Below are 69,594 nucleotides of genomic sequence, written 5' to 3' on the forward strand. Positions count from 1 at the left end.
TACTATAATTAATAATATTGTTATTAATATGTAATAAGTTCTTTATTTGAGGCAGGATAGAAAGACGGGAAATTGTGGGGACATGGAAAGAAAAGAGTAACGCCTTCTGCCAATCGATAGTCAGGAACCAGCAGGATCACCAACATTTGCTGTGAAGATAGTTAACAATGTAGATATGATACTTTTTCTTTAAATTATTTTTTATATATTCTTTGACAATTTCATCCATATATGCAATATATTTTTCAGTATTAACCACTCATTCCTTTCTAGTATTTGTTCTATGTTGTGATGTTCTCAAATCAGAGTGTTAAAGTAACAGTAAAGTGGGTGAAAACCTGACGATGTCTGACCTTTGATACAGCTTTACTCCTCTCTGGAATGTGTCTTGGGGATCTCAGTGTTGACTTTGCCTACAGGGATGGCTCCTTGCTGCAGCCCCAAGATCTAGTTTTACCTCACTGATGCTAATCCAGCCAGGTGGTTCCTAAGCAGCACCTGACAGGTACTGTGTAACTGTGGGAGTCACAGAGCTCTCCTGTCCACCAGAGTCTGCAAGGACCAGTACATCATCACTTGTCTTCCCCCAGCCCCAATCCATCTTATTTTATTTATTTTGATGCTTTCAGGACAAAATTTCTCTTGTAGCTCTAGCTGTCCTGCAATTCCCTCTACATGTGGACCAGGCTGGCATCAAACTCAGAGATCCACCTGCCTCTGCCTTCCAAGTGCAGGGACTAAAGGTACATGCTACCATGCCCAGCTCCCAATCCATTTTATTAAGGTAGGTGAAATGATGTGTGCTTATCATCTCAGCTTTTGGAAGACTGAGACAGGAGGATCAATGTGAGTTTTAGGTCATCCTAGGCTATTGAGGGAGATCTTGTCTTAAGCAAATAAATAATATAAAACATCTGCTGTGGGATGTCTTTTTGTATGCTGTGAATATGTGTTGCTCTGATTGGTTGATAAATAAAGCTGCATTGGCCTATGGCAAGGCAGCTTAGAGGCAGGTGGGAATTCTAAGCAGATATACAGAGAGAAGAAAGGAGAGGAGAGAGAGACACCGCTAGCCACCACCAGGAGAAGAAAGATGTGAAAGTACCAGTAGGCCACGAAGCCACGTGGCAATACATAGATGAGCAGAAATGGGTTAATTTAAGATATAAGAGCTAGCTAGCAAGCAAGAGCCCTGCCATAGACTATACAGTTTGTAAATAATATTCAGCCTCTTACTTTATAAATGGCTGCCGGACCTCAGGGCCAGGCGGGACCAGAGGAACTTGGGACCGGAGAAAACTTCCGACTATATACATCTTATTAGGGTGTATTGCATACAATAGAATTCACCTGCTTCACGTGGACGACCCAGTGGTTTTTAGACACTTTAGTGCTTCAACTATCACCATCAGTCAGTTCTGGACTATTTTAATACTAGAGATGAGAGCTTTAGGGCTAGTTTATATTAATTGCTGTTCTACTCTGAACCACAGGAAACTACTAATCTATTTTTTTATCTCTGTAAATGCCTTTCCTGAACATTCTATGTAAATAGAATCACAAATCCATGGTCACTTACTTAGCATATGTTGAGATCTGTGTCAGTGTTTTGGTATGCCATCAAAGAGGCCGACATACACAAAAATGCATTCATTCACTCTCTGATGGACACTTCGGTTGTTTCTGGGTTCCATCTATCATGAATAGTGCTACTGTGGATGTCTCTCTGTACACGCGCCTTAGTTACTCTTCTATTGCTGTGATGAAACACCATGACCAAAGCAACTTAAAAAGGCATTTAATTGGAGGCTTGCCTACAGTTTCAAAGGGTGAATCCCTGTGGCCATCATGGCGGGAAGCACAGCCGGAGGTAGGCAAGCACAGCCCTCGAGCAGTAGCTGAGCACCTACATCTGATCTTCAAGATGGAGACAGAAAGAAAGTGAGACTGGGGCTGACCTGGACTTGTGAAATCCCAAAGCCCACCCCAGTGACACACCTCCTCCAGCAAGACCACATCGCCTAATCCTTCCTAAACATGCCAACAACTGGAAACCAAACATTCAGACGTATAAGCCATGGAAATAGGAAAATCTTAGAAGGAGAGAGAGAAGGCATAAAATACACAGGCAAGTTTTGGCATCATGATCTCCTCACACCTCCCTTTTTCATTTGACCCTAGGATGAAATACCGCACCCACAAGAACATAATAGGCTTGGGGATCGTTTCCCAAAGATGCCGTTGACCTCATTAAAGAACACGCTATTGCTGTGTCCAGAGCAATTTGGATTTCTTTCCATCAGGTTTGGTGTATCTTTTAACCAGCTGATTGGCCTGGCACATTGATCCATGGTTACCTGCCTAAAAAGGTGTAGCTAAGCATGGACCTCGTGCTGAGCTTTATTTTCATTTCATGTGTATGCTTTTTGCACCACATTCCAGAAGTGCCCACAGAGGCCAGAATCAAGGCTCATTAAAACTATAGTTAAAGATGGTTGTGAAGGACTGCATCTGTGCTGGGACTTGAACCTGGGACCTCTGGAAAAGCACCCAATACTCTTAGTCACTGAGTCATCTCTCCAGCCCCTTGTGCTAAACATTTTGAAAATAACCAACTTGCTTTCTAAAATGGTCAGTCAACTCAATTTTCAGTCCTGCTAGCAACAGGGAAGGGCACTGTTTCTTGGCATCTTTGTCAACACTTGCTAATATTGGTCTTATTTATCACAGCCGTTCTAGCAAGTGGAAATGCTACCTCATGGCTCATCGTCTTCAGTGCTAAGGATGGATTTTAGGATCAAGGCAAATGCAGCATTGAGCCAAGTCACTAGTGAAGTGTTATCTCATTGTAACTGTTTATTTATTTTTAAAAGATTAAATTTTAAAAACTATGTGTATGTGTGTGTGTGCCTGAGTATGGGTATGTGAATGTGAGTGCAGGGTCCCAAGGAGACCAGAGATATCAGACCCTCCAGAGTTGGGGGTGCAAGCAGTTGTGAGCTATCTGACATTCACACTTGGAATGAAGTCCAGTCCTCTGCAAGAGCAGGAAGTGCTCTTGACTATCGAGCCAATTCCCCGACCCCTATAATTTTTATTTTTGTTAGGCATGTGCACAGATTGCATCTTCCCACAGACCCACCAGGTAGGCTATACTAGCTCCTCAAGCCACAGATAATGCGCTCTGAAGCCTCAAGTTGGTTCTGAGTCCCAGGAAGTCTCCTTCACCGTTCTGGAGAAGTGATGTGGAGGAGACACTGGAAACCTCTCACATACCCCAGATAGGCAGGCACAGGGATCCTTCGGGACAGCCTCATTGGTCAGCTGTGGGGCAGCAGAACAGTGGTTGGTGAGCCTTTCCCTTGTGTGGCTTCTCATGAGTTTAGCCGCTTCCCACAGTTTCCTTGGCCTGAGGGATCCTGCTGCCCAGTGAAAAGCCACAATGGCTCAGGAAAAAAATGCTGCTCCAAGAAGCAACCACTTCTGTACTTGTTTTCGGTTTGTCTTCTCTTCATTGTCTTGACTTTTTTTATTCTTCTTTTCTTCCTCCTCTGTAGTAGTTTGAAGGGGATGCCCCCCATAGTCTCAAGCATTTAAATGCTTGGTCCCTGGCTGGTGGCACTGTTTGAGAAAGTTTAGGAAGTCTGGTCTTGCTCTAGGAAGTATGTCACTGGAAATGAGATTCAAAAGTCACATGCTATTCCCAGTGTTCTCTCTCTCTCTTCTGTGTGTGTGTGGGGGGGTGCGCGCACACACATGTGCACACGCAAGCTCACACAAGTCTTGTGCTTGCAATTTAAGAGGCGCCTCTGCCCCAGCTGCTGCATCTACCTCATGCTGCCTTTGCTCTGCCATCATGGATTCTAGCATTTTGGATCCGTAAGCCCCAATAAACTCTTCCTTCTATAAGTTGCCTTGGTCACAATGTCCTATCACAGCAATCCAAAAGTAACTTATATAGCCTTGAACTCCTGATGCTCCTGTCTCTACCTTCCAAAGACCTGAGTTACAAGTGTATACCACCACATCTGGCTTCATTATTTTCTCCTTGTTCTTAAAAAAAAAAAAAATTATTTTATGTGTGTGTGTGCATGACTGGTTGTACTTATATGCAACTCATGAGTGCTTGAGCCTGCAGACAGATGTTAGATGAGGGCACTGGGTCCTCTGGAACTAGAGTTACAGGTGGCTGTGATCCACCATGCAGGTACTGAGAACCAGTCTTGGGTCCTCTATAAGAGCAGTGATTGTTCTTAATTGTGGAGTCATCTCTTCAGGCCCCAATATTTTCCTTTTTGCTTATTATTAACTTAGATAATTTTTACACTTGCATTTATTTGTAGTCTGACTCCCTTAATTTAAATGTGACAATCGCAACACTGTCACATGGCTTTTCTCTATACTCCCAACACTAGATCACTGAAGTAAATGAATACGCGTACTCTACCTTTTATGATATGCGGTTATGATAAAACACCATGACCAAAAGTGACTTCTGGAAGAAAAGAGTTTATTTTGTCTCACAGTCACAGAGGGAGAGTCCATAACGGTGAGGGGGGCATGGCACCAGAGGTGGGCAGGGGAAAAAGCTGAGAGATCTCCAACCACACACAGAAAGCAGAGAAAGTCAGCAGGAGATGAGGAGTCAAATCTTTCCCCCAGTGATGTGTTTCCTCCAACAAGGCTGTACCTGCTAAAGGTTCCACGACCTCCTCAAATCCTCGCCCACTAGAGACCAAGTGTTCAAAACTGTGAGTCTGCGGGGGCATTTCTCATCAGCAGCCTAAAACAATTCTAGGGGCCCTGACAAGAATATGAAAATGCTTCTGACTGATTGTGAGTTTCGGAGCTGCATATGTGTACTTCCAAGTGTGTGTACATAGGTATACATATGCACACACTTCCTGGCATTCCCACCTGAGTACATGTTAGTACATCTGTTTTCCTTTTATAACACATTTTATGTGGTGATATTTTGTTTGTGCTCTAACAAATAAAGCTTGCCTGGAGATCAGAGTTCAGAGTTAACCACTAGAGGCCAGACGGTGGTGGCACACACCTTTAATCCCAGCACTTAGGATCTCATGCCTTTAATCCCAGCACTTGGGAGGAGGAAACAGGAAGTGATATAGCTGGGCGGAGAGAGGAAGTGATAAGGCAGGGTAGAGATAGGAGCTCAGCCCCTTTCAATCAGGATTCCTAGAGGTAAGAAGTCTCTAGTGGCTGGCTGCTCTGCTTCTCTGATCTTTCAGCTTTCACCCTGATATCTGACTCCAGGTTTTTATTATTAAGACCAATTATAGTTCAAGCTACAGTGTTATTATTGGAAGGATACAGTTATGGGCTGAGATAGCTCTGTGATAAGAGTGTTTGCTTAGCACTCTAGCACCACATAAGTAATGAATAGAATGGGTGAGGTGAGCAAGATGGCTCAGTAGGGAAGGACATTTGCCGCCAAGCACAACAACCTGACTTCAGTACCCAAGCTCTAGACAGATAAATGAGAGAACCCTCCACATGTGCGCTGTGGTACATTCATGCCCTCCTACAATAAGTAAATGTAAATTTTGAAAAAGACCGAAGTTCAAAACCAGTAGAAAAAATGCACAAGATAAATGCAGTGCAGATTTGTAAATAAACATTATGGTTCTGCAAAGCCAACCAGCCATACTGTTGACAAACATCAGTAGAGTCATAGTGATGATGAAGGAGGCAGGCTGGTTCATCAGGGCAAAGGTACTTCATAAATCTGAGGGTGATTCTGAATAATTAGCCTGCCTCCATCTTAGGCTTAAAAGCCATCTTATAGTAAAGACAAGCTTGGTTCATTCCTGTTTATGATTAAACCTCTGTTTCTCAAGGATTGGGCTATGCCCACCTGTAACCTTAACTATAAATGGTTCTGTGCTGCATGTTCCAGGAATGGCAATCATGTCTTTGTTTCAAAAAGTTGTTTATAACCATCTTGCAACCCTACCTTTGTTACAAAAGGTTATGTGACTACCCGTGACTACCTTGCTTGGTCTACTTTGCAAGCATGTCCTTGTTTCAGGAGGGACTAACTTGTTATGCTTATGTTCTGCTCCTGTGACCCCACCTATTTTGCCCTCCAAATCCCCCATTTGAAAGCCCCGACTCCTGAGCTTTTAAAGGCCTTGTCTTTCTCATATTCCATACTGACCTCTCAAGCCCGCCGTAGGGGGAGGCAGCCCGTGTACTCAAATGAAAAAGCTTGTTTTAATTAATTGGTTGCTTGAATTCATGTGGCCGTGATGATTTGAGTTGGCAGTCTTTCTCTTTCCATCTTTGGGATTAGCTGTCCCTGTCTTTGTGAGGGAGAAGAGCAACAGGCATCCAAGGAAACCTAGTGGCCACCCACCTGAAACTTCTGACACTTTTACTCAGCTTTGCATCTCAAGAGCTTGAGAGGCTCCCTAGCATTTCATTATGTTCAGAGTGAGAATATTTAAAACACCTGTGCTAAAAATAACACCTGAAGCTGTCTGTGATGACATATGCTTGTGATCTAAGCATGCAGGAGGTAGAGGCAAAAGGATCAGGTGTTCTAGGTCATCCTCAGCTACATAAAAACTTTAAGGCCAGCCTGGGCTACGTAAAACCCCGACTCTTAAAAACAAAAACAAGAGGCAAAATGCTGCCTAGAGAAAAGAGCCAGAGAACAGAGCTGTGAAAGGCAGAAACTGGCAAGTGAAATAAACCAGGCAAGAAACCAGCACACTGACAATGGGAATGAATGTGAAAGCCAGATGGAGGAGGGGGTTCTTTGGTCTGAGGCAGGAGAATGAAGGCTCAGTGGTAAAGTTGCTTGCTGCCAAGCCTGACAACCTTTGAGTCCTGGGAGTCACGTGGTGAAAGCTGAGATTCCTCAAGCTGTCCTCTGATCTCCACACCTTTGTACTTGTCTACACACACACACACACACCAAATAAATAAATAAATAAATGTAATTAAAAAAATAACAATATACCACCTTTATCCCCTGATTGCAATGAAATGATCTCCATGCTTTGTTGGCGTTGGGAGATAGAACAGTAGTGACTGTGTACTGTTTCTTCCAGCAGAGAGATGATTCATATTCTGAGCTAGAAACGGCCTTAGGCAAGCCTTGGTAAGGAACCTTTAATGAACCAAAGCAGGTCAGGCTACAGCTGTACAGCATGCCATTCACCCTTTGTTTCAAGCCACAGCAGGAGCTAGGAACAGCAGCGTTCAGAACGAAACTGGGGAAGGGGAAACCAAAGCCCAGAGCCGCTAGCTCACAAGTAAAACAGTGTCCTACCCCCAACACACAACCAGAGAAACGAGCCAGAGAAGGGAGCTGGGAAAGGAGGGAACTGGCAAGTGAAATAAGCCAGGCAAGAACCCAGCACACTGACAAAGGGAAGGAAAGAGGAAGCCAAATGAAGGGCTTCTTTGGTCTGACGCAGGAAGGCAAATGAGTCTGGAAAAATATTCCATCTAATTTAGGCCAAACCTAAAAATGAGGGAGACAGGTTATAGAAAAGAACATTTGCATTTTTATTGAAATACAAATTAACAGTGGCAGAAAAACCAGGCATACAGCCAGTGTTAGTTCAAAAGATGTTCCTTAGAAACAAAATATTATTACATGAAGCATATGCAATTTACCAGGAAAAGGGCCACACAGATCTCAGGCAAATCAAAATTAGGTAGAAGGTACACCAGGGAGAGGGTGGCATTGTCTCTTTCCTACCCTCTGGCTATTCTGGAGGGGAGGTAACCTTTCCTTATCCTCTGTGTGCTGACATTGTTCTTTCGTTCCCATAGACAATCAATCTACGCATTAGGAAACAGCTTTAAAAAAAAGAAACAAAAAATTAATACCAGAATTTTCTGTGGTCGCAGAAACACAGCTCCCAACCCAAAGCGGAGAAAAGATAGTTTATCCTGGAGCCAAATACGAGTGACAGTGGCCCCGGAACACAGATTTAGGTTACCCCAAATTCCATGTTCCAACATGGAAGAGTCTCGTGAAGTTGTTATAGTAACAAAGCAAAGGAAGTCATCCATCAAGACACAATTCACGGGCGGTACGATGGCTCAGCAAATTAAGGTACTTGCCACCAAGCTTGACAACCCAAGTTTGACCCCTGTGACCCATAAAGAAAATGAGAACCCGCAAAGCTGTTCTCTGACCTCCACACGCATGATGGCACACTATGCTCACACACAATAAATAAATGAATGAGGAAATGAATAAATCCATTAAGTAGAGACATTCAAGAAGCAGGCTACAACCAAGTGGGGAAAGCTTTGCTAAGGTCTTAGATGTTATCTGATGACACTTTTAGCTTTTGGTTGGTGGAAACCACTGGTTTACCGAAGGGAAACTGAGGCCCAGTTGGTACATTGCAAGTGACCTACCCAGTAGCCACAAAGCTTTCAGCCAGCGACAAAGAAGGCCAGTGAATGGCTGTTAAGAGGACTGAAGGTGGCCCAAGGTCATTTGCCTCTGGACTTGTAACAGCGCGAACTCCCCCAAGTCACTACAGCTCTTAAGAGTCAGCTTTGCTGAAGGTTCAGTTTGCAGGGTAGCTTCTTTCTGGAGAGTTTTGTTCACACTTCCTTTGCTTCCCCGCAAAGTAAGACAATAAAATGTATTCTTGGCTGCATTGACTTACGTTATCAAGGGAACACCCAATTTACTGGTGTAAAGTCTCTCCAAAATACGTTGATTAAAAGGAGCATGATGCAGACCAGTACATCTAGCACACTACCTGGCATGTATAGTAGAAGTAGAAAAGCTGTGTTCATTTCATCAGCCTAAATCTTGGATAAAAGCAACCAAAACTAGAATATTGGTTGTCATGGTGAGAATTTTCATCATCTACATTTTTGTAGGACTTAGGTGGTTTGGTTTGGTTTGGTTTGGTTTGGTTTTTGAGATAGGGTCTCTCAGTATATTCCGAGCTGTCCTAGAAACCACTATGCAGACCAACCAGGCTGGCCTTGAACTCACAGAGATCCTCCTGCCTGCATCTACTGAGTGCTGGGATTAAAGGCCTGTGCCACTGTGTCCAGCTAGTGCTTAGTTTTTTGACTATGGGATTATACCACCCATTGCAAGGTTTTAAAATTAGATTTACTGATTTTATGTGTGTGTGTGTGTGTGTGTGTGTGTGTGTGTGTGTGATGCTGGGCCCTGAAGCTAGGCACACACAAACCAAGTGCTCTACCACTAAGCTGTCTTCACAGCCTCTAACAGCTAACACAAAAAAAAACCCTGCAACCCAAGAAAAGGTTAAATATCTAATATTAACAATTTTTCTATGCTAGAGTTCACTTTAGGTGAACATAGTTTCACCATCAAAAAGCCTTTTGCGGTCATCTTTTAGGTTAGTACACATATATGTCATGATGTGTCTTTCTCATTTGCTCCTCCTTTTGTACTGTCCTGCCCCCATTTCAAGCCTTTTTAAAAGCTGTAGCTCAACACAGTGAGTTGAGTCCCAGTCTGCTTAGGGCTACAAGACTCTACTGCAAAAATTACCATTTGAGAAAAATAGCACTTTTTGCTTCATTTTAGGCAGACAAAATAATCGGTGCAATTGTTAGCTGTAGGTCTTTAGTTTATTGGACTTCAATGGCCATCTATTTAGACTAGAAAATGCAGTTTTTATACCTCAGCCTAGAGTAGGGGCCTGAACGTCTTCCTTTTCCTACTTTACCTCTTACCTTTCTGTTCATTTCTTCAGCTTAGCCATTTTGTTTTAAATAATAAAACATTCCCAAATGTGTTTAAGTAGTGCTTTCGGGGATATCTTCAGCACCTGTCTTTCTTAACTCAAGTCTCAGGAATACATTTCCACACCCTCTTCCCCCACTCCCAAGTTAGTTCTCCTTTGAATTCCTGAAGCAGATCTGATCATTAGCTCTTACAGTATGCTGCTTTCCACATATTATTGTATTCCTTATTTTCCTTAAAAAAAATTATTGGGGTGTCCTCAAAGTTTAGTGGAAAAAGATGATTCTGAATCATGATAATATAGAGTTAAAAAAGATTAGTAAGGTGTAGCAGGAATCTTAGAGAGTCTCGCCCGATCCTCAGCTGGTCTTGTTTCCTCAGACTGGAGGCCTCTGAGTCCTCATCCAGAATGGGTCTCAGCTGAATTGCTGCTAGAAGCCTGAAAGCTTAACCAGCCGAATGCTTCTAGTTTCTGGTCCTCACACCTTATATACCTTTTTGCTTTCTACCACCACTCCCTGGGATTAAAGGCTCGGATTTCTGGGATTAAAGGCGTGTGTCACCATGCCTGGCCATTTCCAATGTGGCCTTGAACTCACAGAGACCCAGAGGGATTTCTACCTCTGGAGTGCTAGGATTAAAGGTGTAAGTGCCACCATTTTCTAGCCTTTGTATCTAGTGGCTGTTCTGTCTCTGACCCCAGAGAAGTTTATTAGGGTGCACAATATTTTGGGGAACACAATACCACCACAGTAAGGGGTTGGGGACTTAGCTCAATGGTAGAGCGCTTGCCTAGCAAGTGCAAGGCCCTGGGTTCGATCCTCAGCTCAAAAAAAAAAAAAAAAAGATTAGTAAAAAGTCATTGACAAACAAAAGGCATGACTACTTTAGCCTTGCTGTTTATTTTTTATATACATTTTCTGTATCCCACCCACTTCCTCTTATACTAGCTTATGTTATGACTGTTTAGGACAATGAACCACACATAGTAAGTACATAAGTATTTGTTGATGATAAAGCTGGCCATGGTAGAATCAAGGAAAAAATACAATTTGAATGTAAGTTTTGATACCTTCCATGAAACCAAGGAAACCCAGTCCATTTACAGGCACCCTGCAGGCCTCTCAACAAGAGTGGACTCATTAGTTTTTCCCAGAAATTCTTTTGATTAGGGCATCCTTCCAGATCTAGTTCCCTTGATTTTGAGCCATTCTCTTGTCTCCTAAGATTTGTTCAGTTTTGGATGACAAGGTAGTGCAGTTTCCTTAATGTGTTGTTAGCAAGGTGAAAGCAAGGTGATGATAGATTGGTAGGTAGGTAGGTAGATGGATGGATGGACAGACAGATATGACTTACAGGTTATGGTCCAGCTTATCCAACATTGGCTGACTATGAACAGAAAGTCCAAGAATCCAGTAGTTTCTCAGTCCATGAGGTTGGATGTTTCATCTGGTTTTCAGTATATGCTGGAATCCTGAAGTAGGATGTAAGGCCAGTGAAGGACTGGACTTGCTAGCAGGGAGAGAGCAAGCGGGCAAAGAGCAAGTGCCTCCTTCTTCCATGTCCTTATAAAGGCTTCCCGCAGGAGTGGTCCAGATTAGATATGGATTAAAGGTGTATCTTCCCAACTCAGGATCTGAATTAAAGGTGTGACTTCCTACCTCAAAGGTCCAGACTAGAAGTTGATTTTTTCATTTCAATTAAGCAAAAATCCCTCACAGGTGTGTCCTCTATTGGGGGTTTTAATTAATTCCAGATGTAGTCAAGTTGACAACCAAAAAGAGCCATCACACGGTGCTTAAAGAGAAACTGAGTGTGAGTCAACTTTACAGGCTTGACTGGGGTTGCAAAGAACCTGGCCAGCAGTGTGAAAAATAGCAAAAGGTATTTGTTGCTGCATCGCCAGGATGGAGTGGAAACTAATGACTGAAAAATTAGAGCAGGGGATAAAAAGAATGCATAAGAAAGTGGCAGCTGAGGCACAGACGTGAAGCTGTGGGATGCAGATACTCACGAAAGTGACCGGAGCAAAGCAGAAACGAAGGAGGAAGACCAGTCTAAAAGTAGTTTGCCGGGCGGTGGTGGCGCACGCCTTTAATCCCAGCACTCGGGAGGCAGAGGCAGGCGGATCTCTGTGAGTTCGAGGCCAGCCTGGACTATCAAGTGAGTTCCAGGAAAGGTGCAAAGCTACACAGAGAAACCCTGTCTCGAAAAACAAAAACAAAAACAATAAAAGAAGTGGTCGCTCACCCCGCCCCTTACGCCACCATTCTTTCACCTTCATCCTTTGCTACCCACCTACCACCTCCTCTCCATCCTTAGCTACTTCTGAAAACCAGAGACTCATACAAGACTAGGGGTCCCAAAGCTTTTCAAGCCTGTCTTGGCCTATGCCCCAGCTTGGTACCCAATTACACACAAAAAGAAAGTGTTTGATCTCTTTATTCTTAAAACGTTGTGGTACTAAATAAAATCCAGGAGGTATTGGGTTGGTCTTTGGTCTCTAGTGCTTTAGGGGAAGCAGACTGAACCCAGAGGAACATGTGTATGATCTCCGGATCTAGAAGGTACTGTTTGAAGGCATATATCCCAAGTGTGGTGGGGCATGAGCGTCAGCTCTTCCAGGAGTGAGAGTTAAGCTGTTTTGAGAAGGCAACTGGGCAAGAGGGACAGACATCAGAATGGTGTAAGGACACGGGGAAGGCGAAGAGCAGGGATCCTCCTCTTCCCTTTCTGCTACGATCTAAGAGCAGAGACTAGTGGCCCCATCGAGGGAGCCGAGTAGACAGCTACTTGGACCCCAACAGGGAAGCAGCAGAGCACTCCGAGGCCAATCAGCTGGCAGTGTGCTCCTGGAGTGGGATGCTCTCCATAAGGATGGTGACAAACTGTTCCAATTTCTGTGCAGCTGCTTTCCCAGCCTCTAAGACTTCCTTGTGATTGGCCTTCTCCAAGTTGGCATAATCCATGACGACCTTGTTAGTGATGAGTGAGAAACCAAACACACGAAGCCCACAATGTCGCGCAACGATAACTTCTGGGACCGTGCTCATGCCTGATGGGGAGAAAGAGTAGATGGCCCTCATGTGACTTTCCTCACCCTCCACTCTTATAAGTTCATCAAATCTCAGAAAGCATTGGAAGCAACTAAGTTTGTGTTGAGCATATGTTGTCTGACATCTCTTCAGATAGCCTTACTAGTTTTTTTGCACACTTCACCAATACAATCTGTTTCTGTTGTTTGTAGCAAATGATGATATGAGGCCAACTCCCAGCCACGGGCACTAATATTCTGAAACAGTGTGGAAGCTCAAGCCTGTAGTCACCACTTTTCTAGTGATCTGATTCATCCTTCCCCAGATCCATACCCTCTTCCTCCCCTTCGCTATCCTACCAGATCCTTCCCTCACACCTCCAGCCAAATCCCCCTTCTCACCAACAGCATCTGCTCCCAGCATCCTTAGCAGGCGACTCTCCGCCACAGTCTCGAAGTTGGGACCTGCCAGCATCACGTAGGTGCCTTCCTGTAAGTCTCGCTGCTCCCCCATTTGCTTCCAGGCACTCAAGGCCTTCTGCCTCATATGCCGGTCATACGCATCAGACATGGCCGGGAAGCGAACTCCAAACCTGGAGCACAGACTGGGTTATCTCAGATAAACGGCACCAAGCAAACTTTCTTTCCCAACTCTTGGACCAAACCCCGACCCTCTGCATCCAGAGCAAAGGGTTAAGATGCGCACCTCTCATCATTGGGGCCTCGGAGAGGGTTTTGACCAGAGAAACCAGGTAGGTTGATGTGATCTCGGATCAGCATGATATCTCCAACTTCAAAATTGGGGTTGAGCCCTCCAGCTGCGTTGGTGACTATCAAAGTGTCCACACCCAGAAGATGGAAAACCCTCACCGGGAATGTCACCTTAGATGCAAAAGATCAGAAGAGATTTTTCAAAACCTCACGAGCCTACCCACAAAGGCATGCATAATACACACCAGAAAACAAGAAATCAAAAATTCACCTAGCCCAATAGTTAGATAATAAAGTAGGACAGCCCTCCCATCTTCCTCCAAGTCCAACCAAGCTTGTGCCCCATGTACCTTTGACAGTGAGTATCCTTCATACATATGGAACCTGCCCTGCATCATCACACAGGCTCTGCCATTCAGGAATCCAAACACCAGTCGGCCAGCGTGACCTTGCACTGCACACGGAAAAGGAAAAGGAAAGTGATTATACCAGGTGCGGTGGCACACGCTTTTTACCCAGCACTCAGGAGGCAGCAGCCGGCAGATCCCTGCCAGTTCAAGGCCAGCCAGGGATGCACAGTGAGACCCTGCCTGCCTCAAAAAGAAAAATGATCATTCTTTCCTGTAACACACACACACACTGGCATTTACTAGAAGCCACTCACTGTGTTCAACATGTGGTGATACAATTAAACAAGAGACAGCAGAAGTCTGGTGACCAGATCACCATAATCATACAAATGTAACTTGAGGTTAGAGATGTGGGTAAGAATATCTGATGTGAACATATAACACAATTACAAAAAGAATTTCAAAAGACCTTTGCAAAGATGGAGAAACTCAGATTGTTATTTGCTTGGTTTGTTTGTTTGTTTGTTTGTTTTATTTACATCCTGGCCAGAGTTTCCCCTCCCTCCTCTCCTCTCACTTCCTTCCCCCCAACCCCCTTTGTTCCCACCTCCTAATCCACTCTTCCATGAGTATCAACATACATGGCATATCAAAGAGAAACTCTTCTTGTAGAGCAAATGGGAGTACAAACCAAGGTTAGAAATAGTGGACTCAGTAATTACAAGCCGCTTCCAAGATTTTCCAAATTCTTAAAATGTGTCTGATAGTTAACTCTAACTAAACTGTATACCTCCTTATTCCAGCTAGGGAGCTCCTGGTAATATGCTGGCATCCTAAAGATGAACGAGGAAGAAGAGCTCATTTGAGACCATACAACTTGTTCTTTTTGACCCATATAACAGTCCTGGGGGAAACAATACCCATACTGGGGTATGTAGGGCATGGGAGCACAAAGATTAACCATTATTACCATCCCCATTTTCTAACAGTGTCCTCTAATGGATGGCCACCCTATACTCACTCCTTTAAAAAATGGATCTGTCAGGAAGAGGGACTAGAATCACGAATCATTAAAAAAATACTAGTAACAGAACAAAGTTGACATAGCTGTAAAATTCCCCCCAATAAAAAGTCAGTTGATAAACTTCAAATTAACTTGCTTATCACTTAGTACAGGGCTCTCCTCCCTGAAGGAAGGAGAGGCAGGAGGGGCCAGTGCCACTACTATCTCCCTTTGCCCTTCTCTCTGTAATGTTACCTTTCCTACCCCTTGCTCCCACACTTCCCTACTCTGGTCTTCCAGACTGACCCCACAGGGCTTTTATTTACTTATATATTTATTTATTTATTTATTTATTTTGGTTTTTCGAGACAGGGTTTCTCTGTGTAGCTTTGGCGCCTTTCCTGGAACTCACTCTGTAGCCCAGGCTGGCCTCGAACTCACAGAGATCTACTTGCCTCTCCCAAAGGGCTTTTAAGTATTTATTGAAAGTTTCAACTCCCTTAGGAAAGAGGAAAATAGATAAGAAAATATATAAATAGTAAGTAAACCAAACTTAGTTATTTAAAGCAAAAGGGAATAATAATAATAAAAAAAAACTAAAACAAAGTACTCTTGTGCTTTACTTGCTCTGTCTCACCTTGCCTTTCTAATCTAACCAGTGTTTCCATGCTGCTGTCCCAGAGCTCCCTGGAAATTTCAGAGCTCCACAGTACACGGGGCATATGGGTCCCTTTCCAAAGACCGCTGTACACCAAGTGTTCTCCTAGCTTAATCTCTGTGATCACAGTGCTTATTGTTGTCATGTATGTCTAGGCTGCAGCGGGGATGGAGATGAAGGAGGGCAGGAAGACAATGGAAACAGGTCTTTGTCCTGGGGCTACAGATAGTGCTTCTTCCACTGAAGCCACAGAATAGATAGCAGAAATAAGAGAGAGAGACAGACAGACAGACAGAGACTGAGAGAGTGACAGAGTGTGTTATAGTGTGAAGACCAGTGGGAGCAGTTCTTTCAGTACACGGGCCTTGGGGACTGAACATCATGTTTGGGGATAGGTAACTTTCCCTGCTGAGCCACCTCACCAACAAACCACACAACACACGACAGAATTTCACCACCCCAACACACACGGTGAAAAGAGGGTCATTTCTTCCTAAGCCCATTCTGACTCCATGGTGTCTGTTTCCCTGTCTTATACTTGTCTTTGGTCAAATGATAGGGCAGAAGTGGGAACATCTCCTTGATTAGAGTCCACATAAGCCCAGTATGGTGGTTTGAATAAGAATGGCCCCCACAGGTGCATATACCTGAATGCTTAGTCACCAGCCAGTGGCACTATTTGAAAGTATTAGAAGAATTAGGAGGTGTGGCCTTGTTGGAGAAGTGTGTCACCGAGGGAGGGCTTTGAGGTGTCAAAAGTCCATGGCAAGCCCAGTCTCTTTCTTGGCCTTAGGATGTGGCTGTCAGCTACAGCTCTAGAACCATACATGCCGCCATGCTCCACGACATGATGATCACGGCCTAACCCTCTGACACTGAAAGAGAGCCCCTAATTAAATGCTCTCTTTCATTAGGGTTGCCTTGGTCATGGTGTCTCTTCACAGCAACAGTGACTAGGACACCCATCAACATCAACAGTCCCAGCCAATACCTGTGCTTTTGGGAAAGTTGGGTATCTCACTGTAGTCAAAGATCTGGGCCTCAGTTAATTTCGCAGTCAGACCTCCTAACCCAGAACCACAGATCACGGCCACTTGAGGTCGATGTGTGGTGTGAGACCGAAGCCACTCGGCGGTTCTCTGATAATCTTCGTACGTGAATCTAGGGGGAGGGGGGGAGAAACAAAGTGAATTCACCTTCTATTTCAAGTACACAGGAAAATGACTATTCCCACAGAAAACCTGGCAGGGACTCTAAGGCATCAGGGGACAGAGACGATAGGCCAGAGGGAGCCCACCCTGTTTATTCAACCACTTCTCCGTCTCTCTTTTGAACCAGGCCCACTAAAAGTCTGGCATGAAACGCAGCTCATTCCAGAGCATGGTAGCTAATGAAGCCTGTTTCCATGAAGGGCTCCATCCACCTCAAGCGCCCTGCCACTAAGCTGCACCCCAGCACAGGAGGCCCGTACCTCTCCTTGTGGCAGCCACAGAACCCAGGGTTTCAGAGCCATGCTGCAGGAATCAAATCAAGGAGGGGACTCAGAATGAACTAAGGCCCTCCTGAAGAGGACAAGTGTCTTGCCTTTTGTTATTACCCTTTTTGTTTGTTTGTTTGAGACAGGGTCTCCCCACATTGCCTAAAGTAATCCCCAACCCCTGGGCTCAAGGGATTCTCCCCTCAGCCCACTAGAGTAGCTATGGGTAAAAACTTTTTAAATTTAATTTTTAATTGAAAAATTTAATTTAGTTGATGTGTGTGTGTGCGCGCGCGTGCGTGCGATGTGTACAAAGCATGCGCGTGTGTGTGTGTGTCAGTCAAAGCATAACTTGGGAATTAGTTCTCTCCTTCCACCACGTAGGTCCCAAAGATGGAAGCTGGATTGGGCTTTGCAGGGAATAAATACCTTTACCTTTGGAGTCATGTCACCAGCCCTGAATTTTTTTTTTACTTTTATTATTTATTAATAAGAACACTCCTGGTAGAAGTTTATATGAGAGCCTTAGTTCCTCTGGACATATTTCTTTGATTCCTGGGTACAAATGGAATCTCTGTCATATGGAATTAACAAAGATAGCCGGGCCTGGTGGTGCACACCTTTAATCCCAGGATTGGGGTGGCAGAGGTAGGTAGATCTCTGTGAGTTCAAGGCCAATCTGGTTTACATAGTGAGTTCCAGGCCACTCAGGGCTACATAGATATATTTCAAAATCAAAGACTATAATATATAATATATATATATATATATATATATATATATATATATAAATATAATCTCAGAAACTAAACTTTTTGTCTGTTTGTTTATTTTTGGTAGAGTTTGTTGTTGTTTTGAGACAGGGTCTCCTGTAACTTAGGCCAGCCTCAAACTCAGTATGTAGCCCAGGCTGCCCTTGAGCTCCTGACCCTTCTGTCTCTACCTTGGAGTACTGGGATGACACTGTGAACTATGAGTCACACGGTTGCAAAATAAAACAAGAACCAGGCTTATTTCACAGCATTGGTTATAAAATAAATACTAAACCAGTACTGGCTGCATGGATTCTCAGCAGACACGTGTTGAAAACAGAAGTTTCTGGGCCCATCCCTTCAGATTAAAAACTCAACAAGAAGCCAGGAGTAGTATCCCAGGACCCAGGAGGCATAGGCAAGTGGATCTCTGTGAGTTCCAGGTGAGCCTGGTTCACAAATGAGTTCTAGCACAGTCAGAACTGGTATACAGAGAAACCCTGTCTCAAGAAATCAGTGTTAGGAAAAAAAAAAAAAAAAAAAAAAAAACAAAAAAAACTCAACCCAGAACCTCCTCACAGTCCCAAGTCCAACTCCATCACAACCAGCTGCAAAGATCAAAGACTGATCTTGGGAGTGGAAGAACTGTGGTGTACACGGATTGAACACAACCAAAAAAGCCTCAACAAGAAATTCTTTGCTAGTCGGGCGGTGTGGCCCACCCCTTTAATCCCAGCACTTGGGAGGCAGAGGCAGGAGGATCTCTGTGAGTTCCAGGCCAGCCTGGTCTACAGAGCGAGATCCAGGACAGGCTCCAAAGCTACACAGAGAAACCCTGTCTCGGAAAACCAAAAAAAAAAAAAATTTTTTTTTTTTTTCTTCCAGCAAGAAAGTCTTAAGTCCCAGCTACATGGCAGATCCAGACATTAGTTAACTGAGCCCAGCCTGGAAGTATAGCAAGACCTTGTCACACACACAGTCACAGGAGTATATTACAGGAAACGCACAGGACTACAACACAACAGGCTGCCCTCAGTGAAACAGCTAGGTAGGGCGAGGACGAATAGAGCCACAGGGTGACAGAAAGAAGCAAGAAACCAATGAAACAGCATTCCAAAGGGCAACCGGCCATGTCCAGCCACAGTCAGTCCCTGAGGACACCCCGGACCTGTGGTCATTCCAAAGCTACTGTGATCCCTACAGCTCTGCTGGTGAATTAATCTGGGAATTCCCGACGCAAAGCGGAAGAGATCTTTTTTTTAAGTGGACAGGAAGGAGTTGGTGTCTTCTGAGCAGATCAATAAATACAGAAAAACCAAAATAAATAAATACAGATTTCCCAGCCTTAAGGAGACTCCATTTCCAACTTGTTAATGCGACCTCTAGTTTGGAAGGAAGAGAGGGGCTGTCTTGGAAAGAGAGCAATTTTCCTTCCAAAGGAGGAACTGCGCGGTATAGCGCAACCGAATTATCTCCTGGGTTACCTGGACCCCTAGAATAGAAACTTGTGTTAGGAAGTAGGCAGGGCTCGTACCTGCTTTTCCACAAACATCCCAGAGCACCACAGAGGCACAACAGTTCCTGAAAGGAGTCGCCTACCCTGCGCTAACCTGTTCCTTCCTGCTCGGGGGCGCCCCCACAGCTGGATTCGCGCGCTAGCCGCCCCACGGTTCCGGAGCCCTGAGTCTGCCACCGGGCTCTGTGCCAGGCCTCTCTGCATCCCCAGCAGACTGGCTCCTTCTCCGGGCCCGGATTCTAAGTTCCCGGGTCTCGGCCACAGCCCATCCCCCTCGGCAGAACGTCCGAGTCCCCGGGCCTGACACTTACTCGTTCTCCATAGTGTCACCGACCGCCGCGCCGAAATCCTGCCCTTTCCGCTCCGCGGGCGACACCGCCTGAGTCTGGTCAACACTATTAGTGCACCGTTCTCTGAGCCCGGCTTTATACTCCCAGGCCGAGGCGCCAGCCAATGGCAGCGGCCTCGTCTCCATGGTGACACACCCTCATCCAGAGGTGTGGCAGGAAACCTCGCCAGAGTTCTTTTCAAAGGGACCCTCTCCGAGTCGAGGGCATCCAGCATGTCGTCCCCGCACACATTCATGAGTCTCCCAGCCAGGAAGGAGGCCCGTGTGGGAAGAAGACCAGAAGCAGGGTGGGGAGCCCCGAAACCGCCTGTCAGCAACTCCGTTCTCCGCTGTGTTATTGTGCAAGAATGTGAAAAGCGAAAAATATGCAAGCCGTGGATTGTGCAATCCTAGAATAAAATGAAGCAAAACGACGTCTGAGTTACTTTCCGGAATAGGGAAATAGGGCCACGCGGGTAACAGTGCTGACTTGGTGCCTACGGGATATGGGGAAACACACAGAGGCCCAGATCGATGTGAATTGTAGAATGCTTCTCTCCTAGGCACAGACAGGATGGTGACAGGTTGAATGGAGCAGCTCTGCTAACCCTGAGAACACTGTCAAGAAGAAAAATTCACGTAACAGAATTATATACACACACCCCACACAGCCCAGAACTAAACAGTACAACGCCATGGTAAGCATTTGGTATTCCTTCTCCTTAACCAAACCTTACTCCAGAGCCCGTGCTTAGATCTTGAAATCCCTTATCTGCCCCTCTCCTGGGAGCTTATCTCTCCTGCTTGCTGTTTAACCACAACTCAAGCCACTGTTTTCCAATCCTATTTCGCTCATTCACTTAACAGTATTTATTGAGCCTTAACTGCGCACCGGTTTTAGTGGAATAAGAGAATAAAAACAATAGCTGGAAAGCTGGGTGAGGTGCCACACACCTATAATCCCAGCGCTCAGGGCAGAAGCCGGGGATCTTTGTGAGTTCCCAGCCAGCCTGGGCCGCCCGTAGTGAGACCCTGTCTCAATAGTAGTAGCAGAAGTAGCAGCAGCGGAAGCAGCTGAGTGTGGCTCACTTCTTTAATCCCAGCATTGGGAAAGGCTGATGCAGGAGAATTGAACCAATTGAGACCAGCCTGGGCCAGCCTGTGCTGTCGAGTGGAGGGGGTGGGGGAGAGTGGTGCAGGAGGGGAGGAGAACAAAGAAAGAGAAAAAAGAAAACTAGTTCGGGGGGGGGGGGGGAATCTATGTTTGATTGCTCTTTTCAATTTTTAATTGGTTTACATTAATATCATCATTATTGGGCTTTTTTAAACATTAGGGCCAGGTGTGGTGGGGCACGCCTTTAATTCCAGTACTCAGGAGGCAGAGGAAGGTGGATGATCTCTGTGAGTTAGAAGCCAGCCTAGTCTCAGTGTGAGTTCCAGGACAGTCAAGACTGTAACACAGAGAAACCCTGGTGGGGAGGCGGGAGAGGGTAAGGGAGAGTGCTTTCCCAGCATGCATGAGGTCCTGGATTCCATTTTCAATACTGCTATGTGTGAGTGTGTAAGTGGATCCAGAATGTTGGCACTGGCTGTGTTCCAGTTACTGGGAAGACTGAGGCAAAAGAATCATGTGAGCCCAAAAGTTCGAGGCCAGCTTGGGCAACATAGGGAGAGTCAATCTCAAATAAATAAATAAATAATATAAATTAAAAATACATAAATAAAATATATAGATATTTAAAGTTACCAGGTGGTACCTGCAGGGCACAGAGTTTGGGAACCATGGTCTCAGTCACTTAGATGTAACTTCATTCCTGAGTTTATACAATATAAACGAGTAGACTCTGTAACCAAACTACCTATGTATAAGTTCATTCTCTACGCTTTGTCTACCAATTATGTCATGCCTCCCCAATAAAATTTCTGTGCCTAAACTGTCTCATCTGGAAAATGATTAGAGTAATTTATTTGCTACTCTTGCAAGGATCATATAAAATATGGTTAAGTGTTTTGATAAGTACCTGGCACTATAATTATAAATATAATAAACACACAGTAAATGTTGGCTGTTATTATTTCCCATTACCTCCTTTTATCTTTTAATATCCACCTAACTTTAAATCAGATCAAAGAAAAATCAGTGGTTCATTTAGTCTGTCAGCATCATCTAGGATTCCACAATACTCATAATAGCCACATGGGGTTATTAACACTTAATAAAATTATGATAATATATTCATGAGTGGTGGTGCACACTTTTAATCTCAGCACTCAGGAGGCAGAAGCAGGAAGATCTCTAAGTTTGAGACCAGCCTGGTCTACAGAGTGATTCCTGGACAGCCAGGGCTACAGTGAGAGAATCTGTCTCAAAAAACCAAACAGAATTCTTGCAGAAGAATCTCAAGAGCTGGGATATAACTCATTTATAAAGTGTCTGTCCAGCTTGCATAAAGTCCTGGGCTCAATCCCAACACCACATAAAACTGGGTATGGTGGTACATGTCCCAGAATTTGGAACATAAAGATAGAAGGTCCAGAAATTCAAGGTCATTCTTAGCTACAAATAGGTTGGAGGCTAGCCTGGCCTATACGAGACCCCATCACAAAAGTAAAAATCTCCAGATTCTTTGGGTGGGAAGCCTGTTTGATACTCACACTCTCGAATGTTATCTCTCATTCTCTCTAGACCACGAAATAGAGTTTTCCCCATTTGAAATATTTACTCTCACTACCACCAATAGTCTCCAATTATTGAAATTAAAATATTGTTTTAGTTTATTTTGCTGTTTAAATTATCACTTTTGTTCTTCATTTTCATTTCTCCATTTGTGCTTCTCTTAGTGCTTGGAATAACTGGGCGGACATTAAGAAGTAATCAACAGCTCTGACCCCAAGGAATGGCTCCAAAGAGGGAGAATGACCACCTCCTAAATAAAAAGAACTGGGGCTCATGAAAGACATGAAACACAAGGGAGTGAAAGCCCAGAGAAGTTCCCACTCCTATCCACCCTGTGCAACCCTGACAGCTGGACAAACTCATTCTGCATATTATGAAACTCATGTTTTAAGTACTTATTTTATGCAGGTATGGTAGCATGTGCCCTTAATCCAAACACTCCAGAGGCAGAGGCAGGTGGATCTCTGTGAGGCCAGCATGATCTTCATAGAATTCCAGGATGGCCTGGGCTGCACAGAAAGACTCTGTCTCCGAAATATATATTGCCTTTAAATATGTGTATGTGTTTGTGGGAAGGGAGTGTACACCAATGCAGGTGCTTATGGAAACCAGAGGTGTTGAATCCCCTGGAGCTAGAGTTACATGCATGCTGGGGGATATCTTCCTGTATGCTGTGGATATATGTTTTTCCCATTGGTTAATAAATAAGTTGCTTTGGCCTATGGCAAGGCAGCTTAGAGGCAGGTGGGAAATCCGAGGAGAGAGACAGGAAGGAGAAAGGCGGAGTCTGGGGAGATGACAGCCTGCTGCCCAAGGAATAACATGCCAGCAGACCGGTAAAGACTGGTAAAGCCACGGAACATGTGGCAAAACATAGATTAATAGAAATGAGTTAATTTAAGATATAAGAGGGGCTGGAGAGATGGCTCAGAGGTTAAGAGCACTGACTGCTCTTCCAGAGGTCCTGAGTTCAATTCCCAGCAACCACATGGTGGCTCACAACCATCTGTAATGAGATCTGGTGCCCTCTTCTGGCCTGCAGTCATACTGCTGTATACATAATAAATAAATAAAAATTAAAAAAAAAAAAGATATAAGAGCTAGCTAGCAAGAGGCCTGACATAGGCCATACAGTTTATAAATAATATTAAGCCTCTGAATGATTATTTTACAAATGGCTGTGGAACCTTGGGACTGGGCGGGACTGGAGAAACTTTCTGACTACACATGCAGTTGTCAGCTGCCTGATGTGGGTGCTGAGAACCAAACCTGAGTCCCTTGCAAGAGCAGTACATACTCTGCTCTTAACCACTGAGCCATCTCTCTAGTGCCTCAAAAGCCTTCTTCAGTCTGGAAATGAAGTTGGTAAATCACCAACTCGGAGGAGAAGAAAAGGAGCAGAGCTCATGGCTGGAGCGGTGGCTCAACCGTTAAGAGCACTTCTTGCTCTCGATGACGAACCAGGTTGGGTTCCCAGCAACCATGTTGTCGCTCACAACCATCTGCCGGGGGATCTGGTGCCCTCTTTTGATCTCCTCTGGAACTTACATGGTACACACATACCGGAGAGTAAAACATTCATAAACCTACAATAAAAGTTAAGAAATGCAAATAAACTTGGAACAGTTTGAGTGATAGAAGCCAAACAAACGCTATCCCTGCTCTGCCCATGCAAGCCATGTACTAGTTACCATTTGGGTGCTAATATGAAGAAAATGTTTGTAAGCGTTTGCAGTTTCTGCCCTTATACCTTCCTGCTAAATTCATTATGTTTTCTTTATCTTTCCTTTTATGAACAATTTTACATACCGAAGCCACTTTTAATCCTATATTTGAGGATGACCCCTCCCCACCCTCGCTGTCACCCCAATCTCCACCCTCAAATCCCTTAGTCAAGGTTGACCCTAACATCTCCTATGTGCTGGGCAAGCTCTCTTCTATTGAACTCTATCCCCATGCCCTTTACTTTTTTTTTTTTTTTTAAGATTTATTTATTATGTATACAGTGTTCTGTCTGCAAGTATCCCTGCACACCAGAAGAGGGCACAAGATCTCATTACAGATGGTTGTGAGCCACCATGTGGTTGCTGGGATTTGAACTCAGGACTTCTGGAAGAACAGCCAGTACTTCTAACCTCTGAGCCATATCTCCAGTCTGCCCTTTACTTTTTGTTGTGAGACAGTTTCACTAAATTACCCATGCTAGCTTTAGACTCACTATGAAACCCATTCAAGCATTGAACTGCATCTTCCTGCCTTAGCCTCTCAAGTACAGGTCTGTACCACGAGGATAATTCTTTTAAAGAATTAAGTTAAATAACACCACAAGGTGGGAGGGGCTGTTAGCTCACAGAGGTTGCTCCTATTGAGGGAATCAGCCACACTTCATGTGGTGGTTTGAATAAGAATGGAATGGCCCCCATAGGCTTTGTCAGAATGGAATACAATTGTTTTTTAAAGGATTAGAAGAATTAGGAGGCATGGCATTGTTGGAATAGGTGTGGTCTTGCTGGAGGAAGTATGTCACTGGGTGTGGGCTTTGAGGTTTCAGAAGCCCTGTCAGGCCCAGGCTCTGTCTCTGTCTCTCTGTCTCTCTGTCTCTGTCTCTCTCTCTCTCTCTGCCTGAGAATCAAGATGTAGCACCACACCTGGTTGTTGCCAGGCTCCCTGCCTTGATGATAATGGACTAAGCCTCTGAAACTGTAAGCAAGCCCCTAATTAAACACTTTTATGAGAGATGCCTTGGTCATGGTGTCTCTTCACAGCAATAGAACAGTGACTAAGACAGAAATGGGTACCAGAAGAGGTGCATTTCTGTGACGGGCCTAACTATGCTACTTGTTGGTGGAGTGTAGACTTTGAGGTTTTGGATTAGGAAAGTAACCGAATACTTTAAGCAAGGCTGAATGAACCACACGAGTAGGAGCATGGAAGAGAGTGGTGCTGAGAGCAACGTAGATATGACAGCCTGGCTTAATGAGTGTCAGAGGGGAAGAACATTAGTAGTGACCTAGAGGCTGTTCTTGTGATATTTTGGGAAACTGTGTGGCTGCATTTTGCCTTTGTCCTAACAGTCTGTCTGAGGCTAAATTGAAGAGTTTTGGATTAATGGTGTCGGCAGAAGGGATTTCAAGACAATAATCATGTGATTATTAGCAATCACTCTTATGCAGATTTATAATAAAAAGGAACACACTGGACAGAGAAATAGAAAATGTACAGTTTGAGAAGAAAAGGAGCCCCAGGCAGTATAATGGAGACAAGTCCAGTGCTCAAGGAGATTCAAAGTCTAAAGAAAAGCCTGATTGATGCTAACTGGAAAAAAAGGAAGTGGTGACTGTTAGGGTCCAAGGATCACCCCACAAAAGACAACCATTCACGTTTGCAAAAGCAAGAACATTTATTTCTCGAGAAAAAATTCCTGCATGTGGGGTCAGCCACACAACAAAATGGCCACGACCCTGAGAGAAGCTCACAGGCTTCTTTTATATACTATATACTATATAGTATATAGTATATACACTAGGAGAATTCCAGGGATAGTTAGATCATCTCCAGAAAACACAATTGGCTAGACAAGCAACAGTTACACTAGTTTAAACTTAATTGGCTATGGCATCTTTGGACATGTCAGGGCACGTCCAGAGATGTATCAAAAAGAAAGAGAAGGGGGGCAGTGCAGGATCTTTTCTGCCAATTTCCTGATTGGCCTGCCCTTGGCTGCCAAGATCAAGCAGGCTGCAGGGCTCTGAGCAGGCAAGGAAAGTGGCCAGCCAGAGTTGGACTGCCAGCTCCACGCCCACACTCACCTAGGGTACCCTGCTTCATAGCGGCTTGACCCCGGCTCCACACTGCTTCCTCCTGCCATTAGCACTGCTGGGTGTTTTCTCAGTGACCTCAGGGCAAGACCCCACCTAGCTAAGCTTTCAACTTGTGAAAAGAAATTAAAGAAAAGTTTAATTTCTTTTAATCCCTGCTAAAGAAAAGCAGGGAAGGAAACCATCAATAACAGAAAGCTGATGCAAATGTAACTGAACAAAGGGGGCAAGTTCCAGCACCATCAAGCAGAAGAACTTGGCAGCTTCAGCCACATGTTTCTGGCTTTAGAGGCAAGGATACAAGAAAGGGGCTGTGGACTCTTCCGCTGAGGTTAAGGAAAGCTGCTGAGGCCAGGCATGTGTCAGAGATGTCCCTTCATGGAGGCTAGGAGAGGCCATTGTGTGAATCCGTGAATGTGAAACCTGGATAGTGTTGGAGAACCCAAGATGTTGTAGACACCAGAGTTATGGGATACCTGCCAAGGAGAGCTGCAGACTGGGTATGGAAACCAAATCAAGAGAGAGAAGTATGTGGCAGTCAACAACGCTGGAAGGAGTTGGAAATCTGGAGAGTGCTTTGACATTTTGACATCAGACATGGAGATGCAGAATTTGGAATTTTCCCTGCTGGTTTTCGGTCTTACTTTGGTCCAGTATTTCCTTTCCTTTTCTTTCTTTCTTTCTTTTTTTTTCTTCTCCATTAAATTTTTTTTCTTTTTAAATAAAATAAAGGGGCTGGAGAGATGTGGGTGAGGTCCAGTATTTTCTCACTATGCTCCCTTCCCTCCTTTTTAGAATGGTAATGTATATTTTGTGCCATTGTATAATGGAAGTATGTGATAATGCTTTTTGATTTTGACTTTACAGGGGGTTACAGTTAAGAGATTGCCTAGAGTCTCAGAAGAGACTTTGAACTTTTTAAAGTGTTGAGACTGTCTATAGACTATGGGGACTTTCGCAGTTAGACTGAATGTATTTTTGTATTGTGATATGGCTAAAGCCTATGGGCCAGGGAGTGGAATGCGGTGATTTGAATAAGAACGGCCCCCACAGTCTCATACATTTGAATGCTTAGTCATTAGGGAGCTAGCTACTTCTCCAGCACCACACCTGCCTGCCACCATGCTCCAGGCTGCCACGTTTCCTGTCATGATAATGGACTAAGCCTTTGAAACTGTAAGCAAGACCCAATTAAATGTTTTCTAAGAGTTGCTTTGGTTATGGTGTCTCTTCACAGCAACAGAACAGTAACTAAGACACTCCATATCCTATCTAGTACCTTCCATATGTTGCTAAACTTTTAGCATGTAACAGTCCCAAGGTAGGGTGGGCCAATAGGATCAACTTCCTAAATTACTGCTCTCTCTACTACCTTCTCAAATCTGCTAAACTCAGGAACTCTTCTCTTTTACATCCAGATGCCTCCTTGCTCTAAAGCCTACAAATGTAAGGAATTTTCTTTGTTATTCAGGTTGCTATTGTATCTCTTATCCCAGCCTCGTCCCCCACCACTGTGAGTTCTTGGCATTATTAAAGGACCTACTGCCTGAAATCAGGCTCAGTGCATCTCTCTATTGAACTCAGAAAGAACCTTTATTATTTACTTTTTATTTATTTATTTATTTATTTAGAGACAGGGGTTTCTCTGTGTAGCCCTGGCTATCCTGGAATGAATCTCCATTATTTAAAACAGGGCTATCTGAAATAAGAGCCATGTTCTATAAGAAGAGGGAGAGAAACCAGGGAAATAGACTAAAGGCTACATGCAGACTTCAAGCAAGGAGAAGGAGCATCGTTAACTGTGAACAACTTACAAATACCATTAGTTTTTGCATTTCTCTGCCTATTGACCTAGTGAAGATTACTCAATTTCAGTGAGTAAATTACTCATACATAATAATATAAATTTGTCTTAAAAGAAGGCAACCTCAGGGCTGGAGAGATGGCTCAGTGGTTAAAAGCACCTGATGCTCTTCCAGAGGACCTAAGCTTGGGTCCCTGCATCCGTGTCTGTTGCCTTCACAACCTCCTATAACTCTGGCTTCAGGGGACTCCATACCCTCCTCTGACCTCAGAGGACACCTGCACACACACAAAACATAAATCTAAAAGAAAGAAACTAAACCTTTTAACCCCTTAACCTTGGATTTTAAGCCTTTAAAACTCTGAGAAAAAAAATTGAAGGTCTGGGGTATTTTGTTGTTTGGGGGATTTGTTTGTTGTTTTGAGACAACGTTTCTTGGGAAGGCCTTGAGTTTGCTATGTATAGCAGAGGGTGACTTTGAACTCCTGATCTTTCTGCCACAGTCTCCCAAATGCTGGTATTACAGGCAAGGTCCACCAGCTTGGTCTATGATGTTTTAAGGCAACTGTAGGAAAGTAACTGACCTCCATCGATTTCCCTCCCTCACTGCTCCCCTTCCCTTCTTCCTTTTGAGATAGCATTCCACTACGTTGTCCAGGCTAAATCCTCCAGATTGGGAGCCCAATGTACCTCTGGTTAGTGGCATGTGCCACCATGTCTGGCCTCTACTATTTCCAATCTGGCTATCATATTACATGAGTATAAACCTGAATTTTTATTCCCATTTCAATCTCAGTTCTAATGACCATACTTTGTAGAGTTTAGATATCCTCATCCTTAAAATATGGTCTTGATGTCCCCCTGGATTTTACAGGGAGTTTTGTGATATGGAGGTATGAAATCACTTGGGTTGGGGGGTACAGCTCAGTTAGTAAAGTGTTTGTAGCTCAAACATGAGGACCTACATTGATCCCCAGAACTCACCAAAAAAGCCAAGCATGGTGGTACCTAAATGTAATCCCAGTTTCTAATAGGCAAGCACCAAGCCAGAGAGAGACCCTGTCTCAAAAACGAAGGCTGGGGCTGGAGAGACGGCTCGTAATTAAAAGCTAAGCCAGGCATGGTGGCTCATGCCTTTAATGTCAGCACACAGGAGCAGAGGCAGATAGATCTCAGTGAGTTCAAGGCCAACTTGGTCTATATAGTGAGTTCCAGGACAGCCAGGACTACATAGAGAGACCCTGTCTCAAAAAACAAACAAAAACAAAAGCAAACAAGAGCATTGGCTGTTTCCTCCTGGACCTGAGTTTGATTCCCAGCGCCCATATGGTAGCTAACAAGTGTCTGTAACTACAGTTCCAGGAGATTTGAGGCCCTCTTCTGACCTCTTCTGGTACTGCATGCATATAGTGCACAGATATACATGCAGGCAAAATATCCACACACATAAAAATAAATCTCTTAAAAAAAAAAAAAAAAAAAAAAAGAGTATATGCTGTTCTTATAGAGGATCCAAGTTTGGTTCCCAACATTCACCCAGGACGGCTTATAACTGCCTGTAACTCCAACTTCAGGGCATCTAACACCCTCTTCTGGATTCCATTGACACATGTGTGTATACATGTAGGCACACAAAAAATAAAAAAAGAAGTAAGAATAATTACTAAAGAAAGGAAAGACAGAAGAACTAAAGGGAGACAGGAGAAAATGAGCCTTATTAACTGTGAGCAAGTTAGAAATATTGTTTGCATTTCTCTGCCTACTGAACTATTATTATAGATAAGTCAACTTCAAGTTACTCATTCATGATAATATTATTGTTTGTTTATTTATTTATTTATTGAGACAGTGCCTCACCATATACACCAAGCTGGCCTGGAACTTACAGAGATCCACCTGCCTCTGATTCCCAAATGCAGGATTAAAGGGTGTGTGCCTTTATTTTCTTGCAAAGGACCCGGATTCTATTCACAGCACCTACATGGTAGCTCACAACAATCCATAACTCCAATTTGAAGGATCTGATGCCTTCTTCTGACCTCCTCAGGCACCAGGCATGCACTTGGTGCACATACACATAAGCAAAACACTTATACACATAAAACATAAAATAAATATGTCTAAAAATAAAATTTAAAAACTAAAAAAACCAAAAAACAAAAAACAAACATTTTTCTGGGCTATCCTGACTAGATAGAAGTGATCTCATTTTGTTGTCATTTTTTTGTTTGTTTGTTTGTTTTTTAGACAGACTCCCATACATCCAGGCTTCCTATGTGGCTGAAAATGAACTTGAAGTTCTGATCTTCCTTATCCTACATACAACCTGAGTGCTAGGACTACAGGCATAAATGTCCACACCAATTGATGTGCTAGGGATTGAACCCACAGCTTTGTGTAAGATACCAACTGAACTCTATCCCCAATACTCTTCTTCTCTTATACTTGAATTACATTGTTATTTATTGGGAAGCATATATGCTGTATCATGACTTTCTAGCATTGATTTTTTTCACACAATAAAAGATTACTAGTGTTGACATTTTATCTGTCAATGTTTACATTAAAGACCCCAGAAGGATATAATATTACCTGAGTAAACAGGAAATGCATTGCAAGCAACTTCCATCATTTTAGAAATGACCAAGACATCTATCTGGCTGCCTGGACAGTCATCCAAAGTTCCTCTGTAATGTTGGGGCATCTATCTTCAGCCTATAGGCCGAGATTCTCTGGCATAGCTTTCAATGAAGTGGGAAATTTTAAGGATTGTCTTGCCTATTGGCAAAGTTCATCAGTTGCTTCTTCTTGTGTCCTGCAGAATGTCTGGCAGCATCTTCTATGAAGCAGGAACCTGAAGGACCATCTCACCCTGTTTAGGCAAAGTTTAGTGGTCATTTCCCCACGGGTCCTGCATGTCCAGTCTATACAACATATTGTCAAGCAGTCCAGGCAAGAGCAGTTTCTTGCCCAAATGGCTAGTTTTGCCAAGAAGAAGATAAACTCTGTATGGAGTGTCTTTGATGCCCATCTTCCTCTTTGAAGTAAATCAGTGCTGCCAGGAGCAGAAGTGTCTCACTGTCAAGAAAAGTCTAAGTTCTTAAAATATTTTAAATGCCATATTCTGTATGTCTTTGAAGTGTTTGAAGATTGCCTATCTGAAATATATCTCTGCATAACCTTGAAAACATACCTAACATGACTATGAGTTTAACTATTAAGATTACTATTAAGTTGTATTTCTTTTCTTTTTTTTTTTTTTTTTTTTTTTTTTTTGGAGCTGAGGATCGAACCCAGGGTCTTGCGCTTGCTAGGCAAATGCTCTACCACTGAGCTAAATCCCCAACCCTGTATTTCTTAATTATATATTACATTAAAACATACCTAACATGACTATGAGTTTAACTATTAAGATTACTATTAAGCTGTATTTCTTAATTATATATTACATTTCTAAATGAGCTGCATAAATACCCTAAATAAGAGTAGAAATATATAGTATAATAAAATTAACTTTAAATTTGTATCAATAAGCCAAAATCCATAGTAATGTAAAATATGTAAGATTAATAGTTGTTTTTTAGATTAAAGTAGATTCAGTAATCTATCCTTTTATCTTATCATCCCTATATTATACATTTCTATATCATATTCCCCTTTCTTTTAGAAAGATATTGAGTATGACCAATAGCAATTTGTAACTAACCTCCTAAACAAAGACAAATATCCATAATCCATTTTTTGGGAATGTGGACATAGTTTTCTAGGCTACCTCCTGCTTATTGGGGGTGCTGTTAATCTTATGGGGACCCTGAGAAAATTTAGGATTATGGTCAATTCCTGACTGGAATAGTCTATGAGGCTGGATCATTTCAGCCAGCAGCCTTGAAGCCTTTCTGGATGCAGAACTCAGAAGAAACTGCAACAGAGGTGCTCTGAAATGTTGGATTACCTGGGCCATCTGTTCCCATTGGAGATTTTTCCTTGATCAAATATGATTTTTCCTAACATAGAATAAATCCACAGCTTTTCATTTCCTGTGGAAATAAAAGCATAACCTCTTCTCCAAAGTAACGTATCTCTTGACTTAAATTTTGAAGTCAAGGCATTTTCAAAATATATAGGTTGGATTAATCCAGCAACATTTATAATCAAATGTCTCTTAGCAGCTGTTGCTCCTTCCTCAGCTGCCAAACAATTCAAAGACAACACAGTAACATACAGTATTCAGACTCTCTGTGTACTTTCCATCTTTATGTGGCTTTTTATATTACTTTATTCCCTTTTTAAGGACTTTATTACTTTAAAACTATACATTTCTTTTTTATGACTGTCTATACCTTCTCTTTACTCTCCCAAGCCTTCTTATATTTTTTTTAACACATTGTAAACCATTTAGAGGTTTATTCCATCTGAATCTGTCTTATTGTGTATCTATAATCCTTTTTTGATCATTGCTTTAAACTGCATTGTGGCTAGGACTAAAGCAGCAGCCTTGGCTGCTGACTCCACCCACCTCAGCTTCCCAACATGGCAGAGGTATACCTACCACCAACTCCAGGAAGCAGTGGGTCTATGCCCAGAAACTTTTTTTTTTTTTGGTCTGTACTAGCAAAAGCTAAATCTACCATGCAGTGTGCTGCACAACTTGGAGATGCCTCTGTGTACTGCGGCAGGAATCTGCCATGCTGTGGGTCAAGCCCACATACTGTGAACCCGCCATACTGTAGCTCAAGCCTGCATGCTGCTGCATCTCTGTATTGAGACAGAACTAGGCAGCTGCTCTTGGCTCCATTTTAGAACCCTTTTTAAAAGCTTTCTCAGGTTTTGGGTGAAAATTCTTGTCCCCCATTGGGTGCCACTTATTAAGATCAGTCCATGTGAGTCTATTTAATGGATGATAGGGATTTATTAAGATATAAATTGAGGAAATTCACTCACGAATACAGAACAGACAGCTGAAGTTGTCCTGTGATCTGACAGGGAGTGAATCCACCTTGCAAGCAGGAGCAGGGAGAAGGGTCACATGCATGTGACCCTTCTCTCTCTCTCCTTTTAAGAGGTCACACACAAAGGCAGGAAGCACTGCCTACTTTGGGTCCTATAGCCCAAGGTCACAGGCAGAGCAAATACAGGGTAGCATACAACAGCCTGGAGCTTAAGCAGATGCAGACTCAGCCCCTGAACCTGTCACCTGGCATCAGGATCTGGCAATGACAGAGGCCCACCTGAGATGAGGAAAAGTTCACATTCTGTATTGGACCTCCTTGAAGGACCACTGTGGCCTGCGATGCCACCAGAGGCCATGTTGGTATCTGTGGTCGATGCTGCTGCCCCAGGCTACAGTGAAGCCTGAGATCCATGTGATCATATGTCCTCTGTGCTGTTGCCTGAGGCCTTGGTGATATCTTCAGGCTTTGCTGCCTCAGGGTGCTATGCTGATGTGACTGGCATATGTAACCACCTGAGGCCATGTCTAGGCTTGTGGCCCATGCAGCCACTGAGGGCCATGAGTGGGTCGATGATCATTATATAACCAAGGACCATGTTGATGTCTGTAGCTGTGTTACCACGGAAGTCCATGTGAACTCCTGTGGTCTGGGCTACTGCCTGAAGCCATGTTAATACCCCTGAGAGCCTGAAGAGTTGGCCCCAACCTTTGCTGGCCCTCAGCACTGTGGTACAGGCAGTGACAATAGCATGGGAGAGCTGGCCCCGCCCTGTTCCCACCACAAGGCTCTCCTCAATTGATGGTTTCTGGAATGGATACAGGCAGAGAAAGATTCATCCTTCTATAGAGGGCTGGTCACTAGGAATTTGAACATGCTTCAGTGAATATATGTACAACCCAAAATGTACTTTGCCCGGGGGTGGGGGTGGGGTGGGGGGAGTGGGGTGGGGGGATGGGGGACACAGGACCATGAGACCGGGGACAGAGGATATGGGAAGACTTGGAGTTTAGGGTTCATCATGTGAGATTTCCAAATAATCAATACAAAAATAATTAAAACAAAAAAAGAAAAAACTTCCAAGACTTTCATTTACAACAGTTTTGTCTTAAGAACACTTACAGAGCCACTCTTTTCTGAACCTTTCCCACAACTGCATAGGCAGAGAGGTTTAAAGAAGACAAGGAGGCAGTGTCTAGGTATCTAAACTAGGTATTGTGTCTCAAGCCTGTAATCACAGCATTCAGGAAGCCGAGGCAGCAGAATCATCAGTTCCAGTAGAGCCTGGGCTATATGGTAGCCTAGGTCCCATACAGAGATTCTGTCTCAAAACACAGCACAAAAGGATATAAAAATATATACTTAGGAATTCATCCATCATGTATTTCCTTCAACACTTCACATACCTGTCAGAAAATATCCGACCTATTGGCTAGCATACTTCATTTTATTTCTAGTCATACATCCCTATATTTAACCTATAATAAAAACATCACCTACAGGCTAAATGAAAAATGAATAGTTAATACATAAACCATTCTATTCATTTTTTTTCTACTTCAATCCTTTAAAGAATATGAAATGGACTCTTTTTTCCACTTTTTTGTGGGTTGAGGGGTAGGGGAAGGCATGAAATCCAGAGGATAATGCATGGTAGGCAAGTGTTCTATCACCGAGCTACAGTCTCAGTTCTATTTTTCACTTTTTGGCATAGCTAGAACCAGATTTAAGTGATCATAAACTACAACTTTAGCAAGGACGGAGGTATCACAAAAGGGCAGATTTGAGGTTTTGTGCATAACCAAGGCCTAAATAATGAAACCTTTCCTGAACTCAGAATTAATACTTGAAAATCTTTGTACCAAAACATCAGCAAGAACAGCAAACTGGCCTGTTCCTTGAAGAACTATAACCCTTATAACCCTTTCTAACTTTGTGTTTGGAGACTCCTTATTTCTTCAAGTGTGTGTTGGGGAGTGATGGGGTTCTTGTTCAAGGACCTGATGCTAGAAACTGATTCGGGAAAACTGTGTCTAAAAATATCAGAACCTAGTCAGGCATGGTGGCTCCCGCCTTTAGGGAGAGGTGGGACTTGCCATGAATTGAAAACCAGCCTAGTTTAAGAATGAGACCCTATTTAAAAACCAAAACAAAGACAAAAACTAAAAAATAACCTCTATTCAGTTTCTTGGCTGAAGACAAAAAATAGCAATTAGAGACTTCCTTTTACCAAATATGACGAAGTATCTGTGGATTTGATTTACTAGGTGAATCAACAAACACTTGTGTAGGTATCTGAGGGGTCAGTATACATCAAGTAAAATGATGAGCTCTCCTTCCATCAGTGGACACACTCACAAAAAATATAATTTTCATTTCAGTGGTGAAGATTTTTTTTTATTATTTTTGTGGGTAATTTTTAAAAACATTTTGAGTATTCAAATGTGTATCTCTTCCCCCTCTAATTCTTCTCATGGCCCCCCACAAACTCCTCTCATCTTCATGACCTCATCTTTTTTTTTTCCCTTTGGTTTTTCGAGACAGGGTTTCTCTGTGTAGCTTTGCGCCTTTCCTGGAACTTGCTTTGTAGCCCAGGCTGGCCTCGAACTCACAGAGATCCGCCTGCTTCTGCCTCCCAAGTGCTGGGATTAAAGGCGTGCGCCACCACCGCCCGGCGACCTCATCTTCTTTATTTATTGTTACACACACACACACACACACACACACACACACACACACACACATCTATATATAAATACAACCTGCTGAGTCGATTTAGTGTTGCTTATCTGTGTATGTGTTTAGGGATAACCATTGGAGGTTGGATGGAAACTCTATCAGAGGGCCCATCCCTGGAAAAGACGCACTGTCCTTTTCTTAGCTGCTATTGCCTTCCAGTAGCTCTTCATCTAAAGGTGGGGCCTTGTGAGAGTCCCATCCACGTTTGGCTGTCAACTGGCATTGGCATTGTGCAGGTCTTATTTAGACAATAACTGTTAAGATTTCATGGGGGAAGATCCCTGTCATATGCAGAAGACATGACTGTACACCAGACATCCTGGTCCTCTCACTCTCACAGTCTTTCTGCCCCCTCTTTTAAAATGTTCCCTGAGCCTTAGGTGTAAGGGTTGTTGTAGATGCATCAACTGGAGACAGGCACACCAGCCAGTTGTTCTCTGCATTTTGATTAGTTGTGGATCACTGCAGTGGCCTCCATCTGCTGCAAAGCTTCTTAAACAGGGTGTGTGGGGATGGATGGGAGGTGGGTTATACATATTTACATATTTGTGGACATATCGATAGGTATTTAGAATGCTGTTGGGAATTATACTGGTTTAGGAGGGCAGCAGTGGTTGCTTTACAGTACTACACGATTCCAGGCCTAAAGTTCACTAGGTGACTGTTGGTTACCCTTGAGATATAGGTACCACTATTGCACCCAATCTTGCTGTCCTGGTCATTGTTGTTGTTTGTAGGCTCTACAGCTAACTGATCAGGGTTTTTAACTGCTTTTCTTCCTTGGCAGCTTGCACAGCACCTTAAGATGCTAATGAGAGCTAATCCTCTAGGAGGAGGCTTTCAAGTCGGTTCCAACTTGAATCCTGGTAGAGACCCTTGTAGAAATAATTACAATTTCACGGCATGCATAGTGGCAAATGCCTGCAATCTCAATTACTCAGGAGGCCTTGGCAGAATCACCAAGTTCCAAGCCAGCGAGGGTCTTGTCTCAAAACTGAAAAAGGACTGGGGATGTAGCAGTGGTAGTACTTTTCTGGCATATTTGTGCCCTGGGTCCAATTTCCATTTTTTTAAAAAAGATAAATTATTATTACTTTCTTTAGGTGCTGAAAGGTATTAACCTAGGGCTTCCAGCATGGTCACTACTAAGCTCACCAGATACCATCACTAGCCTGCAGGAACAGGTACATCATCACTCAATTCTCTGTGTGTTAAACTGGTCTCAAACTCCTGATCCCCTTGCCTCAGCCATCCTTAGTTCCAGAGTATTGATGCTAGGCTAACCAGTATGTTCACCATACTAGGTTTTGAGGCAGTCTCCCTGTAGCTCAGGTTGGCCTCAAACCTGAATGTCTGACCCTCCTGTCTCCATCTTCCAAACTCTGGGATTACAGCCCTACACTGTGACCTGCTGTTTTTTAATTTTGGGTGGCTTTACTTTATGTATGTGTACGTGCGCACCCACATAAGCCACATGTGTGTGGATAAGCCATCAACTGGCACTGGATCTCCTGGAGCCGGAGTTACAGGTAGCAACCGCCCTAGGTGGGTCTTGGGAGCCGAACTAGGCTCCTCTGACTTGGCAGTACGTGCTCTTAAGTAGTAAGCCATCTTTCCAGCGCCCCGCCCACCTGTGTTCTGTTTCACCTTGTTTTGTCCAGGATATGTCGCTGCTTCCGCGGCTGGCCTGGAATTCCCTGGCTTCCTAACCTTCCATGCATGTACAGGCATGCGCTTCCATGTCACCAGTTGTCTGCAGAGCTGGGGGCTGAACTCGGGGCCTTGTGCCATGCCAGGCAGAACGTGCTAAGCCCCCCAGGTCCCCGGGGCTTTCCAACGCTTGTCCAGGACACGGGGCGGTCCCCGCGGCCCACTGCAGACCGGGACCCCCGGCCTGGCTGCCTGGAAGCACGGAAGCCGCCCTCTCCCGTTCTGGCGCTAAGTTTGGGCCAATGGCGCTGAGTCCCACGGGAGACCTCGGACCAATGAGGAGCGGCTCACGCGACAGGCTGGCCACGTGACGCGTGCGGGGCAGCCGCCCACCTGGGCCGGAGGTAGCGCGATGGCCGCACTTCCAATGGCTCGCACCACTCGCAGTCACGTGCAGTATTTACGGACTCAGCAGCTGCTGGCGGGTCATGTGACCGTGACGCGACACCCGCCCCCCCACGTCCCTGTCCAATGGAGTAGGGAACGCCCCCTCACAAACCGGGAACTACTTTCCCTCCGCGAATGACAGCGCGGAGGGGAGGAGCCAGCCCGTCACGTGAGCGGGGCGGGGCGGGGCGGCACTGGCTGCGGGCGAACGTGGCGCGCAGGCGCCGTGGGGACCCGGTAGCGGCGGCGAATGACAGCGCGGAGGGGCGGGGCCAGCCCGTCACGTGAGTGGGGCGGGGCGGGGCGGCACTGGCTGCGGGCGAACGCGGCGCGCAGGCGCCGTGGGGACCCGGTAGCGGCGGCGGCGGCGGCGGCGGTGGCGGCGGCGGCGCTGCTAGCTGGTGGCTTGACTGAGCGGGAGGCGCCATGGCGGCGGACGGAGAGCGCTCTCCGCTGCTGTCCGAGGCCGGCGATGGCGGCGCTGGAGGCAACGGCTTAGCGGGCCCGGGCGGGAGCGCGACTGGGCCCGGTGGAGGCCTGACGCCCTCCGCACCTCCGTACGGAGCCGGTAAACATGCCCCGCCCCAGGGTAAGCCGGCGGTCTGAGGTGCACCGGGGCCTAGGGGCGGATCGGGCCGGAGGGGGGCGGAGCCTGCTCCGGCGCCAGGTGCGGCACCATGGCACCTGTCACGGGGCGAGGCATCCTTCTTCCTCCGCGGCAATCCGTGCCGCCGGAGCCTGGCACGGAAGGGGGTCTGAGGGAGACGCTCCGACCGACCGCCGTTCACGAGAAGCCCGTCGAGCTTTGTCAGGACCGCCGGGGAGCACCGGTGGGAAGTGCCCGAATGATGATTTGCGTTTATCTGCTTCCTCTTCAGCGTTTCCCCCGTTCCCCGAGGGGCACCCGGCCGTGTTGCCTGGAGAGGACCCACCCCCCTACTCACCCCTCACTAGCCCGGATAGTGGGAGTGCCCCCATGATTACCTGTCGAGTCTGTCAGTCTCCGATCAATGTGGAAGGCAAGATGCATCAGCATGTAGTCAAATGTGGTGTCTGCAACGAAGCCACTGTGAGTTAGTTGTACCTATCTGCAAAAAAAATGGGCCCCGTTTCCTGGATCCTTTTTCCGATTCTAGACCCTGTTCAAGACCTCTTCATGACACCCCACTTTCAGTTCCTGATTCTTCAGCAGCCATGTCTTCAGAAGCCGCTCACCAAAGATGACGTCCACCAGCTCTCACTTTTACACCTCTCCTGGATCCTAAAGCGTAGTTCTCACTGGCAGTTGTTGTAGTTGCTTTTGATTTTTGTATTTTGGGGTTCTCCTGTTTTGTTTTGAGACAGTCTCACAGTGATCCAGGCTCACCTCAGACTCTGTACTCTTCCTGTCTCTGCCTCCTGAGTGCTGAGATTACAGACTACTATGCTGGCAACATTTGTATCTCTCAAATGTCTTGACTTTTCCTTTCTCATTGATGTTGTTGGAGAGGGTTGGGATAACGGGCTTGCTTGCTGATATACCCATTGTTCCTTTATTCACTGTCCTCCAGCCCATCAAGAATGCACCCCCCGGAAAGAAGTATGTTCGATGTCCCTGTAATTGTCTCCTTATCTGCAAGGTGACTTCCCAGCGGATTGCCTGCCCTCGGCCCTACTGGTAAGAGACATAAGGTGGGAAGGCCATGCTTGGGCAAAGCTGTAAAGAAACAAAACCAAACCAAACCTGAAGCTGGGCAAGGTGGTGCATGCCTATAATCAGTCCCAGCACCTGTGAGGTGGAGGCAGGAAGCTTTGTATAGCACCTTGGATTCCTGGTTGTTCTGCTGGGATTCTGTGTGTTATCAGTTCCAGTTAAAATGAAGAACTTTTAAAAACGTACTTTTCCCCCTGTATAGCAAAAGAATCATCAACCTAGGGCCTGTGCATCCAGGACCTCTGAGTCCAGAACCACAGCCAATGGGTGTCAGGGTCATCTGTGGACATTGCAAGAATACGTTTCTGGTGAGGAGGGATATTGGGAAACCCTGGAGGAGGCAAGTACTAGGAATAGTAATAAATCCTGAAAAGACTATCCTATTTCTCATTTTTCTTGTCTTGGCTTCTCATTGAGGAGAACCTTCTTCCCATGGTTGTTTTTCTTTTTCCATAGTGGACAGAATTCACAGACCGAACCTTGGCACGATGCCCTCACTGCAGGAAAGTGTAAGTGGTTAGGCATTGCACTGGTAACTGGGTAATGTCTGGCATAAAATCAGCAGGCGTATTCCAAATCCCCATTTCTGTTGGCTCTCCACAGGTCGTCTATTGGGCGCAGATATCCTCGGAAGAGATGTGTCTGCTGTTTCTTGCTTGGCTTACTCTTGGCAGTCACTGCCACTGGCCTTGCTGTGAGTAGTCCTGGTGCAGGACTTATTTGTCTCATCAACAGGCTAAGATCTGAGAAGCTGGTACCTTAAAGGATGGTGAAAGAGCTGGGTGTTGGGGTATGTCCTTGACTCCAAGAATAGAGGCAGTTCTAAGGTAGCCAGGGCTACATAGCAAGGCCCCATCTATAATACACCATCTATAATACAAAAACAGGAGGGGACTGTTGCCAGTTCCAGATGTGGCTTAGCTGGTCAGAGTGTTGCCCTAGCATGCAGGAAGCCCTGGGTTTGATCTCAGCACCATATGAACTAAGCATGGTGGTACAAGCCTAGGTCCCGGCACTTAGGAGGATCGGATTTCAAGGTCATTCTCAACTACAGAATTTGAGGCTGCTCAGGTTGGCTACATAAGACCCTTGCCTTAAAAAAACAAACTAAATCAAAAGAACGTGGTGACAGGATGGGGGAACACTTTCAGGTACAGGTAAACTAAAGTTAAAAGTGACTAATAAACTAAGAAGTAAAAGAAGGTATTCCCACTCTAGAGAGAAAAATGAGTTGTTACAAGGAATCCTGGTTCACTTGTTAGATGTGAGAAACACTGGCAGATGTCTGGGATGGCAGTACTTTCCTGCATAAGGGAAGGAAGCTAAACCACCTGATCTTTGGAAAGGTCCCTGAAGGGTTACAAGGGACTAGGGTACAGAGCAGAAGTTGGCTTTGTATTACTGTTCCTAACACTGAAGCAGCAGACACTGAAAGTAATCTCTTCTTTTTCTTCTTCCTCGTCTGTCAGTTTGGCACATGGAAGCATGCACAGCAATATGGAGGTATCTACGCAGCCTGGGCATTTGTCATTTTGCTGGCTGTTCTATGTTTGGGCCGGGCCCTTTATTGGGGCTGTATGAAGGTCAGCCATCCTGTCCAGAACTTCTCCTGAGCCCCTTGATCCAGTCTGTGCCTGGCGGCTGCCTGGCAGCAACATTAACACTACAAAAGGCTCTCTGGACTTCTGCAAGGAAGCCAAGCAGCTGCCTCCCTTTTCCCTGGGGAGAGGTAGGAAGGAACCAGTCCCTTACTTAGGTTTGGAAGGGTAGGTAAGACCATTGCTGGCTGTCTGCTTTCCTCCAAGGGTTGCTGTTTAGGGTAACTAGGCGAAACATTGCCCCTAAGCCTGGATCCTAAAGATGGTTCTAGCCATGTCCTTCCTTTCTGTGCTCCCTGAGAACCATTCCTGACCCTTACACATTCCAGGGCAGGGTGGGGGTGGGAAGTGTGTGTGTATGTGGGGGGGGGGGGGTTGCCCTCCCTCTTGTGCACCATTAGGACCTTGCTGCTGCTATTGCACTTCACCAGGGGCTGGCTCTGGCCTCCTCAGTCCCTTCTCCCCACACTTCTTGTCCTGTGGGGTGGGGTCAGCCACTGCTCTGTACAGAACTACAGGAACTGATGTAGATAGAACTATTTAATATGGGATATGTTCCCCTAATCCTGTATTCCCCTGAATTCCTCCTTCCGACCTTCCTTACTTCCGGTTGCAGTACTGAACTGGGCTGAGGTAGGGTCACTGTCTCGGGAGAGGTTAGGGATTCATCTCTGTGCTTGTAAATAAATAATGTCATGACTCTAACCTTTCCCACTTAACAACTTTTGTGTATGAAAAAATAAAGGGAATTTGTAGATTCACAAAAGGGAAACAAAGGTAGCAAAGTTGAAAGTAGGGCCTTTTTATTTTTAGTTGGATGGTTGAAAGTAAACCAGAAGTTTGGTTTAACACTTACAACAGAGGGGGCACATACAAAAACCAAAACCTGGGCCCAAAGGACACCTAAAGAAGAGATAAGAAATACATTGGCCTTTACTAGAAAGCAATTAAGTTTACTGGGGGAGAGGCAGCTACTTCCCAGGCGTGAAGTTACTTCAGCAGGGGTGTCACAGTGCTAGGTAAAGGGTGATGGGACAGTGGTCACTGCCAAGAGCCTTGGAGCGGATCTTGCTGTCACACAATGCAGGTAGAAGAGAGTGTGACAACAGAAAGTAGTCAAGGCGCCAACCAACATTCTTAGACCGAGCATTCATCATGTAAGTCCAGAAAGTGTAAGCATAGGCGGTGTTGGGGTAGAGATGCCGGAAGCTGTCAGCCAGTGGTACATCCTGGAGCAACTCCCCAAAGCCCTGGCGCTCCTGGGGAGTAAAGCCAGCATTCTTTTTGTTTCCTTTGGGGTTACGAAGGTCAATTTCTTCATGAGCCACATTGAGATCCCCACACAGCACAAGTGGCTTTCGGGAAGCCAAGTCCTTCAGAAACTTACGAAAGGCTTCATCCCAGCGCTGTCGGTACTCCAGTCTTACCAGACCTCTGCCTGCATTGGGAACGTAGGCTGTTACCAGGACAAAGGAGTCAAATTCAGCCACAATCACCCGGCCTTCTTGATCATGCTCTTCCTCGCCTAAAGAAATGAAAATCAGCAATAAGATTAAAAAAAAAAAACAAAAAAAAACTTAAGAAGCAGCAGAGTTAGCAACTGGCTGAAGAACATTCAGACATAAAACTCAATAGGGTCTCACCAATGCCATAAGAGACTTTGAGTGGGCACTGGCGGGAAAGTAAACCCACACCACTATATCCTTCTTTGTCTGATGGAGCTGACCAGTACTGATGGGTGAGTCCAGGAAGGTCTTGAAGTTCAGCCGGGAGTTTGTTCTCTGAGCATTTGGTTTCTTGGAGGCACAAGATATCTGGTGCTTCTTCCTTTACCCACTGAATGAAAACGTGAAAAGTTAAAATCTTTTTATGTGCTATATATAGTATGCACATAACAAGTCCCTCCCTGTACGTAGGAATTCAAGCCGCAGAATATAATCAATCATGTAACTGACAAAAGTGCCTGTGAGCCGCCTGACTTGGGTGCTGGAAACCTGATTGGAATCTCTGAAAGCAAAGTGCTCCTAACTGCTGAGCCTTCTCACCAGCCCCCTCCTCCACTTACACCTTCACTAGTTATGGGGATCAAGGACAAGCTAGAGGCCGGAGTTTTTTTACCCCGACATTCTAGGGACTAGTTAAAAAGGGTATGAAACAAGGTGATTGGGATTGAAGGAGGCAGTCGTCCCGCCCCCCCTCCCCACACACACCAGGCAAGAGAAAAGTAACACCCTCTGGACTCAAAGGAAACAAGATGATTCATTCTTAAGACTAGTCTATCAAGGAAAGTCTACTTCCCTCTTGAATTGTACTCACATCTAAACCTTTCTTCTTAATCCAGGCTCGAAGCCCATCCACATTCCAGGAGCATATCTTGAGTGTGGCAGATTTGCCACTGGGTGAGGTTTTCTGATCTGGAGGGTCCTCATACAGAACAGGGCCCTCCCCTGCGGCCTCTTTCTCGTTTTTCTTTGCTGCCCCTTTACTCTTCTTGGTCTCTGGCTCTGTAAAACGAGTCAAGCATTAAGAGCTGGCGGTTTCCAACCTCAGCCCAGTGTTGACTACAGTCCCGTGAGACGCACTGGTTACCCTAACTTCTCGGACTCCTGCAATGTAACGTGGTCCAAATTTACCGCAGTTCATGGTGGTCTTCTAATAGAGTCCTATAAACTTGGGGGGGGGGTACGGCCCATGCTCATTTCACCTCCTTACCCGACTTGGGTTCTTCCCCGTCTTCTGCCGCCGCTCTCTTCCCACGCTTTGGCATCCCTGTGACGAAAGCCCTCAGGCGCCTGGAGCACCGAAGAAGCAGTGTTTACTGCCTTGCCTACAGATAAGAAACGGGGAAATCAAACACAGGAGGAAGCGAGCCTCCCCTCAGGCGTTCGCACACCGAGGGGCCTCGGTTCACCCAGTCTCCCCGCCGTGGGCATCGCAGCCCCTCGCCCCCGTTAGGCCCCTCAGCGTGCAAGGTCGCCGAGCCCGCTAGAACAAGCTACCTGACCTCCTCACGAAGCCAGGGAGCCCCTCACAGCACAAAGAATGGAGCCTGCCTGCTCCCACGTGGGAGATTGGTGTGGTCACGTGACGCGAGATCGCCCTCCCCCCCCCACGTGGATCGGGAGTGCGGTGATTGGTCCGCCTGGCGCCTCGTGACGTCACTTCTGGCGCCTGAAGGTCCCTTCGCTTGGTTCTGGGCTGTTCGTGGTGGTGCCGGTTCCGATTAGTCCTGCCACCCGGGAACCCGAGTCGGGGCGCACCATGCCCGCGGTGCTGGGGTTCGAAGGCAGCGCCAACAAGATCGGCGTGGGCGTGGTGCGCGACGGCACGGTGCTGGCGAACCCGCGGCGCACCTACGTCACGGCCCCGGGCACCGGTGAGTGGCTGCGGCCGGGGTCGCGGGCGCCTTGTCCCATTCACAGGGTTGTGTTCAGTCGGGGGTTCTTCCCCGATATTCTGTCCCGCTGCCTGCTTCGGCTTCCCGGGTGTTGGTATCTGCGCCCAGACACCCTTTTACAAAAACTTGATCGCGTTTGGCTGCTAACTCTTTGACGGCCAGAAATGTCACAGGCACATGGACATAAGTGGCTTCGTTCAGGGTTTTGTTTTTTGTTTTTTTAATTTTTTGAGACAGGGTCTCACTATGTAACCCCGACTGTCCTGGAACTTGCTGTGCAGGCCAGGCCGGTCTCGAACTCAGTCTGCTTATGCCTCCTGAGTGCTTGGAATAAAGGTGTGAGCCGCTCCGCCCGGTTGTCTTCAGATTTTATTGAGCACCTTTTATGTGCTAAGCATTCGAAAATAAGTGTTCCGAGGCTGCTCTGTAGTCGCACATAGAGATTGCTTTACACTACCGCATGATACGTGTAATAGTTTAGAATGGGAAAGGACAGCAGGGCGGATATCAGAAGTTACTGTATTTTCAATCTGTTGTAGGTGTGGAGTGGAAATGAGTATCAGTGGGTTTTGAGAACTATGTGAAAGCACCAGACACTGCACAATTCTCAGTTAAGATTGTTTACAAATTGTATCTTGCCTACCCTCCCTCAAAGCATCTGCACACACATATAAGCTGCATGTACCTGTAAAGGCTCCCCAAACAAGTGTGGTGTTTCAGGTTACACAGTAGAAGAGTATGTGTGCTTAGGACTCCCTCTTTTAGGCACTGGGACTAGGTTACTTTAGTTAAACGGGAAGCTCCTGACACTTGTAGTGCTGTAGTTATTATGTGTTAAGTCCAACAACATGACCTTGTGCACTGTAGGGTTCTGTGGACTCACAGAGAAAGTCACTGAAGAGTAGGAGGTATGTGTACGTTGAATTGACTCTGAAGGTTGTATGTGAACATGGGCATCTCTGAAACCTAAGTAGTCTGTATAGAGGTTGGAAAGAAAGCTGAATTGTGGTGCAATATGTAATCACAACACTAGAGAGGCTGAGACAAGAGGATTTGAGTTTAAGGCCATCCTGGCTTATGTGTGACCTTGTCTCAAAATTAGGGCCTTGAAACGAGGATTTCTTAAAACCTAGGCGAGTAAATGGATTTTTTTTTTTTTTTGCTACATCTTTAAAACATTATTTTGTTGGTTTTTATTTCTAATAGGTTGGTGCAAAAGTAACTGCAGTTTTTGCATTGTTGAAATTTGTAGTTTGAGACTGGAATAAACGGGTAGTCATTCATTATCATTCTCTCCCTCTCCCTCTTCCCCTCTTGCCTGCCTTTGCCTCCCATGTGCTGGCACTGCAGGCTTGTGCTATTATGCTTAGCCAGGAAAATTCCTCAAGGTCTCATTTTAGTGTGCATTTATCACATCTTGGCTTGGTTTGGGGTGAGTTTTTTGTTTTGGGGTTTGTTTTTTTTTTTTTTTTTTGATAATAACATTACTTGCTGTATATTTATATTTATACTATGGCAATGATGTTAGACAAAAAGTAAAACTAAAGCTCAAACCTGTAATCCCAGTACTCAGGAGACAGAAGCAAGCAGAGATCTGAGTTTGGGGCCAGCCTGGTCTATAGAGCAAGTCCCGGGCCATCCAGGGCTACATTGTAAGACCCTGTCTCAAAATAAATACATAATAGAAATAGAATTAAACAATTACTTTGAGTTCAGAATGGGCAGGGGGCAGTGGAGACCGCTTGAAACATAAACAATACGTAACATGTTGGCCCCTGGAACTGCTAACGGACAGGACCTTGGTTGCTTGAGAGCCCTGAAGTGGCTGGCTATTGGAAGCTGACTGTGACCTTGTTATTGTGAGCAGCTGTGGAAGCCAGTCTTACAGCTGCAGAAAAACTTGCCAGAGACCTCGGTGTGGACCAGTCAGTGATCATTGGATATTTGAAGTGAGTTGGAAAGTTTAAAAAAAAAAAGCTCAGTAATTTGCTGCCTCATAAACAGACAAAGCTGAAATAGCCATTATCTTCAGCTCTCAGCCGTGAACCATATCTCAGTCAGATTATGACAATGACAGAAGGTGGATTGTGTAGGAAAACTGGCCACAACCGGCTTAACGGCGCCAAAGCACTTCCCAAAGCCAGACTTTCACCAAAAAAGGTCCCAGACACTGGTGGTCTGCTGGGGCTCTGGTCCACTATAGCTTTCTAAATCCCCGTGAAACCATTGCATCTGAGAAGAGTTCTCAGCAAGTCATTGGCATGCACCAAAACTGCAGTCTGCGTCGGCAAACAGAGCAGGCCCCATTCAGAACAGTGTCTGACTGCATGTGGTATAACCAGTGCTTCAGAAGCCGAATGACGTCAGCTGTGGAAGCTTTACCTCATCCACGACACTTGCCTGACGTCCCATCAACTGATTACCATCTCTTCAGCATCTTGACAACTTTTTGAAAACATTTCCACACCGAGGAGGGTGCAGAAAGTGCTTTCTGAGAATTGGTTGAAACATAGGTTTGCTTTGGGAATAAACAAACTCAGTTTTTTTTGTCTTGGTTTTTATTTGTTTATTTTGTTGTTGTTTGTTCGTTTGTTTGTTTTTGAGGCAAGGTCTTTGTACAAAGCTCTGGTTGTCCTGGAACTCACTCTGTAGACCAGGCTGGCCTCAGAATCATAGAGATCCACCTGCTTCTGCCTCCTGAGTGCTGGGGTTACAGGCGTGGGCCACCTCGCCCAACTTAACAACTGGTTTCTTGGCAAAATGTGTTGGTTAAAATGGTTCCCATTTTCGATTAATAAAAATGTGTTTGAACCTAGTTATAACGATTTACAATTTATAGCCCCATATCACAGTTCCCTTTGCACCAACCTAATACCTACCTTCTTAGGGGGTTCTTGATCTGTATACCTTTCCTTAGGATTCCTTCCAGGTGATACGGCCAGGCACCATCGAGCTGTTATCCTAGACCTGCTGCAAGAGGCACTAACAGAAGCTGGACTAACCTCCCAGGACATTGATTGCATTGCTTACACCAAAGGTAAGTCTGGGAGAGTGGTCAGCGAGGGAGGAATCTGGGTGGAGCCGCAGTCACTAGCTGTACACATTCTCAAATCTACTTTCTTCACCTGTTTCTCCTAATTTCTAGGATTCTAATGCCCATTTGTACCCTGTTAGGTCCTGGTATGGGAGCCCCACTGGCTTCGGTAGCTGTCGTTGCCCGTACTGTGGCCCAGTTGTGGAATAAGCCTTTGCTGGGTGTGAACCACTGCATAGGCCATATTGAAATGGGCCGTCTCATCACTGGAGCCGTTAGCCCAACTGTTTTGTATGTCAGCGGAGGAAATACTCAGGTACTTAAGAGTAATCTTCGTGTTCCATCATAATTCTGAGGTATTCTACCTGAGTTGTTGGAGGAGCTGCAGAGACAAACCAGGCTCTTTTGGACCTAAGATAATACAGGAAACAGAACAGACGTGTAAAGTTGCAAGTTTTAGAAGAGAATTAAAATGTTAGAACTTTATACATGCAACTAGAATTTCCAGTTTAAAAAGGAAGGAATGTGGATTTAGCCCTTCAAAATATATATATATATATATATATATATATATATATATATACACACACACACACACACACACACACACACACACACACATATATATGTATATTATACATATATATATATTATATATATGATCCCTGGAACCTACATAAAAAAGGTGGACTCCTGAAGGTTGTCCCCGATATGCGCGCGCATGTGCGCGCGCGCGCACACACACACACACACACACACACACACGCGCGCACACACACACACTCGTATATCCACATCTCACACATATCATACACACACAAAATAAATAAACCCAAATATGATCAAGATATTACACACATGTATAGAGTTGCCAAATTAAAAAAAAATTGCTGCCTCATAAACAGACAAAGCTGAAATGGCCATTATCTTCAGCTCTCAGCCGTGAACCATATCTCAGTCAGATTATGACAATGACAGGATATAAACACACATATATATATTATACACACACATATATTTATTTATTTATTACGTATGTGGGTGTTTTGCCTGCATATATTTAGGAGCCTAAGGAAGACGGAAGAAAGCATTAGATCTGAGGAACTGGAGTCCTACACAGTTGTGAGCTACCATGTGAGTGCTGGGAATTGAACCCAGGTCCTTTGGCTGGGATCACAAGCCTGCCATTTTTGTTGTTTTATGCCGTCTGTGACAGGGTCTCACTGTGGTAGACAGGTTTTCCCTGTATTATTTTGATCTTCTCAACTCCTCCCAAGGGCTGCAATTACAGGTTTGTGCCACCACATCTGGTGCACTCTTTCTCTATTTTCTCATGGAATGTCGGTGTGGATCGCCACAACAAACTCTGTTTTGGCTTTGGCTTTGGTTTGTATTCTTATTTTTTAGGGTTTGTTTTTGGTGTGTCTGTCTGTCTCTGTCTGTCTGTGTCTGTGTGTGGTTTCTGTTTGTTAGGCTACATAATGCAGGATGTTTGATGAGTTTGTGTAATCTTTGCACAGGGCTCTGCTAATCTCTGCATCATTACAATTTTAGTATGTGTGCTGCAAAGTAAACACTGGTTTGTTGCTTCTTTGAAAAAAAATTTTTTTTTAATTTGGCAACTCTATACATGTGTGTAATATCTTGATCATATTTGGGTTTATTTATTTTGTGTGTGTATGATATGTGTGAGATGTGGATATACGAGTGTGTGTGTGTGTGTGTGTGTGTGTGCGCGTGTGTGTGTGTGCGTGCGTGCGCGCACATGCGCGCGCTTATCGGGGACAACCTTCAGGAGTCCACCTTTTTTATGTAGGTTCCAGGGATCAAGCTCAGGTCTCTAGGCTCACATGACAAGTGTTTTTGCCTTCTGAGCCATTTTACCAGCTCCTGGTTTGGTTTTCTTGAGATGGGGTCTTGCTGTATGTCTAGGCTGGCCTTAAATTCCACTGTGTAGCCAGACATGGCTGCCTGTCTTAGCCTCACCAGCAGTAGAATTACAGGTCTAAGCCATTTGTAGATAACTTCCTTCCCTTCTTACTGGAATGTGTATTGTTGGCACTGTGCTACTTTCTTCCACATAGCTAAACACTCCTCTCTATAGACTTGAAGTTTCCTGGGCATTCTCACCCTTCTTAGGTGATTTCCTACTCAGAACATCGTTACCGCATCTTTGGGGAAACTATTGACATTGCTGTGGGGAATTGTCTGGACCGTTTTGCTCGAGTGCTGAAGGTAGGCCATTGAGACTGTGGAGTGCGTAAGATGTGGATCTGGGGAGCCAAAGAAATAAAATGCAGGAAATAGTAAATAGATCTTGGGCTTCTTGAATATCTAATTTTATTCTCTGCAACTTTCTTTAACATAGGTAGACATAATTTAACATAGGTAACATAATTAAGCATTTATGTCTGTATGTTATCTACTACTTGGTACAAACATGTTTGTTCCTCTCTATGTATACAGTTTATAAAAATATATACTGATTGCTTTTCTTCACCTCGATTTGGGGAGGACCCAGAGTGATGGGTATATTCATGTGTGTAGAAGAATGCATTTTACATGATGCATTCACGCTTCTCTGCCGCTCTCTCCTCCTGCTGGTAGATTTCCAATGACCCGAGTCCGGGCTACAACATTGAGCAGATGGCAAAGCGGTAAGAGGACATAACGCTGAAGAGCACTGTCCACTCGTGCTTTAGAGCTTTCTTTTCATATGTAGTGATGGGGTGTGGGAGGGGGTTTGGAGGGTGAGCAACCAGTTGACCCTACGTTTAGTGCCTTTATTCATTTCTGCATAGAGGCAAGAAGCTAGTTGAGCTGCCATACACTGTGAAGGGGATGGATGTCTCATTCTCAGGGATTCTGTCCTTCATCGAGGTGAGTGTGTGAGGTAAGGAGACAGGAGCACATCCCTGCTTTTAAAGTGATGTCTCTACTTTGCTCACTGTTTATATCCTGCATAAGTATTCATTCATAATAGGTGCCATGTAGATTCGTTTAGCAGGTACTGTATCCTTCTTTGTGCCAGGCACTATTCCAATAATAGAGATGCAATGCAGGGCAAAACAATCCCTCCCTACATGGGAAAAAGACTTGAAAACAGCCGGGCGGTGGTGGTGCACGCCTTTCCCAGTACTCAGGAGGCAGAGGCAGGCGGATCTCTGTGAGTTCGAGGCCAGCCTGGTCTACAGAGTGAGTTCCAGGACAGGCTCCAAAGCTACACAGAGAAACCCTGTCTTGAAAAAACAAAAACAACACAAAACAAGACTTGAAAACAAATAAACCAAAAGGGAAGGAGAAGACGATGTGGGGTGCAGCCCTCCTGTGATCTCAGTTGTGATGAAGTCAGCAATCCTTCCAAGTGCAGAATTTTTGTTTTCATGGCAGCCTCACACCAGTACTCATCTTTTGGGTTGTTTCCCCCTTTAATTGCAGGATGCAGCACAGAGAATGCTGGCCACGGGGGAGTGTACTCCCGAGGACCTGTGTTTCTCCTTACAGGTAAAAGAGTGAAAAACTGGGATGCAAAGCCTGTTCTGGAGCAGAGCTGAACGAAGGTGGGTGGGATGCTGCTCTGATGTCTCCCCCTGTCTGTCTCCCACAGGAGACTGTGTTTGCAATGCTAGTGGAGATCACAGAGCGAGCCATGGCACACTGCGGCTCCAAGGAGGCCCTCATCGTAGGAGGAGTTGGATGTGTGTATCACCGGGCAGTGTGCCTTCCTCCTAGCCCTGATACTCTCAGTTACCAGAGATTGGAGGGGTGTCTGTTTCATCTCCTTCCCAGTCCTCTGCCCCAGTCTCCTGCAGGAAACTGCCCTGGGAGCACAGTTGGTTTGCTGGCGAGATGGCCAACTCCCAAGTTCACTGTGGTTCCCGTCCCTTCACAGGTAACACGAGGCTGCAGGAGATGATGGCGGCAATGTGCCAGGAGCGGGGGGCCCAGCTCTTTGCAACAGATGAGAGGTGAGGTCCTTTTCTTCATCTTGAGTTCTTCTCTTCCCATTATGATGGTTTTTCTGTGTTTAGGCCACAAGATGCCTTCTCTCTTCCTCCCCAGATTCTGCATTGACAATGGAGCCATGATAGCCCAAGCAGGTTGGGAGATGTTTCAGGCTGGACACAGGACCCCTCTCACAGAGTCTGGAATTACGCAGAGGTGAGTGTCATCCTCCTCTGAGAGAGAGTAGGTACGGGAGAGAGGCAGAAATCGACAGGTAAGCAAGTCGAAGAGCGTGAGGGTCGAGAAGAACAGAGAATGCTGTGGGTGATGGGTGTGGTGGCGTGCACCTGTAATGCCAGCCAGGCAGGAGGGAGGATTTTGATTTTGAGATAAGCCTGGGCTGCAGATCCTGTCTCAGAAAACAGAGTGCTAAGGGGTGGTTACAGGGTCTCCTGTTTTCTGCAGGTACCGGACAGATGAAGTAGAGGTGACGTGGAGGGACTGACATCGTCAACAGGAACACAACAGCTTTCTAAGTGCTGACTTGGGAGTGAGTCTGAGTGATGCTACGGACTACCCTCTTCTTTGGAAAGTGTATGGACCCCATACAAGGCGTAGGGTCCCTGTGGGACCCCAGGATGACTCCACAATAAAAAAATTATTTTTGTACATTGATAATTGGACTGTTTTTCAGGACCAGTACAGAATTGGCGCTGAGAAAATTCTTACTGGTGAGGTCAGTGAACAAGCAGGTGAGCGTCAGAGTAGCACTCGGTTGATGGTGCAGATAGTTTTGATGGCTGCTGCTTGGGGGAAGCTGTGGGTGCTCTCCTACCATCCCATTAACAACGGTGTCCTAACTAATAGTATTCTAGTGTCACTCCCTGCGATGACTGCTCTACACCTAATGAAGTGTGTTCACATTCACTGAAGTAGATATTCAGGACGCCCCTTAAAAAGGCCTGGAAGTAGATCTGATTCATAACTAAAACTCCTGTTCTTCATAAACTTTATTGATGTACTCCTACAAACACTTCACTGGCCAATTTGGGGGGCACCCCAGATATACAATGCCTCTGCACCAATACAGGCATCAGAACTACAGATATCATGCCCTTTATCTTGTATATAGTGCCACACGAGGTCCTGAACTACCAAGCTCCTCTTTTACCCACTAGCACCCATGGGTCTTTCTGTTGCACGAATCCTAAATGGTCTTACAATAAAAACCTGGAGCCAGATATCAGGGTAAATGCTGAAGGTTCAGAGGAAACAAGCCATGGCCACCTCTCACCTCACCAACTCCTCAGCCAAAAGGGGAAGATCCTGTTGTCGCCACAAATCCTCAGACTGAACGCCCCCTGAGTCTTCAGCTGAAAGGGCACAGAACTGTCTCCTGCTTTATATTTCTTTCTCTGCCCAGCCGTATCACTTGCTGTATCATCCTTTCTAGTGCTGGGACCACTGTGTGGCATGAATCTTAGAAGGTCTTATTAATAAAATCAAACCTGAGGTCAGTTATTGGGGTGAATGCTGGAAGATCAGAGAAGCAGATCTTCTCACACGGCTTCCTCACCTCGCCAGTTCCTCAGCTGATCCTGTTTCCTTAGACTGGATGCCTCTCAGCTGAACTGTGCTCAAAAGCCTAAAAGCTTAACCAGCCAAATGCTTCTAGTTCCTGGTTTTCATGCCTTATATACCTTTCTGCTTTCTGCCATCACTCCCTGGGATTAAAGGCATGAGTCACCATGCCTGGCTGTTTCCAGTGTGGCCTTAAACTCACAGAGATCCAGATGGATCTCTGCCTCTGGAATGCTAGGATTAAAGGCGTGTGTGCCACCATTTTCTGGCCTCTATATCTAGTGGCTGTTTTGTTCTCTGACCCCAGATAAGTTTATTAGGGTGCACTATTTTGGGGAACACAATACCACCACACCACTCCCTGGCTTTGTTTCTCTTTTAGACTGGATTCATCTCATGTAATCCAGGGTGGCTTGTAGTAGGAAGGTTTCTCCAGTCCCACCCGGCTCTGTGGTCCCTCAGCACTTATAAAATAATCATTTATGCCAGGCGGTGGTGGCATATACCTTTAATCCCAGCACTTGGGAGACAGAGCCAGGCAGATCTCTATGAGTTCGAGGCCACCCTGGTCTACAGAGCGAGATCCAGGACAGGCACCAAAACTACACAGAGAAACCCTGTCTCAAAAATAAATAAGTAAATAAATAATCATTCAGAGGCTTATATTAATTATGAACTGTATGGCCGTTAGTGTTATTACTGACTAGCTCTTACACTTAAATTAACCCATAATTCTTTATGTTTTTAGCCTCATGGCTTGGTACCTTTTCTCAGTTCTGCCTTACTGTCTTGCTTCCTCTATGTCTGGCTGGCAACTCCTGACTTAGCCCTTCCTCTTCCCAGAATTCTCCTTGTCTGCTTATCCCACCTATACTTCCTGCCTGGCTACTGGCCAGTCAGCATTTTATTTATCAACCAATCAGAGCAACACATTCACAGCATACCGAACGATATTCCACAGCAGTGGCTTTTTTTTTTTTTTTTTTTTTTGAGACAGTGTATTTCTGTGTCGCTTTGGAGCCTTTCCTGAAACTCACTCTGTAGCCCAAGCTGGCCTTGAACTCACAGAGATCCGCCTGCCTCTGCCTCCCGAGTGCTGGGAGTAAAGGTATGCATCACCATGACCCACCTCTTGCAGCACACTGTTCCATATCTGTGGCGATATATTTGTAATAGAAGAAATAAAGCTTGCCTGAGGATCAGAAGACAGAGCCAGCCACTAGATTAAACAGAGACCAGGCAGTGATGGCACACACCTTTAATCCTAGCACTGGGGAGGCAGAGATCTGTCTGGATCTCTGTGAGTTCAAGGCCACCCTGGGCTACATGAGATTGATCCAGTCTAGGAGAGAAACAGAGCCAGACAATGGTGGCACACACCTTTAACCCCAGTATTTGGGAAGCGCACACACGCCATTAATCCCACTAGGAAGGTTGAGATAGGAAGTGAAATGACTAGGCAGAGAAAGACATAAGGTGTGAGGAGACAGGAACTAGAGAACCTTTCAGCTGAGGACTCAGGAGCATTCAGTCTGAGGATTTGTAGAGACAGGATCTTCTCTTTTCAGCTGAGGAGTTGACAAGTGAGAAGTGGCTGTGGCTTGTTTCCTCTGATCTTTTTTTTTTTTTTTTTAAAGATTTATTTATTTATTATGTATACAGTGTTCTGCCTGCATGCCAGAAGAGGGCGCCAGATCTCATCCCAGATGGCTGTGAGCCACCATGTGGTTGCTGGGAATTGAACTCATGATCTCTGGAAGAACAGCCAGTGCTCTTAACCACTGAGCCATCTCTCCAGCCCCCTCCTCTGATCTTTTAGTTTTAACTCTGATATCTGGCTCCAGGTTTTCATTTTAAGACCATTTGGGATTTGTGCAACATATACCTCAGTTTAATCCCATTCTTTTTCTATAATCTGGTTATTTCGTTTATTATTATGCTGAATTCATCCCTTTGCCAGGACCTGCAGCCCCTTGATCTTTCTTCTTTCTATATTATAGTTTCCCTTCCTTGGTTAAATTCCAATAATAAACACCTTGTTGCTGATGCTTCATCTCCCTTTGCCATTAAAAACAAAACAGAACAAAACAGGATCTCATCAAGCTCAGGCTGGCCTTGAACAAGTTAGCAGAGGATGACCTGATCTGCCTCTACCTCCCAAGCATGGGCATACAGGTGTACCCCACCACACCCAATTTACACAGTGTTAGGAACTGAACCCAGACGTCTGCCAACTGAGCTGAATCCTACTACATAATCATTCTACTTAAGTCATATACATCACCTACTTTATACCTATATCTGTGCAACTGAAAGGACAAGCAAAATAGCCATGCTGACTACTCTAACCAATTGATCACAATGAAACCAAAGGGAGTCCTTCCTGCCACTCAGCAACATTACCTTCCTGACCCTCTCACTCACTGTCTTTAGTAACTCCTTATTTTTTGATCCTCAAATCCCCAATATCTCTCTCCCTGTTCTCATTATTACCTTAGTTACTTTTCAACTATTTTTTATTGTTGTATATATTTTAACAATTTTGAGTACTTTAATAAGTTAAATAAGTTACTCTATTGCTGTGAAGAGACAGTATATCATAACCAAAAGAAAGCATTTAATTGGTGTTCTCTGTTTCTAAGGGTAATAAAGTCCATGACCATCACGGCAGGGAGCACTAACTAATCTACAAGTTAGAGGCAGAGAGATAGAGAGAGAATAAGTGAAAATAGTGTGGGCGTTCACAACCTCAGAGCCCACCCCCAGTCACACTCCTCCTAATCCTTTCCAAACAGTTCCACCAAGTGGGGACCAAGCATTCAAATATATGAGCCTATGGGGGCCATTCTCATTCAAACCACACCTTGGTTCTTTAAAGTAGAAGCAAAGAGAACACATTTACCAAGTTCCCAGCATCATACTGAATACTTTCTAGCATTTTCACTCACATACTCTGATTTCTGTCCTGTTACCACAAACCAGAGGTTCTCAACCAAGTCTGATTTTGTCCCAGGAAGACAAAATGAAGATGCTACTAAAGAGAAGCCAAGGAGGGGCCGAAGAGATGGCTCAGTGGTTAAGAGCACTGGCAGAGGTCTTGTTCGATTTCCGGCACCAGGTGGCAGCTCACAGTTGTCTGTAACTTCAGTTGCAGGGGATCTGATGCTTTCTGGTCTCAGGCACCAGGGATACATATGCACAGACATGAGGCAAAACACCCAGGACACATGAAATAAATAAATCCAAAAAAGAGAAGCCAAGGATGCTAGAAAATACCCTACAGTGTATAGCAAAGCCCTATAAATGAGGCTCTATGAAAAAATGTCATTGGTATCAAGGTTGAAAAACTGCTCCAAACAACCCGTATTCCTGCTCCTGGATGTGAAGTAGGTCTTGCCGTCTGGCAGAAAAATGTGGTTTGGTTTTAGTTTTGGTTTTTTAAGAATTCTATTGCTGTAGGATATCTTTCTGTACGCTGTGATTATGTGTTGCTCTGATTGGTTGATAAATAAAGCTGCATTGGCCTCTGTCAGGGCAGAATAAGGTTAGGCGGTACATTCAAACTAAAGACAAAATGAAGAAGGGTGAGATGGGGGAGACACCAACCCGCCGCCAAAGGAGCAACAAGATGCCAGCAGACTGGTAACACCACGGCCACGTGGCAACATATTAGGAATGGGTTAATTTAAGATGAAAGAGCTAACAAGAAGCTGAAGCCATAAGCCATAGTTTGTAAATAATATAAGCCTCTGAGCAATTATTTTATAAGCGGCTGCGGGACTGCGGGTGAGAGAGATTCATCTGGACTGCTGGGCAAGGCAGGACCAGAGAAACTTCTCACTGCACTCTATGGAGTACCCATATACAGTTGCTTGACTTGGGCGGTTCTGAGCTATGTCCTAATTGCTTAACAGCCATCCAGCTGGTGTCACTGAGTGTGAGTGAATTGACAGGACAAGAGTACTTCACAGTGCAATTTAAAAGAGTGGTCTCCAGTTTCTTTCTGAATCCTCTATTAAAATCTGTTCTGTGGCTGAGGATGGCGCCTGGGGTGTAAAATGCTTGCTTAGCACAAAGCCCTCCAGTAGTGATGCACACCTGGAACCCCAGTACTCTGCAGGTAGAGGCAGGAAGATGAGTATTTAAAGGTCATCTAGGCATATAATGAGTTCAAGGCTAGCCTGGGCTACATGAGACTCTATTTAAAAAAGAAAAGAAAGAAAAAACACTCAGGAGACAGAGGCAGGTGGATCTGTGGGTTCAAGGCCAGTCAGGTCTACAGAGCGAGTTTCAGGATAGCCAGGACTACACAGAGAAACCTTGTCTCCAAAAACAAAACAAAACAAAAAATAAAATTATTCCAACAGATTTGTTCTTCCCAGGGTCATTAATGACTTGGTCACAGATAAGGGTAGATTCTGGTTCATGTCTGAGTCTGTCTGAAGCATTTGACACTTGCTCTTTGAAATGGTTTTAGACTGTGTGGTCTGCTCTCTAGCTGATCGTTCTTTGTCTCCTTTGCTGTTTCTCATTTCAGAGTCTTAGCTCGGAGTGAGCTGTCTTCTCCCTTCAGTCTCTCGAGTGCTGGCGTGTGCCATCATGCCTGTCCATTTCTGCAGTCCTGACTTCTTAGAATTCAGTCCTCAGACTGTTGACACAGGTGTGTGGGGTGATTTTGTCCAGTTTTACACCATGGAATTCATTTGAATACAGTTGACTCCCTTATAGTTCCAGCCTAGACTCTCCTCCCAAATACCAAGCTGCCCTTTCGCATCTCCACTTGGGTGCTCACTAGACAACTAGTCTTAGTTAGGGTCTCTAGTGCTGTGATAAAACACCATGACCAAAATCCGCTTGAGGAAGAAAGGGTTTATTTGATCTTACAGTTTGTGGTCCATCATCTAAGGGAGTCAGAGCAGGAACCTGCAGGCACTGGAACCGAGGCCATGGAGTTCTGCTTACTGGCTTGCTCAGCCTGTTTTCTTATAGCACCCAGGACCATCAGCCCAGTGGTGGCACTGCCCACAGCCCCACATCAGTCATCAATGAAGAAATGTACCATAGGCTTGCCCGTAGGCCAATCTGATGGGGGCATTTTTTCAATTGAGGTTGCCTTTTCCCACAGTCAAGCTTGTGTCAAGTTGACATAAAATTGGCCAGCACACACTTCAAATTTAAGGTATCCAAAATTGAACTTATGTTTTCCCCAACTTACTCCTTCAGTTATTTTTAGCTCAGTGATAACTACCCTTCTGGTTCATGTCAAAAAAACAGGCCTTGGCATTCTCTGGTAGGCGTGTTTGTGTTTCACTTCCAGTTAATCAAATCCACTTGGATTTACTTTCAACATTTAACCAAAATCCTATTCCTCCTTCCTTCTAAGCTGAACCAAGGCAGTGGCTTATCTTCAGAATGTCTCAATTCCTTCCTCTCTTTCGATCTTTTGCATTTTAGGTCTCTGGCCATAACCTTTGGATTTTTATGTCCAGCTCACTCTTTGCAGCTTCTCGGAACAGGGCTGCTCACAAAAGGTCATAAAGGTCATTGAGCCCATTTTTTTCTTGAATGTCAGTAGTTAGGGGATTAGCATAGTCCTGTGAAGATTAGAGAGATGGCAAGCAGTCTTCCTGTCCACCTTTGCGGGGTGGGGAGGAGGGGGCCCTGAGAAAGTGTAAGGCCTGAAGGTTTCTCAGTGGGAGGAAGGCAATGAATGCTTTGTAAAGTGTCGACCCACCCCAGCCACAAGGCGAAGTCTGCAGATGGAAGGAAACGCTGAGGATCTGAATGGGGGAGTCTGGGGCTCGGGGCATTGGAGCACAAGAGCAGTGCGAACAGCACATCTCATTTTTATTACTAGAGCGAGAAATGCATAAAGTGATGGTTATAGTTAGTTTAACACATACAAATGCAGCGAGGGAATATACCTGGTGTTATGTTTTCTGAATATTACTTTTGATCACATGAGAGAGTCAAGAATACTCCCAGGCCTTTGCCTTCCCACAGAGATATTGTAGACATGCCAGGGCTTCCCTTCATGTCCTTGCTTTCAAATATGCTCATTTATCATAGTTTCTGCAGTTCTTTCTAGAAGGACACCGTGTGGGAAGAACATTCTGCAGTCTGCCCCATCCATGGTTCACACTAAGTTACACAGGTCTCCACAAAGTGCCTTTTTGTGTTAGGCTTGTTTGGTAGTTTTCTGTGCATGATATTGGGATTGAGCCCAGGGTCTTGCTTGCACCATGCAAGCACTCTGCCCCTGAGCTGTCTCCCTTGCCCTTGACCTCTCAAGTGCTAGAAGTGTGAGCATGTACCACTATGTCCGACACTAATAGTGCCACACCACCACTGCTGCCTCCTATTAAATCACTAACTTCTCTTACATCTCTTCCTCCAAAACAGAAAGGGTTCTCATAGGCTTCCTACCTCCATCATCCCTGAGCCAGTACATGTCCACTGATTGCAGGCCCTGCTTTGACTGAGCGTCACTCGAGGCTCCAAAGAGAAAAATGATCTGAACTGGCTGTGGTGGTGCCCACCTGTAAGTTCAGCACTTGGGAGGCAGAGGCAAAATAATCAAGTTCCAAGCCAGTTTGGGATACTGTCTAAGGGTTTCTGTTGCTGCAATGAAACGCCATGAACAAAAAACAAATTGGGTGGGGAAGGGTTTGTTTGGCTCACACTTCCACATTGTAGTCGTTCCATCATTGAAGGAAGCCAATACAGAAACTTAAGCAGGGCAGGAATCTGAAGACAGGAGCTGATGCAGAGGCCATGGAGGGGTGCTGCTTACTGACTTCCTCTACTTGATTTGCTCAGCCTGCTTTCTTATAGAAACCAGGACCCAGGGATGGCACCACACACTTGGACCGGGCCCTCACACATCAATCACTAATTAAGAAAATGCTCGACAGCTTTGGTTCTCAACCTTCCTAATGCTGCAATCCTTTAATACAGTTCCTCATGTAGTGACATCCAACCATAAAGTTATTTTCCTTGCTACATTATAACTATAATTTTGCAGAAGCAGAAATTATAACTGTAATTTTGGAACTGCTACTCCTTTGAGCATCCTTGCCCTGACCACTCACTGCTTTGCTAATTTTTCTCTGATCTTAACAACTGCTCATGTTCTCCCCACTATCCCTGGTCTTAACAACTGCTCATGTTCTCCCCACTATCCCTGTTTTTTGTTGTTTTGGATTTTTGTTTTATTTTGAGACAGGCCTCACTATGATCCCCCTGCCTCGGCCTCCTGAGTGATGGGGTTGCAGACGTGTACCAGCACACCAGAATATCTAACCTTTTTGAGTTCCTCTGGTCCAGTTGCCAGCTTTAGTTGTACATTTCTGCTTCTCTTCCTGATTATGCTCCCACAGATTATGAAACTCATGTTCTTGGTGGAGGTCCCTACAAAGTCCACCAGGGCAGGATGCTAGCTGGGGGTTGGGGGAGGCTGTCAGCACCACTGTGGCCTGTGGGAAGGATGTATAATGTGGAGAACCGTAGGCTCTTCTCCACTCATCAGGAGTTTTAGAGACACCAGGTTGAGGTGCCTCTCCATTCTGTAGCATTGCAAGGGGAGCTAGGAACTTATTCTTAGGGCCGCAGTCTTCCCACAGAGCCACCCTCTCAGAGAACTCTGCTGCCTGCCTGCCTGCCTTTTATTGTTACCTTTTCCTCCACTTCCCTCACCAAATTTGAGGAAGCTGGTTTACTTCTACAGCATGGATATAAAACTCAAAGCCTATAAGAAAGCAGTCTTTTAATATTAAAGAATAAAGTGAAGTAAGTGTGGACCGCAGCATGTGGGAAATCACCTGCCATGTCTGAGGGCAGTTACTCACTTCCAGCTGAGTGTGTCATGTAGGGTCATGATGACACGGTCCCTGTACCTTAAATGTTGGTCTATTTTGAACAATTGTAAATACTGTGCAGTTGTGGTGGTTTGAACTAGAATGTTCCCCCATAGGCTCAGATGTTTGAATACTTGGTCTCCAGTTAGTGGCGCTGTTTGGGTAGTTTCAGGAGCTGTGGCCTTGCTGAAGGAGGTATGTCACCGGGGTCTTGCCTTGAGGTTTCAAAGCCGTGCACCATTCTCAGTTCGCTCTTTATTTCCTGCTCGTAGTTCAAGACGTGAGCTGTCGGCTGTTCCTGCTGCCATGCCTGCCGTCTGCTGCCGCAGTTCCTTGCCCTGGTGGACTCTTATCCCTTTAGAACCATAAGCTCAAAATAAACTCCTCTATAAGCTGCTTTGGTCATGGTGTTTATTGCAGCATTAGAAAAGTAACAGGCAGGGTTGTGTGGTGATATTTTATTCGTGCTCTAACAAATAAAGCTTGCTTGGGGATCAGAGGAAAAAGCCAGCCACTATATTAAATACAGAGTGGTAACACATGCCTTTAATCCCAGCATTCGGAGGCAAAGATTCATTTGGATCTCTGTGAGTTCAAGGCCACACTTCGAACAGAGTCAGGCATGGTGGCACACGCCTTTAATCCCAGCACTAGTTAACCATAGAGGTCTGGAGGTCTATACAGACAGACAGGAAGTAATAGAGCTGGGAGGAGAGAGGAAGTAAGATGATAGGGCACAGAAAGGTACATAGGCGTGAGTATACAGGAAGTAGCTCTCTCTTGGGCTGAGGATTTCCTAGCAGTAAGAACTTGTGGCTTGCCTTGTTCTATTCCTCTGATCTCTCAGTTTTCACCCCAATATCCGGCTCCAGGTTTTTTATTAAAAAGACTGTTCGTGTTACAGGGTTGATTTTGTTGTTTGTTTGCTTTGTTTTTCTCCTGGAGACTGCCGAGGAGAATGTGCTTCATGTCTGTCTCCAGGGTCTAGCAGCTGATGTCAGTGCCTGCTGACTGCTCTGGGCTCTTGTCATCTCAGACCTGCCATTTCTGTCTACTTTCATGTGATCCTCTCTGTTTTTTAATATCTTATCTCTGCCTTCACCTGCCTCACATAAATGCAACTGAGACTGAACTTATAGCCAAACCTAAATTCAGGGTAAGCTCACATGAGACTCTCTTAAAAAAAAAAAAGAGGTGTATTTTTATTTTTTAGTATATATATGTGCATACCTGAGTATGTATATGTGCACATGTGTGTACAGGTGTTGGAAGTAGCCAGAAGAGGGTGCTAGATCCCCTGGAACTAGAGTTACAGGTAGTTCTGAGCCACACAATTTGGGGTCTGGCAACTAAACTAGGGTCTTCTACAAAATCAACAGATACTTGACTGCTGAGTCCTCTCCATCCCCATCATCTTGAGACTATCACATTAACAAGTTGATTGTCTTAGTTGTGATAAGACACCATGACCAAGGCAACTTCTAGAAGAAAGAGTTTATTAGGGGCTTACAGTTACAGAGGGTTAGACTCTATGACCATCATGGCAGGCAACATGGCAGCAGGCAGGCAGGCAGGCAGACAGGCATGGTGCCGGAGCAGGAACTGAGAGTGTACATCCTGATCCACAAGCAGGAGGCAGAGAGAGAGAGAGAGGTGAGGGGTGGGGGTGGGGGGAGACTGGGAATGATGTAGGTGTTTGAAACCTCAAAGCCCACCCTTAGTGGCACACCTCCAAGAAGGCCACCACTCCTTATCCTTTATAAAACAGTTCTACCAACTATGACCTATGACCATTCAAACAGATGGCCTATGGAGGCCATTCCCATTCAAACCACCACAGTGCCCTTTGCAAAATGGAGTCACACTCACAGGTTCTGGGTGGACATGTCTTGAGAATCACAATTTAAATGACAGTGAACTTTGCTAGGGCTTTGCTCTGTGCTGCCTCCTCTGTGGAGTGTATCCCGTCATCCAGCCTCAGCCACCACGCCTTCCTAGACTCTGCCAAGACTGGTCACTGAATTCACTGTATTATGGTGGGGCAGCAAAGCGTGTCTCTGCGTGAGTTACTTCACTTCCACAGATCTGTTCCCCCTCATTTTTTATATTTATTTTTATTGAATATGTATGAATATTTTGCCTGAATGTATGTCTGTGTATACCTGGTACTTGAGGAGGCCAGAAGAGGGTGTTGGATCCCCTGGAACTGGAATTACAGATGGTTGTGAGCCACCATGTGGTTTCTGGGAACCAAACCTTTGGAAGAGGACTCAACAACCTCTGAGCTGTCTTTCCAGCCACCCTTTTTAAAGAAACTTATTTTTAATTGTGTATGTATGTGTGTGGAGGGGGTGCACATGAGTGAAGATGCCCACAGAAGCCACAAGAGGGAATGGATTCCCTGGAGCTGGAGTTAGAGGTGGTTGTGAGCCACTAACCTGGGTGCTGAGAACTTAATCTGAGTGCTCTCCTAATGGCTGAAACATTTTTCTAGGCCGTTGTTTGCTTATTTTTTAGCTGAGATGATGGTCCCTGCCACTCCTATCAATAGCACTTTTGTTTGTTTAGTTGGTTGATTGCGTGTGTGTTTTGTTTGTTTGTTTGTTTGTTTTTGGAAGGCATCTTTCTATATAACTCTGACTTGCTTGGAACTGGCCATATACATCAGGCTGTCCTCAGATTCATGGAGACCCACCCACCCGCCTCCACCTCTCGAGTGCTGGGATTGACAGTGCCACCATGTGCCACCATGACTGTCAATAGTTATTTTAATGAAGAGAAATTTCAGGCCTTAGAACAGAGCTTAAAAATAGTACATTATCAACCAACACCTGCTATTGTTATCAGTACCTGTACTATCAAGCATCTCTCCCACTGTACTGAAATTCCTAAAGGGCATCTATGTCTCCTCTGTAATTTCTGTAGTGTCTGGCACTGAATAACGAGTGAATGGGCATATGGGGAGGGGGCAGCTAAGTTTCTTAAAATACAACAGTCAGCACAGAGACATGTTTGAAAATGTCACCAGGCCAGTGACTCTTCTGTCCAGCAACAGCAGGAGAAGCACCCAGGTCTCCCACAAAGGAGGAGAATCTTGTCCTGGTGGTCACCTACTTTGGTTTCCTGAGAAGCATGCTGCTCTTCTGAGTTAGTACAGCCCATGTAAGACAGAATTCCTCTTCATAAAAGGCATCATTTGCTGATCTGTCACTGCAGTAACTATATTTTATTATTCACACTGTACTTGTTAGCTTGGCCTGGGTTCTGAAATAGGGAAGGAAGGTGGGTGGGGGTGGACACTTGATTTAAAGGAAGAGGGACCACTGGAAGCCTCCATCAGGTACTAAGTATGACTCATGCCAGCCTCTGGCTTCCTCCCCAAGGTTGCTGCCTCTCCAAGGCATCTGAGGAGTATTGGAAGCCTTTTTTTTTAAGATTTTATTTATTTATTATGTATACAGCATGTATGACTGCAGGCCAGAAGAGGGCACCAGATCTCATTACAGGTGGTTGTGAGCCACCATGTGGGTGCTGGGAATTGAACTCAGGACCTCTGGAAGAACAGTCAGTGCTCTTAACGGCTGAGCCATCTCTCCAGCCCCATATTGGAAGCCTTTAAAGTTAGCACTGCATCACCTCTAGATCCACCAGAATGTTTCCCAGCGTGGTCCCACGAGTCATTTGTAAAGTTGCCTTCGAGTGGACCCGTGTTCTAGATAGATGGTTTACTCCAGAGAGTTATAAAGATGTTCACTGTTGAACTGAAGGCTGGCATCACTCTTACTTGTCCAGACCACCCTCAGGAACCCACCGCCATCTACCCTGCCAAGCTCTGTCCTGCATGCCACACCTCGTGGAATTCTTGCTACCAGAGTTGTGAAATCTTTCTGGGAGACAAATTCCTCACGACCTTTTCCTTCTTCCAGCATAAGATTCCAGGGGAGAAATTCCAGTTTCCTGGAGTGCCTAGTTTCCCAGTCTGATAGTCAAGTGGGAAGGGTGTATTGTCTCTTCAGAGCGTCCTCATCCCTGCCAGGTGGGTTACATGATGGGGAATGTGGACTTTCCTCCCCACAATTGCAAAAGTGAAAATGACCTCATAGTTCCCACATTATAAATCCTTCACACGTGAGTCACCAACCGCAGTCTCAGAAGTTGATTTCTGTACTAAGTGTAACTGTGACTTAAGCCTATCAGAACTAGAATTCTATGCTAATTCCTGAGGGGAGGAGAAGTCTCACTCAGAGCCCAGGCAAGAGCTGCTGTCTGCGATGAGATTTCCCTGGATGTGCTGAGCTTGGGCAATGCAATAGCAACTTTCTCCTACCCCGAATCTGAAGATTGATGTGGCTGTGTCTTCACCCATAGTAGCCAAAACTATGCTGACAAATAGCGCTTCCCAGTTATAATACACTTTCAAAACAAGGCATTCTTCATTGTAGCAACTCTCTGGCAGGAGATGTTCACACAGAAGGAAAAACCACAGCAATAGTCCAAAGAAAAGGCGGGACTTGTGAAATTTTAATTCTTGTCTTTAGTTTTACATGAAATCAAGACATTTTTAATATTTTATTATGTCTACAGTGTTCTGCCTGCACGCCAGAAGAGGGCATCAGATCTCATTATAGATGGTTGTGAGCCACCATGTGGGTGCTGGGAATTGAACTCAGGACCTCTGGAAGAGCAGCCAGTGTTCTTAACCTCTGAGCCATTTCTCCAGCCCCTAGATTTATATTTTTTTATTTATTAGTGAGATTAAACATCTCTTCATAAGCATGTAAAGTGCACATTATATCTTTTGCCCAATATTCTAGAGATATTTGTCTTTTGCTAACAGCTTTTTGTGTCTTAAATATTTTGCAGTTTTATGCTGTAAATATTTTCTCAGATTACTATTTACCATGTTTTAAAGGAGGCTTTTCTTAAACACAATTTAGAATTGTTACTACATAGGCAGTCAGTTGATTCATTTTTTCCATTTATGTTTGAATGTTTGGAATTTGCTTGGGAGGGCATTCCTCTGGTAGCACATGTTATGCACATGTTCTAAATATTGACCACCACTATTTTTCTGGTCTTTTTTAAGGCTCTACAGTATATTGGGAGAAAGATAGTGGCTTTTGATTCATCTAGAGCAACTCTGCATAAAGGGAGTGTCCTGTACCTCAGCTGCCCAGTGGCAGCCACTGATTGTTGTGACAGTCAAGGGCTGGTAATATTTCAATTAATTGGATAGAGCAGGTCTAGAATTTTATTTCAGTGTAAGATAAGGTTTTTGTTTGTTTGTTTGTTTTTCAAACCACCAGTCAGCATCCAAATACATTTATTGAAGAATCTATTATGGCCCCAGGCTCTTAATTTTTCTTTGTATCTGAATGAACCTCAGGGCCTTTGCATGTATCTAAATGAAACTTGGGGCCTTCTAGTCTATTGGTTTATGTATCTCTGGTCCCAGAAACCTCCATTTCTAAGTAAGCATAGGACAACTGTGCGGGATGTATGCAGCAGTCTACATTTCAGCACTGTTTAAAATTGGGAATCATATGAAATATTTAGTGAGAGGGTATTGATTTAAGCCACTAAGTGAAACGGTACTAGCTATACACCTTGAGCTGGAAGTAGTGCCATGGCATGTGATTGGTTGGGGAGCAGACAACTAAATCGTTACTTATCCAACTTGGAAAATGTGCACATAGCACATATATTCATGAGTATTATCTTTCCGTCTAAATTTGGTTTTCAAATTCCAAACCAAATTCAGGTGGTAATAGTGAGTTTAGGTATAGACACGGGTTATCTGAATCTGTTTGGTTCTTGAGTTTTCCATAATGAGCTGTGCATGTTTGGTTTGTACAAGAGACAACAGTATTATTGCCCAAACTCTATCCAAATCTATTTTCTTTTTTTTCTTTCTTTTTTTTTTTTTTTATTATGTGTACGGTGTTCTGCCTGCATGTATGCCTGCAGGCCAGAAGAGGGCACCAGATCTCATTACGGATAGTTGTGAGCCGCCATGTGGTTGCTGGGAATTGAACTCAGGACCTCTGGAAGAGCAGCCAGTGCTCTTAACCGCTGAGCCATCTCTCCAGCCCCCAAATCTATTTTCTGTAATGATAAATGTGAAGGGTACATGTTTGTTTAGGGATATGTACAGAAGGTAAATTTTAAATAATTCTTACCCCTACTGATGAGCATTCAGGAATTTAAATCTATTTTCTAATGTTTGTGCAGTGAATATGTGTCTAGACTTTGAACTCTGGTTAAAATAGGAACCCATAAGTGAAATTTACAGTGTAGCAAGCCTCCCTTTACAAAATGTTTTTATTCCATTGCTAACCTGGGACACGGACCTGCTAAGCCATGTTAGGAGTGGGTGGGGAGAAGCAAGAACAATTGGGGTAAAGCACAGACACACTCCACACAGAAGGGCAGTGCTGAGTCTAGATAAGATAGTTCATGACTTCCCTCGGTCCAGGCAAGCAGAGTCAAGATGGCTTTTCTGGTAGGAACTGCTGATTTACAACTTAAAGACAGGACAACCCACAAGGAGAGCTGTGGTCACTCACCAGGTGTGGGGTCCATCTGGCAGTTTCTGCTGCTGGGTGATGTTTAGGCAGTTAACAGGACAGTGCCTGTCCCGGATCTTGCTCTGTAGACCAGGCTGGCCTCGAACTCAGAGATCAATGAACAATGTTAAGTGAAAACTACAGCCTCCAACCTCAGGACTTCACATTCTCTGATATGGATTTGGGTTGACATTTGAAGAATTTTTAAATTGAGGAATCTGACAGGGAACCCGAGCTTCTGCACCACAGGAGCACGCTTTCTCGCTGCCAGTTGAGACTCCTTCTCACTGGGGAGACACAAACATGATTAAAGGCATTTTGTTGTTGTTGTTTGAGACAGAGTCTGGCTCTGTAGCCCAGGCTAGCCAGTAACTCATGTCAGTCCTCCTGTGTCAGCCTCCCAAGTGCGGAGATTACCCTCAGGTCATAGTGTAGCACACACACACACACACCATGATAACATTTCCATCCACATTTCCCAGCACTCAGGAGGCAGAGCCAGGCAGATCTCTGTGAGTTTGAGGCCAGCCTGGTCTACATAGTGAGATCCGGGACAGGCACCGAAACTACACAGAGAAACCCTGTCTCGGAAAAAAAAAAAAAAGAACACTGAGTATGTCATGGGGCTTCTCATAGCACAGTGGTATAGATACGTGCACAAGCACAGTAGTGAAGGGGTGGGTTTCTTCTACGCACAGCTGTAGAAGCAGTCTGTCTCCCTGGCTCTCCAGCGGCCACCAGCCTGTTAACTTCTGTTATTATGCTAATTGGGTTGTATTTTTATTTGTTTTTGCCTTGTTTTTGAAATAGGGTCCACTACATAGCCCAACATGCACTTTGATTTACTACAAGGTGATTCTGTGAGAATAACCATGCCTAAGAATTGGAAATTTCTTGCTCAAAATGACTCATGTGTTATTTAATCATGTAAAAAAAAATACAGAAGAAGTAAACTTATTTCAGAATTTGAAATATATCAAGCTTTGCTAGACTGGGGCATTAAGTCCATGCTTTATCTTTAAATATGTGATGTATTAAAATGTGTTCTCTGAAGACAGCGATACAGAAATTTCAAGTGACTGCATAGCCGGATACTATTTGTAATATCACAACTATCAGTAGAAAGTCATGTCTAATTTTTTTTTTTTTTTTTTTTTTTTTTTTTTTTTTTTTTAAGTATAGAAGAGGCAGGATCCTGACATTTGGTAACAGATACTGTGAAAGTCCCTTGGGAGAACCAATGAAATAGCCCAAACCTTAAAACCCTTTCTTCGAAAGGGCCACATACAATTGTCCTCCCGCGGCAACCAGCCTCTGTTATCCTCTGTTATCATGCTAATACTGTTGTAATTTTGTTCGTTTGTTGCCTTGTTTTGGAAAGAGGGTCTGCTGTGTATCCCAAAGTGCACTTTGACTCATTACATTTTAAGATCTTAAACTTCCAATCTTCGACTTTCAGGCACCATTCAGGTTTAGGGAAAACCATATAGGGAAGTTGAGCCTCTTGTTTACATTTCTAATCCTACCTGAGTGTATTTAAACAGACCCTGGAGAACGGGCAAAGAGTTCAGACCAAAGATCTAGCTGGTTGTGGTCATCAGCCTTTGGTGACAGACGGGGGTGGGGGTATGGGGGGAGCTGACAGGCAACCAGCTCCTGTAAACCCAGGCTCTAGGCCCTCCATGGCTGCTGACCCCGTCCTTTCTAAGGCAGACTTCAGTCCCCCAGTGGAGTGGGAGGAAAACATCACCTGGTGCTTAGGAGGCAGCTCTGAGTGCTGGGCTGTGTGACCTGGGGGAGAAAGTCCAGCTGGAGAGAATTCAGAGCTTTCCTTAGTGGACAGCCTGCTGAAGCCATCCTTGAAGTCATTGGTCCAGCTGGACCTACAGCCTCACTGCTCTGCTCCCCTCTGGGTCAGAGGCACACCCAACACTCTGATAGAAGCCTCCTCTCTCTGAAGAAACTCCGAGTAAATCCTAGCTAATGAGCTCAAATTCTGTGAGAGCATGGCCCAGGGGGTAGGGAATGACAAGACCCATTAGAATACAGTTTCCGGGCTGCGCTGCTGTGATTACATTTCTGTAATCCCTACGCTCTGCAGGATTGGGACTCCAGGGAAGTGGGGGCTACATAGACGACATTATCTACTAAAACCGGTTTTTAAAAACATACAGCTTTGATTTGCATCTTCAGTTTGGTTTTCACTGAAGTGGTTCGGCTGCTATGGAGGTGTTTGCTTAACCCTCTAGGGGGTTATGGAGGTACAGCAATTATAATCCACCAA

The 69,594-nt window shown here is 44.9% G+C and overlaps 4 protein-coding genes across 8 annotated transcripts; 2 read left to right on the top strand and 2 right to left on the bottom strand.

The window, feature by feature from the left end:
- Positions 1–12,153: 12,153 nt before the first annotated feature.
- Pnp (purine nucleoside phosphorylase) lies at positions 12,154–19,922 on the bottom strand. Its single transcript, XM_059273700.1, has 6 exons — positions 19,540–19,922; positions 16,475–16,644; positions 13,823–13,926; positions 13,468–13,643; positions 13,164–13,354; positions 12,154–12,782 (listed from the first exon to the last, which is right to left on the bottom strand). The coding sequence occupies exons 1-6, from the start codon at positions 19,701–19,703 to the stop codon at positions 12,562–12,564; spliced, it is 1,026 nt and encodes a 341-aa protein (XP_059129683.1). The 5' UTR covers positions 19,704–19,922; the 3' UTR covers positions 12,154–12,561.
- An 18,081-nt stretch (positions 19,923–38,003) lies between these two features.
- On the top strand, positions 38,004–41,282 carry Pip4p1 (phosphatidylinositol-4,5-bisphosphate 4-phosphatase 1). 5 transcript variants are annotated; one of them, XM_059273701.1, is made up of 7 exons: positions 38,004–38,229; positions 38,519–38,709; positions 39,191–39,297; positions 39,536–39,641; positions 39,790–39,842; positions 39,937–40,027; positions 40,803–41,282. In XM_059273701.1, exons 1-7 carry the CDS (start codon positions 38,067–38,069, stop codon positions 40,944–40,946), a joined length of 855 nt encoding a protein of 284 aa, XP_059129684.1. In that variant the 5' UTR covers positions 38,004–38,066; the 3' UTR covers positions 40,947–41,282. The 5 variants fall into 5 exon arrangements, with proteins under 5 accessions (XP_059129684.1, XP_059129685.1, XP_059129686.1 ...); XM_059273702.1 differs by having other exon boundaries at positions 38,004–38,208; XM_059273703.1 differs by having other exon boundaries at positions 39,937–40,123; positions 40,803–40,907.
- A 435-nt stretch (positions 41,283–41,717) lies between these two features.
- Apex1 (apurinic/apyrimidinic endodeoxyribonuclease 1) lies at positions 41,718–44,088 on the bottom strand. The gene is made up of 5 exons (XM_059273708.1): positions 43,964–44,088; positions 43,644–43,758; positions 43,248–43,435; positions 42,575–42,767; positions 41,718–42,456 (listed from the first exon to the last, which is right to left on the bottom strand). Exons 2-5 carry the CDS (start codon positions 43,696–43,698, stop codon positions 41,939–41,941), a joined length of 954 nt encoding a protein of 317 aa, XP_059129691.1. The 5' UTR covers positions 43,699–43,758; positions 43,964–44,088; the 3' UTR covers positions 41,718–41,938.
- On the top strand, positions 44,077–51,985 carry Osgep (O-sialoglycoprotein endopeptidase). The gene is made up of 11 exons (XM_059273707.1): positions 44,077–44,307; positions 47,246–47,365; positions 47,503–47,678; positions 49,502–49,597; positions 49,970–50,019; positions 50,164–50,242; positions 50,801–50,866; positions 50,970–51,060; positions 51,255–51,330; positions 51,425–51,523; positions 51,773–51,985. The coding sequence occupies exons 1-11, from the start codon at positions 44,193–44,195 to the stop codon at positions 51,810–51,812; spliced, it is 1,008 nt and encodes a 335-aa protein (XP_059129690.1). The 5' UTR covers positions 44,077–44,192; the 3' UTR covers positions 51,813–51,985.
- Positions 51,986–69,594: the final 17,609 nt, after the last annotated feature.

This window comes from Peromyscus eremicus, chromosome 9, assembly GCF_949786415.1.
Source record: "Peromyscus eremicus chromosome 9, PerEre_H2_v1, whole genome shotgun sequence".
Classification (NCBI taxonomy): domain Eukaryota; kingdom Metazoa; phylum Chordata; class Mammalia; order Rodentia; family Cricetidae; genus Peromyscus; species Peromyscus eremicus.

What these genes read in the sequence shown, in the direction of transcription:
- Osgep (XM_059273707.1), top strand. Translation starts at nt 44,193, where the DNA reads ATGCCCGCGGTGCTGGGGTTCGAAGGCAGCGCCAACAAGATCGGCGTG. An exon ending in GGATTCTGTCCTTCATCGAG is followed by an intron (nt 50,243 to 50,800) that starts GTGAGTGTGTGA and finishes CTTTAATTGCAG; the next exon opens with GATGCAGCACAGAGAATGCT. An exon ending in CATCGTAGGAGGAGTTGGAT is followed by an intron (nt 51,061 to 51,254) that starts GTGTGTATCACC and finishes GTCCCTTCACAG; the next exon opens with GTAACACGAGGCTGCAGGAG.
- Pip4p1 (XM_059273701.1), top strand. Translation starts at nt 38,067, where the DNA reads ATGGCGGCGGACGGAGAGCGCTCTCCGCTGCTGTCCGAGGCCGGCGAT. An exon ending in GCCTGCCCTCGGCCCTACTG is followed by an intron (nt 39,298 to 39,535) that starts GTAAGAGACATA and finishes CCCCCTGTATAG; the next exon opens with CAAAAGAATCATCAACCTAG. An exon ending in TCACTGCCACTGGCCTTGCT is followed by an intron (nt 40,028 to 40,802) that starts GTGAGTAGTCCT and finishes CTCGTCTGTCAG; the next exon opens with TTTGGCACATGGAAGCATGC.
- Pnp (XM_059273700.1), bottom strand. Translation starts at nt 19,703, where the DNA reads ATGGAGACGAGGCCGCTGCCATTGGCTGGCGCCTCGGCCTGGGAGTAT. An exon ending in CGAGGCCCCAATGATGAGAG is followed by an intron (nt 13,355 to 13,467) that starts GTGCGCATCTTA and finishes TCTGTGCTCCAG; the next exon opens with GTTTGGAGTTCGCTTCCCGG. An exon ending in GCTGGGAGCAGATGCTGTTG is followed by an intron (nt 12,783 to 13,163) that starts GTGAGAAGGGGG and finishes TCTCCCCATCAG; the next exon opens with GCATGAGCACGGTCCCAGAA.
- Apex1 (XM_059273708.1), bottom strand. Translation starts at nt 43,698, where the DNA reads ATGCCAAAGCGTGGGAAGAGAGCGGCGGCAGAAGACGGGGAAGAACCC. An exon ending in CGGGGAAGAACCCAAGTCGG is followed by an intron (nt 43,436 to 43,643) that starts GTAAGGAGGTGA and finishes CTCGTTTTACAG; the next exon opens with AGCCAGAGACCAAGAAGAGT. An exon ending in CAAAGTCTCTTATGGCATTG is followed by an intron (nt 42,457 to 42,574) that starts GTGAGACCCTAT and finishes TCATTTCTTTAG; the next exon opens with GCGAGGAAGAGCATGATCAA.